The 71,832-nt window shown below is 35.0% G+C and overlaps 5 protein-coding genes and 1 pseudogene across 6 annotated transcripts; 5 read left to right on the top strand and 1 right to left on the bottom strand.

Moving 5' to 3' along the window:
* The first annotated feature begins 14,597 nt into the window (after positions 1-14,597).
* On the top strand, positions 14,598-19,481 carry LOC111012205 (Polymerase/histidinol phosphatase-like protein). Its single transcript, XM_022286266.2, has 5 exons — positions 14,598-15,187; positions 16,316-16,440; positions 16,768-17,082; positions 17,882-18,051; positions 18,898-19,481. The coding sequence occupies exons 1-5, from the start codon at positions 14,840-14,842 to the stop codon at positions 19,299-19,301; spliced, it is 1,362 nt and encodes a 453-aa protein (XP_022141958.1). The 5' UTR covers positions 14,598-14,839; the 3' UTR covers positions 19,302-19,481.
* A 1,902-nt stretch (positions 19,482-21,383) lies between these two features.
* LOC111012199 (plant/protein) lies at positions 21,384-27,308 on the top strand. The gene is made up of 4 exons (XM_022286256.2): positions 21,384-21,670; positions 21,790-21,916; positions 26,540-26,708; positions 26,931-27,308. Exons 1-4 carry the CDS (start codon positions 21,443-21,445, stop codon positions 27,145-27,147), a joined length of 741 nt encoding a protein of 246 aa, XP_022141948.1. The 5' UTR covers positions 21,384-21,442; the 3' UTR covers positions 27,148-27,308.
* Positions 27,309-28,589: 1,281 nt separating this feature from the next.
* LOC111012198 (annexin Gh1-like) lies at positions 28,590-30,968 on the top strand (annotated as a pseudogene). The gene is made up of 5 exons (XR_015790407.1): positions 28,590-28,735; positions 29,243-29,388; positions 29,605-29,806; positions 30,173-30,385; positions 30,470-30,968. The product of XR_015790407.1 is annotated as an annexin Gh1-like (transcript).
* Positions 30,969-31,880: 912 nt separating this feature from the next.
* On the top strand, positions 31,881-36,247 carry LOC111012242 (tropomyosin). Its single transcript, XM_022286315.2, has 3 exons — positions 31,881-32,235; positions 34,061-34,217; positions 36,021-36,247. Exons 1-3 carry the CDS (start codon positions 32,062-32,064, stop codon positions 36,134-36,136), a joined length of 447 nt encoding a protein of 148 aa, XP_022142007.1. The 5' UTR covers positions 31,881-32,061; the 3' UTR covers positions 36,137-36,247.
* Positions 36,248-47,714: 11,467 nt separating this feature from the next.
* Positions 47,715-65,464, top strand: LOC111012193 (CD2-binding protein-like protein). The gene is made up of 10 exons (XM_022286244.2): positions 47,715-47,946; positions 48,160-48,376; positions 49,051-49,176; positions 49,259-49,411; positions 58,609-58,738; positions 58,944-58,985; positions 60,505-60,774; positions 60,882-60,924; positions 64,288-64,365; positions 65,085-65,464. Exons 1-10 carry the CDS (start codon positions 47,867-47,869, stop codon positions 65,152-65,154), a joined length of 1,209 nt encoding a protein of 402 aa, XP_022141936.1. The 5' UTR covers positions 47,715-47,866; the 3' UTR covers positions 65,155-65,464.
* Positions 65,465-67,901: 2,437 nt separating this feature from the next.
* Positions 67,902-71,252, bottom strand: LOC111012167 (uncharacterized). Its single transcript, XM_022286220.2, has 2 exons — positions 68,623-71,252; positions 67,902-68,541 (listed from the first exon to the last, which is right to left on the bottom strand). The coding sequence occupies exons 1-2, from the start codon at positions 71,063-71,065 to the stop codon at positions 68,099-68,101; spliced, it is 2,886 nt and encodes a 961-aa protein (XP_022141912.1). The 5' UTR covers positions 71,066-71,252; the 3' UTR covers positions 67,902-68,098.
* Between the last annotated feature and the right edge of the window lie 580 nt (positions 71,253-71,832).

The raw sequence follows: 71,832 nt of genomic DNA, 5'->3' as shown, positions 1-71,832 counted from the left end.
TGAGGTGTTCCACGAGAAGTTACTAGTTTTCAAAAGACGCCCACCTTTGACAACCTTCTCATTTTTCAATTTCGAAAGCTTCTCCATGGATCTCTGGATTTCCACTCCATTTTCTTCCTCCATCAATTCTTTGATCTGTCATCCTGCCACATTTATCGTACCTTCAATCCCAATTTCCACATTTTCCGTTCCAAATAACGTTAATGATTTGGTCGCCGTAAATCTGTCAGCACATCGTTGGCACTCCCGCTGCAACGCTCTCATTGTGTATTGAGAGTTTAAAATACCGATTAAAAATGATTTAAAATTAATTAATTTGTCGGTTAAACTAGCTTTTGAAAAAAGATGGTGGGGGTGGTATTTTAAAATAAAATAAATCTTGAAAAAAAATATTTTAAAATTAAATATTTAAATAAGAAGGAAAATCTTTACATCACCGTCACCTACTTGGTTGAGTTAAATCCAGGAGCAAATATTTGACCCTAATAAAGAAATAATAAATTATTTTTTATATAAAAATAATAAGAGCTATTTTTTAATTTAACCGCGGTGCATCAAAAACCCACTTTGTGCTGCCCACTCCACCACCATCAATTCCGTCGTTCCTCCATCTTTAACAATGTCGAATCTCAACACGCATAGGAAGCTTGTGCCGCTGTTCACCAGCTCATGCCTGAACTTCACCAATTTGTAGGCTTCCATCCTCAGAAAATCACGAATCTGCGGGACTGAGAGTCAAGCGAGGACATGAGGTTTGGTCCTCTTTCCAGAATCCGGTGAGGGCCTGGGAGGAGGAATCGCCGAGAGAAAAAAAAAAACGAAAAGAAAACATGTATCCAGCGACATTTTGTCAATATGCCGACAACAGGGGAGATTCCCCTCCCTTTGTCGATGTCGATCCTTTGACATGTTGACGTGTCGATTGACTTTTAGTACCCTACTCCATAGCAAGTTATCTTCAACAGTGGAGAAGAAGCAGCAGATTCAACAATTGACTCCATCGTAGCAGCGTCACTCATCTCCGCCGTACATCTCCATCGTATTTGGTCATTAAGTTTTGTTTGTAAATATTAAAGAAAATTTATACTATTAGCCATCCCAACTTGAAAATATAAGGGTTGGGTTGCACATTTCCTTTATTCTTTTGGATAATAGAATCAACCAACTCGCATTTTCAGGTTCCTTCGAAAAATCTCTCAAAACTCAACTTAATCAAACCTATACACCCTCTATATTTAGTAGACCACATCAAACACCGCGAACTTGCTCACTACTTAAAAGAATGACTAATTAATGCATGCATGGATGTATATATATAATAGAATTCATTGTCCTAAAAAAAATCAAAAGTTGGTGCATGCATCAAATGTTGTAATTTTTTAATAAAATTATTTTTGTTAAAAATTAAGAATCACAATTTGTATGAACTAGTGCGTCTTTTATAAAGATTATGTCCTTTTATCGAAAGACGTAACTTTATTTCAGATATGACTATTTGAATTGCCACAAATAGTCTATAAATACGTGGTTCTTCTCAGTTTTAGAATACGGAAAACTGATCCTTCGAAATTCTCTCCTTTCCTCTGTACGAATACTTAAATACTGTGATCGTTGAGTCCTATGTGTGAAGTGTTATATTCACAGGTTGGTATATTCATCCTATTCTGGGAGACAATTGTTCATGAAACCTTGAGGATCGTAGAGGGAACAAAATTGTCTTAAGGAGAAACATCGCTACGTTGGGTTCGGATTTTTAATTTTGTGTTTCCTTAAATTTTCTATGCATATTTCTCCAACATCAAATTCAATCGAAAAGTAGAGGAGAGAATGATCTTACATCTATTTGATATATCGTTAAAATTTAGAGTGCAATACTTCAAATATCATTAAAATTTAGAATGGGAATGATTTTTCTCAACCCAAAAATAGCTTATTGGTAAACGTAAATGTATTATTTACTTCTATACTTCTTTAAGATGTGTTGAAAATTGAACATTTTTAATTACGACTTCATCTTGGTTCCGGGAAATCTAAATTTTCTTGGAATTTTCCAAATTTTAAATGCATGCATGCATTGAACTAAAAAAAAAAAGAAGAAATAAAATTCATTAATTAGTATTTTAATAATTCTCTGACTATATAGTTTCTTTATGTAAAATGATTAATTTAATTTTCCTCTGAGAAAAAAAAGTATTAATTTATCTATTTCATTTTTAATTTTATACAAAAAAAGGGCCAAAAAAACCGGTAATTATCTGGGTTTACATATTAAAAAACGATTTCAATGTTTATTGAACAGTGTTCAAAATGTCGATGTCGATGAAAATGTTGAGGTCCTGATTTTACGGACATGTCGATGGACATGTCAATATCGATGGATATTTCAGGAAAAAATGTGGAAATTGATGGAAATTTTTTGAATTAGCAAATAAAACTTAAATGGTAGCTTAATTAGTCTATAATTCTTTTAACTATTAAATGTCAGAAAATGACTATTTTACTTCTGAAAATGTCGATGTTGATGGAAATATCGAAAAAATATTTTTTCTTTTAATGAAGATTGATGAAAATTATTCGAAAAAATAGGATTCATTTGGAAATGAGATAATTACTGACTTGGTTTCCAAACACATTTCTAAATTTTAATTAACTCATACCTGTTTACTTTTTACCTACTTCTCTTCTCAAATTTGAATTTACACATTTTTCAAACACATTTTCAAATCAATCGTCAATCCAAACTTTCCAATCAAATTTACACAATTTCCAAACACCTCAACATCGTGATTGTGTCATTCATCCAAATTATCTACCAATGAGATCCATATGTGCTTCATGTATTCTACTCATTTGAGCAACTACCTTCAAAACTTTCAGTGTAGGATGACTTGGGAGAACTATTGTAATTTATATCAAAGTTATCAAGATAGCGCACTAGATCCTTCGAGATCATCTTTTTGGTATTAATTAAGTTACATATTCTACTTTATGTTTCACCACTATTTGTATATAATAATATTTTATTTTTTAAAAATTCTAAGATTATTTCAATCTTTATATATGTCAATATTTTACATATATTGTTCAATTATGTAACTAAGGATTAGGTTGAATTAAAAATTATCAATAAAGCAAATTCCAAATCTTATTAATTATACTTTATACAGTATTAAAATGCTAATGTTTTATTGAACATACTAAGATTACAATTATCGAGGTTGTGAGTCTTGGCATAGTAGGAAGATAATGAAAATAAAATAATGTTAAAAGAAGAAGAGGAAAAAAAAAAGAGACATGTCGACGTGTCGACGACATGGAGGGAAAATCGACTTTTCCCCCTATATCCATGTCGAGCATGTTGACATATCGAGCGACATGTCTCTCGACATTTTGAACCCTAATTAAAGGTATGTACTAATTATCAAATCTATATTTATTTGTTTATTTCTTCCATAGATGTATATATATATATATAACTCCAATCATCCAAAGGGTGTTGTGCTAAAAAAATCATCTAAAAGATAATTTTATTTTTTTAAACAAATATTAAATTTAAAAATAATTAAATCAGCAATTAAAAATTATTTTTATTGTTTTTTTCAAAATGATAATATACGTAGTTATTTGTATATTTAACTTTGTAGGTAATTATTTTTCGATTATCTAAAAGACAGGCTTTATTTTTTAAAACAATATTTATAAAAATTTTAAATAATTAAATCTTATACTTTTAAAATTTTGTTTTTCATTTTAAAAAATCGAAAGGCACAATATTTTCAATTTGTCAAAATTTTATTAATTGATTGTCATAAACTTTTTATTTTATTTCTATAGTTTTATCTTGTACGTAATTAGCAAAATATAATTTACAAGCTTAATCAGTTTACCTTGTATTATAGTTGTTTTTGCATTTTCTTGAATATAAATTAATAATACAAAACTTCAAATTCTTTATCCATACAAAAAAAAAAAAAAAACATGGCGGCAAGCGCCATGCAAATGAAAAATAGCCTAATTCATTTCTTCCATTTTTCAAGCATCATTCTCGAAATAAATTTCAAGAGGAAATGTATTTTACAAATATTTTTTTTAGAAAGAACAAATAAATTTCTACTTGAGCATTATTACAAAAAAAAATTTAAAAAATTTCTCATAAATGCTGTTGAACATTAAAGTAAAGATTTTACTTTGTGTTTAAATTAAAAAATAAAAAAAAAAACCTTTATTTTTGTCTAGCATCTTTTATTGACAAATTTTCAACACGTTCATATTTCCAAACATTTTTATAAAAATAAAAAAATGTAAATCCTTTTAATTTTTCATATATATTTTTTTAATCCTTAAATTTTACATAAAAACCAGTTTATTAATTACCATTAATTTTGAAAATCTTATTTGAACAGAAAACTAACATAGATATTCAATCATCAAATATATCTACCTGAATAAATATCTAAAAATACATGGGTACATACTAAATTTGGTATCAAATTTCATAAACCAAATTTAGATTTAGATTAAAAAAAATGACCAATAAAAGATAAACATATATGTAAAAAGCTAAGAATATAGATAATTAACCAAACCAACATTCTTATTTATCATAATATAGACTTCTACATAATTTCCATAAGCCAATTTTTCTAATAATCAATGGCTACTTCTTATTCTCATTCTTTTGAGTTGCATGAAGATTGCGAAAATAACGTGGAGGATCTTTCTCAAATTCATCTCGATTGATATGAGTACGTCCTCTACTTCCTGGAGCCACCATTGGCTTCTCGAAGTTGCTACAATCGCTCGTAGAGTTATAAACTTGACGCTCGCTACCGCTACCGCTACTGCTACCGCCACTCCCATTTTTGGTGTCCATTTCAAAATCAAAGGGGCTGTTGTGTTTATAAAAGGGATTTATTTTGTTGTAAAGCTGTGAACAATGAGAGGGGAAATGTGTATTTATATAGAACTAGAGAATGCTGGGAAATTTAATAAAGAGAAGATGGATAAACAGGATAAGATCATTTGGTTTTTGGAAAAATCAATGTCATTGGGAGAGTAATAGTTAAATAAAATTAATATATATTCTCAAAATAAAATAAAAGCAAAAACAAAATTAATAAATAAACACTTCTTTTTTTTTTTTGACAGAGAATAAATAAACACTTCTTGATAAACTAAAAATGGTTTAGTAATTTCCGAGGAATAATATTAGTTTTGTTAATTGTTTTTGGTTTTTCCGTCGTCTGACCTGTTGTAATTATTTTATAATATATAAAAAGTGACCAATCATATAAAAGAATATATTGTTATTTTCTAAAAAAACAAAACGAAAAAAATGACATATTGTTAAAAACAATTTTTAAAATCTATTCTATTTATTTTTTTATTATATCTATCGATATTTGTGTTGATGCTGAAACCATGTTGGTCACTAAGGACCGTCGGACAACTTAACCTGCAACAATAGACCTCGACATTGGTGCGATGCCTTGCTTAATGTCTTTCAATGGTGAAATTAGTAAATAGGAAAACAGAAAGATTAGGGACTATTTTTGCTGCTTTCCCACCGACTAATTGAACAATCAGTTTGGTCGGTTGGTTCCAACATACCAACGCGACCGACCATTTTCGCTGCTTTCCCACCGACCAACTGAACAGTCAGCTTGGTCTGTTGGTTTCTGGCATACCGACTATTGGGTGGGGGGCTGCTGCCTGCTATAATGACGAGGGTGACCGACGAGTGTACCCTGTGGACAATGTTGAGAATGACACATTGTTTTGAACAATTCAAGGAAATGTGGATGGTATAGCTTGTGTTGTGGAAGTCAAAGTAGCCAAATGACACATGGATGGCCCAATATTTTTGTGGAATTTTTGTTTTGTAAATTGAAAATCTATTTTGGGTCACTTGGTTAGTATAAATATGGGTCATTTCCTTCCAATTCAATCATCCCAATTGATCCCATCTCTCATTTGCAATTCCTCCGTTACACTCTTTTTCATCTTTCCACTACCTTAAACTGAGCACGAGATTAATTCTACTCCCATTCTGACGAGTGCACGTCTGAGTTGGAGGTTGTGTTAACCTTGGGGATCATACCGGCAGCAAAACGATTTAGCACCGAGGTCGTGCCGATTTTGCTTTCAAGGCAGTGGTTCCGCCCACAGCACAACGCTTTTAGCTCCCGGTTCAATTTTGTCCTTTATTTCCCAACAATTTGAAAGCAAAATATCTCATCTACCCATGGCTGCTATTCGATCTGGGAAGGTCCTGCCGGACTTGTCAAAATTGGAACCACTCGACGAATCCAACTACTGCCGGTGGTAATAGAAATTACTGATTTTCTTTGAGCAGTTGGAGATCGACTACATCCTCACTGTTGCTCAGCCCACCGCTGCTGCCACCGCTGCAGTCGCTACCACTATCGCTGCTACTGCTACCGCCACTGCAGTTGTCACTGATCCACCTACCGTTGCCGCTGCCGCTGTTTTAGCCGTCACTGCTGAGTCCGAGAAGTCTACTGCCACTATCGTTGAAACTGGAAAATTCGAGAAAGACAACAAAACTGTCCGTGGGCATCTTCTAAACCATATGAACGACTCTCTTTTTGATCTCTTTGTACTCCAAAAATCTGCAAATGTCATTTGGGACACGTTAGAGTCTAGATATGGTGGGAACGATGCAGGCAGGAGAAAGTACGTCGTCGGTAAATGGCTACAATTTCAAATGTCGGACGATAAACCGATGATGGATCAGGTTCATGAGTATGAGAACCTAGTGGCAAGTGTGCTGTCTGAAGGTATGAAGATGTGCGAGATTCTTCAGGCCAATGTGTTGCTCGAGAAATTTCCTCCTTCCTGGAGTGATTATCGCAACCACTTGAAACATAAGAAAAAGGACCTGACTCTGCAAGAGCTGATCAGTCACGTGCGCACAGAGGAAGCCAACAGGCTAAAGGATAAGCTATTTTCTCAATCCCTAAATTCAGTTAAAGCTAAATTTAGTTGAATCTTCTAGTGCTTCCAAAGACAAGTTCAAAAGCAAAGGGAAGAAAATTGCAAGGGATAGAGCTCAAAAGAACAAAGGTCTCCAACCTAAAAATACTAGTGGTAAAATCGAGAAATCGAAACTGGTATGCTATGTGTGTGGAAAACCCGGGCACAAATTCTATCAGTGCACCCAGAGGAAAGATAGGAAAGATCAAAGGACTGCTCCACAAGCCAACCTTGCTGAGACGGATGATATCATTGCCCCTGTGGTTGTGGAAGCAAACTTGGTGGAGAACAAATCCGACTGGATTCTTGACACAGGAGCATCCAGACATTTCTACTCGAATCGTGACCTCTTCCATGACTTTCAAGACTCCACTGATGGCGAACATGTTTTTATGGGGAACTCGGCCACAGCTGGAGTACTTGAGAAAGGGAAGGTTCTCTTGAAACTCACATCTGGCAAAACTTTATCATTAAGTAACGTATTGTATGTTCTTTCCGTGCGTAGGAATCTGGTGTCAGGAGGTTTGTTGAACCGAGCCGGACTTACGATTGTGTTTGAGGCAGACAAGGTTATCATCACAAAAAATGGTGACTTTGTTGGTAAGGGTTATCTTGCAGATGATTTTTTTGTTCTCAACACTACTTCAAATGAAATTAATTCTAGTTCTGCTTACATCGTTGAGTCTTTTGATGTGTGGCATGGTAGATTAGGGCATGTGAATACTGCATCGATTAAAAGGCTTAGAACTTTAAATTTGATTAATGCTTTTGACTTGCCTGAAATTTCAAAGTGTCATATCTGTGTAGAAGCAAAGTTTGCTAAAAAAACCTTTTAAACCTGTCACTGTAAGGTGTACCGAACTCCTAGAATTAATTCATTATGATTTAGCTGATTTCAAAAACACAACTAGCAGAGGTGGAAAAAATTACTATATTTCTTTTGTTGATGATTTTTCTAGATATACGAAAATATATCTCTTAAAATCTAAAGATGAAACTAGTAGTATGTTTTTAAAATTCAAAGCCGAGGTAGAAAACCAATTAGATAGAAAGATAAAAAGGATAAGATCAGATAGAGGTGGTGAATATAGTAATACTTCGCTTAGAGTTTTTTGTGAATCAAGTGGGATTATACATGAATTTACTGCTCCATATTCACCTCAATAGAATGGAATAGCTGAACGGAAAAATAGAACTTTAAAAGAGATGATAAATGTCATGCTATTAAGTTCTGGTCTATCTGATGATATGTGAGGGGAAGCTGCACTTTCTGCCTATTTTATTCTTAACAGGGTCCCTCACAAAAAGTTGAATAAGACACCATACGAGCTCTGGAAGGGGTATTTGCCAAACTTGAACTACTTGAAGGTGTGGAGGTGCTTGGCAAAGGTGGCATATCCAGCATTCAGAAAACCAACGGTTGGATCTAAAACTTTTGATTGTGTTTTCATTTGTTATGCTGAAAATAGTGTTGCATATAGGTTTATGAGCTTGAATGATAAATCAATATGTGAATATAGAGATGCAGTATTTTTTTAAAGTATATTCCCTATGATTAGAACTGATGGTGAATCTAGTGGTATTTCAAAATTTGCATGCATGTCATTGCCCTCCACTTCTATTGATATGATAGACCTTGAACCTAGATCCAATAGTACAATAGATAATGAACCTAGGAGAAGTAAAAGGCAAAAAGTTAGTAAAAACTTTGGACCTGACTTCCTAACTTCCTATCTAGTAGAAAACTTTGACAAGATAGATGATCAATTCGCATGCATGTATTTGATAGACGAAGATCCTAAAACCTACCAAGAAGCTATAAATGCCTTAGATTCTAGTCTATGGAAAGAAGCTATTAATAGCGAACTAGACTCTATAGTTATGAATCAAACTTGGGAATTGGTAGATTTACCAGCAGGAAACCAACCTATTAGGTATAAGTGGATTTTAAAAGAAAGATGAGACCAAATGGCAGGATAGAAAAATACAAAGCTAGACTAGTGGTTGTAGATTATACACAAAAGTATGGCATTGATTACTTCGATACGTACTCTCTTGTAACCAAGATTGCTACAATTAAATCTTTGATAGCATTGGCTACTATTCGAGGGTTGATAATACATCAAATGGATGTAAAAACAGCTTTCCTTAATGGTGATTTAGAAGAGGAGATCTACATGACACAACCTGAAGGTTTTCTAGCTTTTGGTCAAGAAAATAAAGTTTGCAAGCTTAAAAAATCTCTCTATGGCCTAAAACAAGCTCCTAAATAATGGTATGAAAAATTTAATGACACTTTGGTAAACAATGGTTATAAAGTAAATTGTTCTGATACATGTGTTTACTCAAAATTGTTTGGAGCTGATTGTGTGATAATATGCTTGTATGTTGATGACATGCTCATTTTTGGTTCAAACTTAGATATCATTAATGAGACCAAGTTGCTCCTTTATTTACATTTTGAAATGAAAGATTTAGGAGAGGCTGATGTAATACTTGGTGTAAAAATAAGGAAAAATGATAATTAGTATTCCTTATGTCAATCACACTACATTGAGAGAATGTTGAAAAAATTTGATTACTTTGATAAATTACCTATAAGAACACCTTATGATTCTAGCATGAGTCTTAAAAAGAATTATGACGATAGTATATCTCAATCTGAATATGCAAAGATTATAGGTAGTGTCATGTTTTTAATGAATTACACTAGACCTGATATTGCATATGCGGTAAGCAGACTGAGTAGATATACACATAACCCTGGTAAAGATCATTGGACTGCTCTACATTGGTTGTTAAGGTATCTTAGGGGTACAATGGACTATTGTTTGTATTTTAACAAATTCCTGTTGTGCTAGAAGGATATTGTGATGCAAACTGGGTTACAGATAATGATGAAGTGAACTCCACTAGCGGGTATGTGTTTACTTTTGGCGGTGGAGCTATCTCATGGAAATCGGCAAAACAGACCTGCATTGCTCGATCTACCATGGAATCTGAATTTATAGCACTTGCATTGACAGGTCAAAAGGCTGAATGGTTGAGAAGCCTTCTTGGAGATGTGCCACTGTGGGGGAAATGTGTACCTATATCCATACATTGTGACTCACAAGCTGCCATAGGAATTGCCAAAAACAGTGTTTACAATGGCAAGAGACGCCACATACGTCTAAGACATGGAGCTGTGAAACAGTTGCTGAAAGATGGAATTATATCCTTGGAGTATGTGAGGTCCAAGAGGAACTTGGCAGATCCTCTCACCAAAGGTCAAACAAGGAGAGTAATTCTGGAGTCCTCAGAATGTATGGGACCCAAGCCATGATGTTCGATCCATAGCCCTTCTTTGGGTGGTCCATGAATAGACTTGATGGATACGGTGAAACATGTGAATCCATAGCCCTTTTTGGGTGGTCCATGCGTGAACTTGATGGATAATGTTTAAAGTCTTCATAGCTCAGTTTTGAGTGGTTTATCAATGATAGACTTGATGAAGTGACAACGTGACTGTGAAGGTGAGGCCACCTTCTATGAAAGAGTTATGGAGCCTCTTTCTAGAGCTTTCACGATGACCCAAGGTGTATGTGCATGGTCACTAAAAGCACTTGACAACTATTGCGGAATCAAAATCGAGGATTCAAACGTGTTGTGGGGGTCTCAACTATAAATACTGAAATTTCAAGAGGTAACTCACTTTCATTATTCAGGTTGTTGCCCTACTTCACTATGAATTAATTCAAATCGAAAGATATTAGTGCTTAAGTTTTATCCATTACTCAGTTTTTCGATCCATCTTCTTACTTCTTTTTCCTATGTTGTCATTTGTGGGGGATTGTTGAGAATGACACATTGTTTTGAACAATTCAAGGAAATGTGGATGACATAGCTTGTGTTGTGGAAGTCAAAGTAGCCAAATGACACATGGATGGCCCAATATTTTTGTTTTGTAAATTGAAAATCTATTTTGGGTCACTTGGTTAGTATAAATATGGGTCATTTCCTTCCAATTCAATCATCCCAATTGATCCCATCTCTCATTTGCAATTCCTCCGTTACACTCTTTTTCATCTTTCCACTACCTTAAACTGAGCACGAGATTGATTCCACTCCTATTCTGACGAGTGCACGTCTGAGTTGGAGGTTGTGTTAACCTTGGGGAGCATACCGACAGCAAAACGATTTAGCACCGAGGTCGTGCCGATTTCGCTTTCAAGGCAGTGGTTCCGCCCACGACACAACGTTTTTAGCTCCCGATTCAATTTTGTCCTTTATTTCCCAACAAATGCAATAGGAATGAGCAGCAACGAACGGGCTGGGTTGCGGCGAAATAAGGATGGCCATCAAATGTGTTGTGTGGGTGGGGTTGCTACGAGAACTGAGCAACAACCAACGAAGGGTTGGGTTGCGATAAAATAGGGACGGTTGATGATGTGTGTGGGCGGTACCGAGAGATAGGGTGAGGGGCAAGGGCGACGACACAAATAGGGAAATAATGGAGAAGGACATAAGCAAGAACAGAAGGGAGGGAGGAGGGAGGTGTCCATGAGAGGACCTAAATAGGTCGGTCGAAACTATTTAGGGGGTTTTCCCTATAAATGACCGACGGTTTGAAAAGTTCCAAATCGACTGTAGACCTATGGAATGCTGAAATTGACCGACCAACGTCGGTTCGATCAGTTTTGATCGATCGAATTAGTTTTTTTGGTATCTTATGTACACCTCTACTCTGAACGAAGGGTCATGAGTTCGGATCTCCAATTCCACATATGATTTTTTTTATATGCTATTTTTTTTAGTAGGGTGGCTACTCTTTCTATTTATCGTAGCTTATCAACATCTTTGGCAAATATGAGTATATATTAATGGGTCAAAATATTATTTACTTTCATAAATATTAACGATTTGAGCCCCACCTATTATTGCTCTTTGAAAAAAGAGTTTGATGACTACTATTATTTATTATTTATTGACTCTTCAAGTACACTTTTCTTCCCATAATTGTTATTTAAATTAATGCCGCACCATTCTTTTATTGATTATTGGCTCCCCAATTGTAGCCCTTGGAAGTAATGATATTTATGTTTGCAGTAGTATCCAACTTTAACATTCTTTTTTTCTTCTTCTTCTTCTTCTATAAAATGAATTATTTTGTTCAAATAAACTTCTAAATTGGTTGTCAACATTTAAAGTTTATATTTTAGTTTACAGCCTTAAAATATTCAATTATCTATTTTAATTATTTAACTCAAACAAAAATATATAATCATCATTTTGGTTATTATTTTTTCACTTAAAATTTTATCATTCAGTATTTGCTTCAACTAAGTTATGTGACAGCCAAAACCAACATAATTTAACGATTATTGACATATATCTCTAATCAAGAGGTTGTAGTTTAGTGATAATTGACATATATCTCCAACCAAGAGGTTATGAGTTCAATCCTCCACCCCCACATGTTATGTATAGATAAAAAAAAAAAAGCTAAGTTATGTAGCTCTAACCATTATGGATGGACCCATCTTATGTATTTCTTTGTCTTATACGATTATTAGAAGTATGTGTACAAGCTGACTCGAACACTCATGGATATCTATTATGCATATTAAAAATATATAAGTCACTATAGAGTGTTTGAAGTCAATTAACTGTTGTGGAGTGAGGTAGAGTTGATGAGTCTAACTCATGTTTAGGGAAGAATTTATGAACCCGAGAGTTGTGAATATTAAATTTACTATTCAACTTCTCACCTTATTTATCTCTCCCATCTCTTTCTTCATGCGGACCTCACTTATTCTCTCTATTTGTCTTTTTCTTTTTTTTTTCTTTTTATCAAACATTCATCCTCGCTCTTTTTTACTACCTTTTAATTTATTTAAACAATATTTTTTAAAACCAATTTTATCATTACTTAAATAAAATTTTAAAATTATACAATAAAAATCAATGGAAACAAACAATATATAATCATAGTAATAACTCATTTGATCTTTTAAAAGAAGATAACTCAAAATCTAAAATTTAGAATGCATGGAAACAAATTTTTATTAAAAAAATTATTGAAATCTAACTCTAGTTATAACAACTGTATTGAGAATAAAAAAAAGCGCATAGAAACTTAGCCTACTGTGTACCAAACACAAACTAAACAATTCTAACTCAATCAACTGTTACAGGTGGTTCACTGGTCTAAAGGGACTAAGATACAAAAGAATCAATTTGCAATCTTAGCTTTAAAAAAATATCGAGAGAGTGTACATTCAAACCACACAATGGCCACCTAAATGTCGTAGGATAAAGCGATTGTCCCATGAAATTAATCGAAGTACACACAAGTTTACCTGAACTCTCAATAAAAGAAATAGTATATATTTTTTACAATATATATGATTGGTGATTCGGATTTACAACTTTTCGATTAGAGAGATACTAGAGCTACATTAACCGTTGAGTTATGTTTGGTTCGGGGAATCACCGAACCCACTAATTGTACTACAAAAATAATAAAAGGAAAAAAAAAGATGGAAGGAGGAGATTAATGAATCCAAATGATACAATCAGGGTTCAAAATGTGGAGAGACGTCGAAATGTCAACATGCTCGTTATGGACATTGGGGGAAAAGTCGATTTTCCCCCCATGTCATCGACATGTCGACAAAATATTGACAAAATGTCGACATGTCAACTCAAACCTCGATCATAGTAATCTTAGTCTGTTTAATGAACATTCTCATTTTAATACTGTATAAAGTATAACTAATAAGATTTGAAATTTGCTTTAATAATTTCTAATCCAATCTAGTCTTTAGTTACACAATTGAACATAGAAATATTGACATATATAAAGATTGAAATAATCTTAAAATTTTTAAAAAGTAAAATATTTTTATATACAAATAGTGGTGAAACAGATGAAGTATAATAGGTAACTTAATTAATACCAAAAAGATGATCTCGGATCTAGTACACTATTTTGATAGTTCTCCCAAGTCATCATAGACGAAAAGTTTTGAAGGTAGTTGCTCAAATGAGTATAGTATGAAGCACATATTGATCACATTGGTAATTAATTTGGATGAATTACACAATCACGAAGTTGAGGTGTTTGAAAATAATGTAAATTTGATTGGAAAATTGAATTGATGATTGATTTGAAAATGTGTTTGAAAAATGTATAAATTCAAATTTGAAAAGAGAAGAGGTAAAAGGTAAACAGATACGAGTTAATTAGAATTTAGAGTTAATTAGAACTTAGAAATGCGTTTGGAAACCAAGTCGGTAATTATCTCATTTATAAATGAAACTTTACATATTCAAATAATTTCCATCAATCTTCATTAAAGGAAAAAATCTTTTTTTCGATATTTCTATCGACATCGACATTTTCATCAGTAAAATGATCATATTCTTACAAGTGATCAATTATAAGGAGCTACCATTCAAGTTTTATTTGTTAATTCAAAAAATTTCCATCAATTTCCATTATTTTTTTTCGAAATATACATAAACATCGGCATGTCCGTAAAATCGGGATATCTCGATATTTTCAACGAGATCAACATTTGGATACAATTTAGGTAATAGAGAATAGGAAAATGGGATTTCAGAGAAAGCAGAGAGCCAAATCCAGAGGTTGGGGAGAGAAGAGACTGAGAGGACACCTGCGATTTGGAAGATTTCCATATCCTTTCCCAAAAAGCAATCTGTCTCACTCTAATTTTTCTCCTTTTGTTTTGTTTCTTATTCACTTCACTCACTGCTTTCTCTCACAATTCTCGATTCTCTATTCTCAATTCTCAATTCTCTCTCCCCATTGACCTAAATCCACGCATTCTTCTCTCCAATGGTGGGCGACGGCCACCCTCCTCCTAATTCCGCTGCCTCTCCCCACAATTGTAACAACAAACCCAAAGACAAGAACAGGAAGAAGAAGAAGAAGCGCCGCGGGAGCAACAAGAAGATGACTTCCGACCAGGCTCTGGCCTTCAAGTACGTCACCGAGTGGGTGTTTTTGGATCGCTCTAATTCTCTTGCTTCCTCTGCTGCCTCCTCTGTGGTCGATGATTTTGGAGTGCAGAAGAGTCTCGGCAAGGGTGGGGACAAGGTGGTGTTCGAACTGCACTCCCACTCCAAATTCAGTGATGGGTTTCTCTCCCCTTCCAAGCTTGTTGAGAGAGCTCATGGAAATGGGGTCAGTTCTATTCTTATGCTTTGTTTACGTAAAACACTCACTCTTGAAATTTTGTTTTTGTGTCCTGTTTTCTTCCATTAACTTCAAATTTGCGTAGTTGGATGCAAAACATCTCTAAACACGCAGAAGAGCACATGGGTGTGGCTTCAGAGATGAAATCTTTGGATTGACAATGTACCCTGTTTCTACTGTTCAATTTCCTTGAATTGTCTGTTTCTATCTAATGTTTAATCGGGCTGCTTACTAAGTTGTTTTTAGTCTCGAGGGAAGTTGCTCGCTTGTGATTTCAAAGATGTTTTATCTTTTGGCATCAGTGGGTCTAACGGTGTAGCTCCTTAGAATGTGAAAGATGTAACTGTACTTATCTCATGGAAATGGAATTACGAGACTCAGCAATTTCAGAGATCTATACCTTCTCCTTGGCTTCAAATTTTATTGACCCAAAATCCTGGTTTTATTCCCTGTGGGAGATGCGGCAGCTTTGGCATATTCCAATGGCTTGACACCTATGAACAATAATATGGGGAAGAGAGGTAGAAGGTTTGAACTTACAGCTTGTGCTGAAAGTGCAGCGATCTGATATGTTCTGTTATTGATTTTCTTCTCTCTCTACCTCTCTACTTTGTTGTATCTTTCTTGCTTTCTCAACTTGGAAGGAATTCGATTTTGAGATTCAAAAAGTATGTATGCGGTATTGTACTAATGACTAGTAGCTATAAAATTCGCATGCTTTTCAATTCTAGCTCGGCATACACAGGGTATTGTCAGTGCATGAAATGCAATACTTTAGTTTTTTAACATTCCCAATTTCTTCTAAGTTCATAATTATTTTAAAATAAGAGTTTCTTCTAAACCTGTACCCATACTCAGCAGAGTGCAAATTCTTGATGTGTGAGATCCAGTGTTACATACGTGAAATTTAAACTTTCAAACATTCATATTCAATGCATCAATGCAACCTTTATCAGTGTGCTTGTTGTCTTAATTGTTTCTAGTATTACCTCATTTTCCTTATACTTTGCAGTCACATCTGTCAAGCGTTCTGCCTCTCGTCAATAAGCTCTCTTTTTATTTTCAATATGTGATGAAATATAGCTTTAGTTAATTAGAAATATGTACCAACAACAGGTGAAAGTTCTTGCTTTGACAGATCATGACACAATGTCTGGCATCCCTGAGGCTATAGAAGCAGCTCGTAGATTCGGCATCAAAATAATTCCAGGGGTTGAAATCAGTACGATATTCTCTACAAGGTGAATTTTTTTTCTTTTTTTACATTTCTGAACTGTGCATGCTGTCTTATACGATTTAATGTTTTGCATATCAAACTATCTTACACTCCATTAAGTCGCCAGTTTCTTCTGCTTCTTCTTCTTCCGTTTTTTTTTTGTTGTTTCCTTTTTCTTTTTGGTCCTTACAAACACCAATGAAAAAGCAGGGAATTTTGCTCTTTACTGTCTGAGAATTCTTGTGAATACCTTGTTGGAAAATATGTTGAATTGCACCATAAAATTGGTCTCCAGAAAAATTTTCATTTGCAGATTCTTTTGACCTTCTGATATCTGGAAACTGATGTGCAGTGGAAACCCAGAATCAGAAGAACCAGTACACATCCTTGCATATTACAGCAGTTGTGGACCAGCAAAGATTGAGAAGCTGGAAAAATTCTTAGAAAATATAAGGGAGGGGCGGTTTCTGCGTGCAAAGAACATGGTGTCAAAACTGAATGAGCTGAAGCTGCCTCTTAAATGGGATCATGTGGCTAGGATTACTGGTAAAGGAGTAGCTCCTGGGAGACTCCATGTGGCTCGTGCCATGGTTGAAGCAGGCTATGTGGAGAATCTAAAACAAGCATTTGCTCGTTACCTTTTTGATGGTGGACCTGCTTACTCAACGTAAATATCTGAACCTGCTTACTCAATTTTTTTGTCTTATGTGTAAATAATATGATAGCATTCCCTGTTATCACAACATTAAAAATTTAGCACCAACACTCTGGCGTTTGGTTTAAGCAGGGTATTAACATCCTCTTCCACTTGTTTCATTAGCATCAACATAGGCTAATCAATGGAGTTTGACAATATACGATATCGTAATTTGTGAAAACTATTATTTGAGCCATACATATGGTTTATGTTCGTAGAAGTGAAATAGGCAGTTAAAGTCTGAATTATGTCAATTTTTTAAAACTAGGTCACTTGTCAGTGGTCAGTGAATGCGCACATCAAATTTCTAAGTTATCGCCATGGTTGATTTTTCACTTTTAATGTATCAGCATCTAGTATTATTTCTCATTAATATTTAACTTATTGGGACGTGACATATATTCAGTTACTTTCGTACATGTGAAATATATTTGTCTGTTTATGATTACCATTAAAATGGAATGCCAATGTTAACTAGTAGTACAAGTCGAAGAAGGAATGCTAAGGTAACTACTTAAAATTCTAGGACATAAGAAGAGATCACTCAATTGGTCCTGGATTAGTTTTGGATAGATCTAGCCTGGCTGTCAATTTGTTCTCTATGTTCTATGCTTAACCTATGAGTTCGACTCTCTCTCTCTCTACTTGGTTGTTGTCTCGGATAGGAATTCTTGCCAGCAAAAATGTCTGTTATTTGGATTGGGGGAAGAGTTGCATCATCTTCTCCAATTTTTAGACTGCAACACTGAGGACAGAGTTATATTTTCAGGGGATCAGAGCCTTGTGCAGAGGAAGCAATACAAATGATACACGACACAGGTGGTGTGACCGTACTAGCCCATCCGTGGGCCTTGAAGAATCCTGTTGCCGTTATTAGAAGACTGAAAGATGCTGGCCTCCAGGGGCTGGAGGTCTACAGGAGTGATGGAAAATTGGCAGGTACACAATTCAGCCTTTCTTCTTTCTCTCAGCTCTTCACCAATATGCTCTTATTTATAGTCCAAATGAATTTTGGTATGCATTTTTTTTAATGTTGTAAGCATGCTATTTGGCCACGGGTGGTGTGACCTCAATCTCTCATACTTTTTAAGTATAGTTGTTTTTGGCGTATCAAATCATGTTTGTTATATAGGTATAGCAACATTTTGTCATAGTGAAATTATTGATTTTTATCCATATCTTTCAATTTTCTATTTTATTCTCTAAAATTTGCATAAAAACTCCATTTTAGCCCTCATTATTATTTTTATAAATGATTTAACAGAAAGTTAACACCGACAACCTTTTTGTTTATTTTCTCGACTAATGGATGGAAGTGTTTGAAAGCAAACGAATTTGGCTAAAATAGTTTTTCTAAGTGAAGTGTAGCGACTAAAATAGAGCACTTCAAGGTTGAGAAACTAAATCAAAGTATTTCACAGTCTAGAATTGATGAAATTGCATAGATCAAAATATGATATAAACCCATTGCTTCTTTTTTACCAGTTTAGCAGGCACGCTTTTGCTTTTCCACTATTGTAGTATGATCTGGCAAATTTGAGTCAAGCATGGCAACAAATATGCAGCTTATGGGATAATCTCTTCTCTTAATACCCTTGCTGAAAAGTAAACACCTTTAGAGTCTCTTCTCATATTTTCGACAGAAGAAGAACATGTCAACATCTTTCTTTTTGTGCATACAGTTTTCGTCTGCACGTGTTGCGTTTGACTTTATCTTTGCAGATCTGTTATCTAGAATCTTGTTATAGACGATCGGCATTGATTCGTATGTTTGTTGATTGACAGCATACAGTGACCTAGCAGACAGTTATGGGCTTCTGAAACTTGGAGGATCAGATTTTCATGGAAGAGGTGGACACAGTGAGTCTGAACTTGGAAGTGTAAACCTTCCTGTTCTTGCTATGCACGACTTCCTCAAGCTTGCTCGGCCAATTTGGTGCGGTGCTATTCGGGATATTTTAGAGAGTTATGCCGAAGAGCCTTCCGACTCAAATCTAGCAAATATTACTAGATTTGGGAGGACCCGGGTTTCAAAGAGCAGCTCTTCAGCGAGTAGCGGAGAGGACTTCATTGATCGTTGCTTGACTTCGTGGCTGACAAATGAAGAGAAGCAAAATGCTGAGTTTGAGGCTATCAGGTTAAAGCTCGCCCACGTTTCAATGAATCATCAGGAAGTTCAGGTGCCTTGAAGAAGGTAATACTTGCTTATCTAGTTAGGATTTAATCAGGTTTTTATCCTTGCTTTTGTTAGTTCTTTTTGAGGGGAAAGTAGGTGCCCGTAAACGTTCCGTTGAGGTTCAACGAAAAGCTCCCATCGTCTTAAATATATACTTTTTGTTCAAATCAATAAAACTTCATTCAATCTCTCAGGTCTTTGTCCATTGTTTTATACTATCTAGCAACATTTGTCTTGTTCATTTTATTGAATCTCATGCATATGACTGTTGAATGTAGATCATTCTTTTGGAAATGTTGACAAGGAATCTGGACATGTTGGAAGGTTTCAGCATTTGGCGTTTGAACTTTTTGAACTTTTATACCCTATTTATAACCTTTCGTTTTTTGTTTTCTGCGTTGAAAAAAATTATGCTTGATTTCTCCTTAACTTCTTTGTATGTTTTTCGCCTTCGGGAAAATACATTTAAAATGTTAGTTAAATTTCAAAAACAAAAATAAATTTTTAGAAACTACTGTTTTTTAGTTCTCAAATTTTGCCTAAGATTTTAAAAACGTTTTTAGAAAGTAGATAACAACAAAAAAAAAACACAAGTTAGTGCCTCTAAACTTAATTTTAAAAAATATAAATAAAAATAAATTGGATATCAAACCGCATCTAAAGCTCTTATAATTTAAAAAAAAAAAACAGCTACTCTGTATATTGCTATGGTCATGAAATTGTTCAATTGGAACAACAACAAATGTTATGAATTGTTCTAATGTATGTGTTGATATCGGTGACAATAATATCTACATGTTCGTTGAATGGGGATTCCAATAGTAACGATAATATTCTAAGATCTCGCTCATTGGTTAAGCTATATATTATTGACCAAAATATTAGAAGTTCAAATCTTCATTTCTAAGGGTTGAATTAAAAGAAAAATCATGTTCACTCATCTTTGATGTTTATAATCGTCCATTTCTTATTAATGTTGTTTATTTGCCTTAGAAATATGAATCTAAGTATATTATAATTTTTGTAATACAATTTCCTGACACTAACCAATAAAAAGGTGTATTTAACGTCCTAAAAAAAAGGTGTATTTAACAAAAAAGCTAAGGCTACATATTATCGGAAAACAAAATACTTTATAAAATATAAGGTAAGATATGATAAGATATGTATGCACGATGTCATCAGCTTTATCTAAAGCTACATTAATAAAGCTATTTTGATAAAGTTCTTTGTCTCTTTTGTTCGGTCTGTACAGGAAACTAACGTTTACTGTTCTAAATCTTCTACTGCAGTGAAGGTATGTTATGAGATTCATTGTAGTTCTCAAACTATGAAGAAGAAACATAACCATATATTAAGGTAAGGTATGATGTTCGAAATGAATATTCTTGAAAAGTAATTTCTCGAAAATTAGAAGAAGAATAAAGGTGAGCTTGTATTTGTGAAATAGCTTTAAGATCATGCTTCTTCTATTGGATGGTTGATGGGGACCGTTGACAGTTGCAAGGGCAGCACGATCTCTAAGTAAGATACTGTTTTCATGGTCTTACCTTCTTGCCTTCTTATCAAAACAATGTATCTTGTTTCTTATTTTTGTATTCACTTCATCGAATTGATACGATAAATTTTTGTTTGATAAATTTTTTTTAAAAAATTGTTTTTGAATTCCTAGTAAAAATTCTAAAAACAATATCTATATGTCTTATATATTATGTGACTTCTATATATATATTATGTTTTGTTTTAGGATTTCATAATTTTAGATATTACGTCTCCTCTTCACGTTCGAATCGGATCAGAATGAATTTGGCGTCTCGCTTTTATGTTAGACTCTCGTCGCTTCTTCAATTTATCCATCTCTTGCATAGCTCACCCTCATCTCTACCACGATTATAAAATCTTATTGTTGTGTTCGTGGTTGCAACCCACAAAAGATTGTAACCCGGTGACTCAACCCAATCCAAATCGAAAAATTTTAAGGGTTGAGTCGGGTCGGGTTGTCCACTTAATTCGGTTGTATTGAACCGGACCAATCCGTGAATTCTGGTGTATTGGGCCGGGCTTTCCGACCTCTACAGTCCACCGGACAAAAGTTCGGAATCATCAACGAGGAGTTCAAAGCGAAGCAGTTCAATCTCCATTAACCCTGGCGCCATGAGTCTGGCGCTCATCCAAGGCTATTCTTCAGCCGAAGATGAAGCTGAAGACAACTCTCTCCTCGACCGCACCTCTTCCGACGACGACGAAGATCTACCCACCGCCGCCGCCGCCGCCTCCTCCTCGGCTACCGTCAATCTTTCCATACGCGACAGGTCACTTTTCGAACTTCCACAGCCCTCCTCTCATCCCGGCTTGCCTTCCGCCTTCGACGCTTTCTCCGAAGTACACTTCTTTCGCTAATCCCTCTATCTTTTGTTTCTTCGCTACACCAAATTTGGAGGGCTGTGTTTTTCTTTTTTTTCCTTTTTTTTTCTGATTTTGTGATCTGCCGGCTACCGGAGGTTTCAGGACCGCCGGAGTTTCTAAATAATTCGGTCGAGGAGTACGCTGCAACGAAAGATGTCGATCAGCCGCGAGGGAACCATGGGGGTCGTAGGAATCGGAAGGAGAAGAAAGATTTGCCTACTGGTATGGGGTTCCTGATTTAGCATTACTTTTCTCTGTTTAAGGTGTCTTTTACTCTAATTTTTTACGGCGTTATTATTATAAGCTTCTTTAGGCTGCTAGGAAGTAGACTGCAAGCTAAGTGAGCTTTGGAAAACTAGGCTTGAATCTTTGAGGGACAGTTTCTGCAAGGAGCTGTCAGATAGAAAGGGAGAGAGGGGAAAAATGGGTTGGTTTGAGAGAACCTTGGCCTCCGGTTGCTGGTACTTTGAGGGTTCATCCGTCCTGTCATCAAAATGTCATGCAAAATAGTTACCATCTTTATTTTATCAATATATGACGTCAAATACAAAAAAGGGTAAACCCATAAACCCCATAAAATTGGAAATGTAGAAGCTATTCTCACTCAAACTTCAACTTAAATCATAATTCCTCTTCAAATTTGACATGGTTCTTCATATAGCCCACTTGTGAGGCCCTTGCAACTGTTTAACAATGTACTTGGATCAATAAAGGAATATAAAGCTCAAATGATAGAAATTAGTATAAAAAACAGTTATTTAAGAGCTTAAATCTATTGTTTGTGTTAAATTGGACGTGAAATCACTGATTTAAACTAAAGGTGTGATCTCAAGTATTTAAACCCAAGAGGAGTTGAACTTAGAATCTAGAGATAAACAAACATTGAAGTAGCGGGTCTTTAGTATGGGACTATGGGGCAACCTTTCAATCTATCATTTTATGATTCTTTTGGCAAACCACATATGCTCATTTCACCACTAATGCTCTAGCAACTTAGATGTTACCTTTTTTCTTTCTTCATAGGTAACTTACTTTGTAGATTGTTGCCAATGAATTACATGTTCTATCACCATATTACACAAGGGTATAGCAACTGATATCATTGAAGCTGCTGCACTCTTATATTGATTTACAATGTTTGCTTGCCGAAACAGGCCACTTATTCATAATAGACTTGGATTTATTTTATAAGCTAGCAAAACCTATTTTAATAGTTAAGCCATAGGCCTTGTGCAAAAGCTAGATGCGTTGCAATTTGCAATATGGCTGTCTCTAAACCTCTTAATTACATTATGCAACGTGGACTTTCTCTCCATGCCCATGCTTCCATTTTTTCTTTTGTGATCCGTAGAGACTAAGGTTGGAGAGAGTCCAATGTGATATATTCTCATTATTAAAGTCTATATATATAGACAAATATACAAGGTTGACCTAATCCTATAAGGAAAAGGTAAAGGACAAATTAATATCAATACAAGAATATAAAATATACTAATATCTATACTCTAACACTTCCCCTCAAGTTGGTGCATATATATTAATCATGTCCAACTTGTTAGACAAACAATCTATTCAACTTGTGTTATGTGATTTTTTGATATCATTGGGATCACCTCAGAAGTTACGATTGATTTCTTCTCAGCCATAACAAACAAACGAACTTATTTGAACAAAACGATTGGACCAGACCAAACCACCCGAACCAAACAAAACAGATGAATCAAACTGCTGGAACCAAATCAGATTAGGTGTTTGCTGAAACCAGAAACCCTAAGTGCTACCCCACGACAACCAGAGGGGCGAAGGCGACGGGTGGAGAATGGCGGTGACGAAAGCACACGGCGACGGCGATTGGCGGGGAGACGAAACCCACGAACAGAAATCGGAAAACAGCAGAGCTGGCGAATCAGCAAACGGCAGTGGGCGGCAGCGGCGGCGGTGGTCGGCAGTGGTGGTCGAGCAGCGGTAGTAATGAGTTGAGTTGGATAGCAATGAACAAAACCCTAAGGGACAAAACCCTAATGAGCACAAAACCCTAATGGGGAAGAAACCTAGAGCTCTGATACCATGTAGAGACTAAGGTTGGAAAGAATCCAATGTGATATATTCTCATTATTAAAGTCTATATATATAGACAAATATACAAGGTTGATTATAGGATTAGGTAAAGGACAAATTAATATTAATACAAGAATATAAAATATAAAAATATCTACACTCTAACATGATCAATACTTTTCCTCATGAATCTGTTATTCTGAGTCTTTGACAACAAAAGAGTAGGAGATATTTCCAATGATTTTTGGGGAAGAAGAGGAATTTGAAATCTAAGTAAGATTATACTTAGTTTGAAAGTGTAGCTGATTTTCTACTTCTTACCTTTCACATGAATACCACTTTCACTTCTATTTGCATGGTTTATGGTTGAAGATTAATAGGAGGTCTGGTGCTTATAGCAAATGACCAATTAATACAGTCTTCTTTGAATGATTGACGTGATGAGGGGTTTTTTGGATGCTGTCGCACTGACATGATAAGGTTAATATTTCATTTTCAGCTCCTGTATGGGATATTTAATGTAATGATTTGTCTTGTTTTTGTAGGGCGCTTGAGAATTCTTGTCATGGACTATTTTAGTTTCGGCTGTCTACTAGTGATGTTAGGCCATATTTTGAATGTTTTGTTAGTCTGGAAGTAAATAACTATAATTCTTGGTAGAAATTTTAGCTGATTCAAATACGTTAAGTAGTTTTCTCAACTTGAATATGAAAAATGGATAATGAACAAATAGATGGTCAATGAATTTGTACTTTCAAGATTAAGAACAAGTGCTTGTATCTTTTCTTGCAATGGGTCGCTACTATTTAACAGTCTTATAGCTACTGATCAATCTTTTTTTTTTCCCTTCATGAAGAAACCAACTCTAATTGAGAAGAAAGGAAATAATACATGAGTGACAATATATATACATAAAAGATAGCCCAACAAAAGGAGTGAAAAACAAAGGAAGGAACAAAAAGCTACCAAGCTGCACAATGAGAAAAAACAGGCTTCAATTGGAAAAAAGAGATCAAGGGTAATCACAAAAATCCTTAGTAACCAATATGTAGACAGATGCATTGAGCCTAGCCAATGCCCAAACCTCCTCTCAAGAGCTATCCACATCACTAATGACCCTCATATTTCTTTCAAGCTAGATGTTCCACAAGACTGCAGAGAAAGCAACATGCTGAAGAACCATCCCTCTATCTTGAAAGAGAGGGTGGTATAAGATCTTCTCCATCATAGCCCTGCAAGAACTGTTAAGAGTCATCTAGACACAAATGATGTAGGTTGAATAATATAAGGTCTCCAAAATATTGTTCTAAATTGTCACAGAAAACTGACAATCCCATAAAACATGTCCAAACTTTGTGAGTCCTTTCTTGCACATGCTGCACCATTGAGGCCTCAGGCCCCAACAAGATAGAAGATGATCTCAGGATATGATCATTGGTGTTAATTCGGATGTGGAAAATGTACAAGGCAAGGAATCTAACCTTCTTGGGAATACATGCCTTCCAAATTTGGGAGAATAAAGAGGAAGTGTGGGGTGGGACTCACATGAGAGAAAAAATCGAGATGCACATTAACTCCATAGAGGGATTAAGGGACTAAATGAATGTCCCTGGCCCCCAAGCAAGGACATAATATGGCCAACTATCCAGAGAATTGCAATTAGATAAGGACGACTACAATTATAAATGACAATAAGGACTCCTCAAGACGAATAAGGGTAGAAGCCACAGGGGCAAACTTAGATAAAGACAATTGATAGAGCTACAGTACAAACCCAATAAAAAAATTGGATCCTTTGGTAATTTGTGTAATCTGGCTTTCCAAATCAACCTTGAAAGGCATCAATTTGTGCTAATTTGGCTTTCCAAATCAACCTAGAAAAGGCATTTATTTATCCCTTATTTTGTCTCCCTTTCAGAAAAGGGAATGGTTCCTTATTGTCTAAGAAGCATGGACACAGATGTGGCCACATAAAACACAAAGACAACAGGGACATAGGCACATGACATGCTGGATATTGAGAAACTTAGACACAAACACATGTCACAGATATGTTGATCTGTGGGGAAGTCTATGAAACTAAAAAACAATATCTTTCTTTGCTAAGGCACTTGCTGCAAGGAACATATGTTTGATGCAAACTGCAACAGTTGTGACACTGGAGGATACTGCCCTGAATAAACTTGCTTGGTCAGTGATTTGGAAATTATGGTCGTGGTTCATAACACCTTGTAATTGGTGGTTGAAAATTTAAGACTGTATGAAAATAATTTATCAAATGCAACCATATTTATGTCTAATCATTTATATTTTTAGTCATATACCGCAGGCTAGTATTACTTAATGCCAAATGGATTCTTCGTGATTTATCAAGATGCTTGTTAACTGTCTGGATATCTAATTGATATTGTTACTATAACGGTTCTTCCTTATATTTTTTGTATTTGGACCTTTGGTACATACCCTTGTTCATGTGAAGGCCGTAGGAAATGATGGCCTGTGCATCCACTAGTAGCATGACAATAGAATTGATTGACATCTTCCTTGAAGTGTTGGTGCAGTGGCACTGGTTTCGATGTTTATGCAATTAGAATTTGGCCTGGAAGGAAGAATAAGTGGTATAATCAGCAGTAATTTATTAAATTATTTGCAACTATGCGGGTTGATGTTTGGAGTCTACTAGGCTGTTTGATTGTAGTGTTTTGTGTTCATACCATTTTTTGTCAACTGAAGTAGATTCTACATTTTCTCATTATTACTTCTTTGATAACCTTTCACTGTTATCAGGTGCTGTACTGGAGGCAAAAGCTCAACTAGTTGGGATTCATGAACGAGTAAGGAGTGATGTTGAGAGTAATCAACCATCAAATCCATCCATTTCAAACGCAACACAGGAAGGCAAGCGTGTGGCAACTGCAGCCAATCCAAATGCTGAAGACGCTGCAGAGCTACTGAGGTACATTTATTGTATTTTCAAAATTGTATCCTTGTTGAATGACATTATTCCACTCCTTGGCAGTCTGCATTTACACCCACACACATGAGATTCTGCTAGTGGTTTCCACACACACGAGGTGAATCAAATCCATTCTGCTCTTAAATGTTCGTAGGTTTTATTTATAAATTTCTGGTGCACATGTTGGCATTTTACAATGGTATCATGTGATTCTTTTTACAGAATGTGCCTGCATTGTGGCATTCCCAAGACCTTTTCAAATGCCCGAGGGATGTTTTGCCCTCTATGTGGTGATCGTCCTCCAGAGCCGAACAGCGAGACTAAAAAGAAGGGTTCTACAGTCAAAGATAAGGAAAAGGTAAAGAGAATGAGGGGACAGTCATCTCATGCTACTTGGAAGAGCGAAACCGAGATGCATCTTAGACAACAGTTTGATTAGAGTATTTCAGATACATTTTCTTTGAGCTCTAGGAGACTTGTAATAGTGTGCCAGGACTATTCATATTACTGTATGATATTATCATCTAAGATTGATGTAATTTAATGGTGTTACCCACCAAAATACTTCCTTGCAAGTTAGTGTTGACTTTTTCCATGTTACTTCCTCTCTTTCTCACATACAGAATCTGCCTTGTCACACAACTCACCTCCTCGGACGGTGGCAAATGTCAAACACACAGAATCCGCTCCATCACGTAGCTCAACCTTATAGAATGACGTCGAATGTCATCTGTACCGAAAACCAATTGGTTGGATAGCGAGGTAAGTGACTGTTAGGTAATTTGCTTGATGACTTCAATCACACGGTAGTGTTCTTTCCAAACAATCACTTGAAGTTGTACCGAAGTTGTACTTTCTATTTGTTGGTGCGAATTAAGCCTGATAAGCACTTGTTTACTTCTACCGTTTTTAGGCTGTCCAAGGCTTCTTGCATGGTGTTGCTTCTGTTTAGAGTACTCCAAATAGTTCTACTATTCTTCGTTTGGCTTCTTTGTGTTTCCCCTTTTTCGGCTCGTATTTGCAAAGATGGTCTTGTTTGTTGCTTTAGTCTACTATTTGACACGAGAGCGACATGGAATTGAGAATCGTAGCTCTATTTGAAAATCCAAATAATATCGAGGCAAATGTCAACCAATGAATTGATGTTCGTTGTTTGTTATGAAGATGCTCGTGTATTTCGAATGGTGTGATCATGTTTTTTCAAATGAAGACATGGGAGAATGACTCAACTTCGACCCCTTTGGTATGACTCAACTTCGACCCCTTTGGTGAAGTAGTTAGTAACAACTAGAAGCCGTCTCTTTGAGCGGAGTTTGTCGATCAATGACTATAACATATTTATTTCTTGTTGCATGAATGATCACAAAATTAAGATAGGTTCCAACAACTTGAATCTTATAAGTTTGCACATGAGAAGCTTGTGAATTGAAGTCCTTTTTCCAAAAAGCTTGTGAATTGAAGTCCTTTTTCCAAAGTGATCGTACCTAATGACATGTCGGACATTCATTTTTATCAGCACTTCCATACATTTACGAGTTTTACATCAATTTGAAAGGTGAAAATCATAGTATATAAAAAAAATTGACAAAATATAAAATATATATATATCTCAACAAAATATCTTATATGAACATAATATTAATATTAATAAAATTTAACATAAAAAGTCTATTTGTTATGAAATTTTTATTTTTGTAATTTTTTAAAAAATATCTATAAAATTGAGATTTTGACATTTCTATCAACATCAACCTTTAAAATATTAGTTATACAGAAAATTAATGGTAGGCAAATGTGATGTATTTCATATATTTTTTTAATCAATGTCCCACCTCAAAAGTGTAAAAATATTATTAAATTAATATATGTAAAAGGATTATTAAATTAATATATTTTGCATCAACGTGTTCACTCTTCACTGCATGTAAGAAATAGAAGGAAAAAGTGAAGAATGGCCACTCTCACGCTGCCCGATCAGCTTCCTCCGATCGCCGAAGACTGCAAGCGCCTCCACAAAGCCTTTCAAGGTCTCTTTCTCCCTAAATCTCCTTCAACTTCTTGTCCATCAACTCATTTTTCTCAACAGTTTTCAAATTCCGTGGTCGTGTACTGCTTGTTCATTGCTCCGATTTAATACACCAATTGCCTCAACCGCGTGAAATCGAGAACTGAAATTGGAGTGCCTGGTTTTGTTTTGTTACAATTTTAGTCATGTGCCTACAATCTCAACAATTTGTCTTCTGATTTAGGTTTTTAACGATTCTACTACCCTATAATGCTTTGCATTTCGATTCTTATGGTGAATCTTTGTTGCATTTAGACTCTAATAATTCCTACAAGTAATTGTAATTTCACTTCTACTGAAGCGCTGTGGCAGTTAGTGTTCTTAAGATTATTAGGAAAATCTTAATTATTTTTTTTTCCGCCTTTGTTCTTAAGATTTTTATATCATAACTATATGTAAGAGTGTTGATTTGTGTGAATTATTCTGGTTTAATTATATGTAGAGCTCCATATTTTGTCTCTTACTGCAGGTTGGGGAACAGATGAGGAGACGATTATATCCATATTGGCTCACAGAGATGCTACACAGCGAAGTCTGATTCGAGAAATCTATGCTGAAAAATATGGAGAGGATCTCTTGAAGGAACTAGACAAAGAACTTTCAAGTGATTTTCAGGTTGGAATTTGGAATCAGGCCTTTCTTTTGTTTTGATTGAACGTAAATTTAGGCTATTTAAACCCAGTTTGTTGAAGCATTTTTTTCTGTTCCACACTCCAATTTTTCAAAAGAAGACAAAAAAAGGCTTTAAATGATATTGAAATCTTCAACATGAAGAATAAGATAAAATTCTGGAAAAGAGAGCTGAAACTATTTGTCTCCTTCCATTGACAGAGAGCTGTGCTTTTATGGACACTGCATCCTGCTGAACGTGATGCATTACTAGCTAATGAAGCAATAAGGAAACTTAAGCATTTTGTTATATTGGAAATTGATTGTACTAGAACACCGCGGGATCTATTTATAATGAGGGAAGAATACCACGCGGTCGATTGAAGAAGACGTTGCACATCACACGCCAGGTGATTATCGCAGGGTAAGACAATGCTTTGATCTTAATTTCTTCGTTTCTTACAGATGTTTCTGCAATTATCTATGGTTTTCTTGACACGAAGTGCATGTTAGATTATTTGCATTTCGCTTTCGATTTTCGACAGTTTGCCAAACTGTTACAAACGATTAGCTTACATCTTTCCTTTCTAACTTTCCTCTGCATTCCGAGCATATTCACTGCAACAAAGAATTGACATAATACTCCATGCTTAAAACCAACATTGAAATTGTGGCTTGTCATTCCATATTACTTCTGTTTCTGAATGCAAATACTCTAATATATCTAATTATCAAACACTTTCCTTAATGTCTAGTTACATTTCTGAAAGTCACTATCTTTTTTATTCAGCTTCTGGTTCCTCTCGTGACTGCATACCGATATAATGGTCCCGAGGTGAATGCTACCCTAGCCACATCAGAGGCTAAAATACTTCATGAAAAAATCTCAGAGAAAGCTTACAACGATGAGGAGGTCATCAGGATTCTCAGCACTAGGAGCAAGGCTCAACTTAATGCTACATTGAATCATTACAATGACCAATTCGGGAATGCTATTAACAAGGTTTGTCTGTAATATTTATGCCATATCTCATCTTTTAATTAACTTTGGCTATCATCAATAGTTGTTATCCAACTTGTGATGCAGGATCTAAAGACAGACCCAAACAATGATTACCTCAAATTTCTGAGATCCGCTATAAAGTGTCTAACTTGGCCCGAGAAGTACTTTGAGAAAGTTATCCGATTAGCCATCAAAGGACTTGGAACTGATGAGGAGGCTCTGACCAGAGCAGTAGTGACACGAGCCGAGGTCGATATGAAACGCATCGTCGAAGAGTATTATCGGAGGAACAGTGTCCCTCTGGATCAGGCAATAAAAGGCGACACCTCGGGGGATTATGAAAGGATGCTTCTTGCTTTGACTGGTAATGAGAGTGCTTAAGCCAAGAGCCAGGTCTGAATTTGTTAGATATGTGTTGTGTGTTTTTGTTTTAAATAAGGTATAGCCATCTACGTATTCTTGTTCTATGCTGCCGTGCTTTATATTTGGACCTTCACTGGTGGCGGATTCCTTTAGTATACATAAAACGATAAAAAAAATTTAAATAAAATATTCATTGGTTTAAACAAACTAATTTAATGCAGTGCTCTGACTTCTCATGAAATACGGAATGTTTATTTCGATAACGAAGGAAGTCGTATTTCCGGGGGCCCGCACAAGCGGTGGAGCATGTGGTTTAATTCGATGCAAAGCTTCTTTAATGGTTTATCCTAGGTTCACAAGTTCATGGTATCTTGATGAATTTTAACTTCAAGTACTCATAACAAATAATTGTTGTCATTGATGTCAAGAGCAACAAACTTTAGTTTATTAAGATTTGTCATGGTAACACTATTATAGAGAAATTTATTTATATTAGGAATTTAATATATACCAAACATGAAAAACAAATAACTTATTCGAGAAAAGAATATGAAATAACCTACCTTTAGTAGGAAAAATAATTGAGGCTCGTGTCGATAACGTCGTAAAATTGATGAGCAATATAGAAATGGAATTATGAACAATTTAACCTGTGTGTCCCGATTGGAGATCGAAACAGATATTTTAAAGATATTTTTATCCTTGCCGTTGACGTTTAAAGACATACGATAAATTTTTTAACCTATTTCTCACTTCAACTAGCCATCTTGCTTTTATTCTAACTTGTTGACCTTTTTCTTTTCGATTTGCATGTTTTTCAAGAATCAAAATCCACTCAACAACGTGCAAGTAACAAAGTTTTTCAAAAATTTCTACACCAAATGTGAGAATTCAGGCCAAAGATTTTAAGAACGTTTTTTTAGTAGATAACTTCATATGTTAACTACGTTACAGTTGACCAAAAATTTGAAAAACTTAATTTAAAGATTTGGACAAATTTTATAAACCCAAAAGCTTTTAGAGTCGAACAATTTCCTACCAACTTATGGCAATCAAAATAAAATAAAATATGAACTAAAAAGAATTTGAAAATGGTAATTTAATTTTGATTTTTTCACTAAAGAATTTGACTTTGTAAGACATATGGCATAGACACCCGTCCTAAGAACAATATCGCGAAGAAAGCACTTCTCGAATGCAAATGCATGATCGGATGGGTTCTTAGCTCCGATCCTGTAGTCTCTCCACGGATCATGAAGTTGAACGATAATTGAATAGCGAATTTGCGAGCGCAATCGAAGAAGATTCGGATCATGGAGGACAAGGGTAAAGGAACGGACAGATGGAGCGGTGCTGTAGCCAATCTCACAGAGATGGCTTCCAATTTGGAATCACTCCAGAAGCTTCTACTGAAGAAAGCCGTATATGTGGACGACGAGACGTTTGCCAAAGCTTCGTTGTGCTCCGAACAAGCAAGAACGATCAAGGTTACTTGACGCGATCATGCTTTTTCTTGTTTTGTAGTTAGGTATTGTTCTGATATCTGGTTTGGAATTTCTATTTTACCATTTGAAATTGGGGGGACTGAGGGATTGGTGGGATTTCTGGAGGGCATTATCGAATGGCCCTCGTATGACCAATGTAAATGTTATTTTTGAATGCTATATACAGAATCGGAGGGGTTTTTGGCTCGCTCGGGGTTTTCTGGTTTTTGTAGTTAGGTACTGTTCTGATATATGGTTTGAAATTTCAACTTTTCTATGTAAATTGGAAATTGGGGGGTTACTCTTCGATGAGATCCAATCCTGTCAAGCGGCCATTTGGAAGGTGGAGTCTTGGAAGAACAAGGAGGTACATGTACACCTGATCTTCGAAGACCTTAATATTTTGAAGAATTTCTTGGAGAAATGGAAGCACTGTGTAGATTTGAGAACTTTCTCCAAAGGGGAGTGGAAGGAGACTGCTAGTGTCCAGGTAAGAGGTGACGAATGTACTCTTTGGGCGTGGAAAATTCAAGGATAAGTTAAACGTTCAGTTTGTCCTTTACGAACCAAATAGGAGAGCTTGTGGAGCATTGAGAAAGTTATAGCACTACAACTCCATTTATGAATATGTGGTTGAGTTTACAAATGTTGATGCTATGCTAGAGATCAAGATAGTGTTGCAGGATGACACTACTTCATTCTTTTATAATTTAGGTATGGAGGTCAGGCCTCACTCCTTTCATTATGCTTATAGCCCACTACATTAATTTCCAGGGACGATTTTCTCAAGGCCAGTGCTGGGAGATTAAAGGTTTGAAATTATAAGTTTTCCACTTGAAAGCTTGAACCTAGAATCTTGGAGGGTATCTCCAAACATCTCAACTCCGGACCACTAGGACACCCTTGGGGTCGAGTACTCCAATTTAATTATAGGGTTTCTACCTCAGGCAAGCAGAAGCTTAGATAAAATGTCAACTGCATGGAACATAGAGTAACCTATGGGAGTAGAAAATGGGTTGGTGTGGACCATGGAACCTCTTAATGGAACAGAGAACAGGAAGATGCATGTGGTAGTGCTTTCTCACTCAAGAGAGTAAGAGGTAAAATGTGCCTCATCTATGGTTTATGACTCCCAGATGCCACTTAGCAACTCATCTCATTGCCTAAGAGTGAAGAATGTGTATGAATGAATAAGGGCATGCTACTAGTTACCACGTGGGGCCCAGGGGAGGAGCCCATGAGTCACATTAATTGTCTTCTGATAGAAAGGATTTGGGATAGCTGTTCATCTCTTCCTCCTTTGTTTGTTCACATAAGGGGTTCGGATCCCGATTTTTGACATCTAATTGTTGGCTACTTTACGCTCCCAAGGAGCAGCCCAAATGGCAAGGGCTTGGTCTCTCTTGGTCATACTGGCTGAGACCTTCAGGTTAGAACCTTCTAATGAGCTTAATACCAAAAACCCTTGATGTCTCCCGAGTCCGGACTTTGGGGCGGGCGTGGGTGCCCTTGGGTATAGGGGAGCAAAGCTCCGACTCCCAATTATAAAAAAAAAAAAAAATTGTTGGCTACTTTATTGTTGGCTTCTGAACATGTTCCATTTTGCTTTTACCAATCTTCTTTCTACCATTTAGATTGTAATGATCTGGGAAATCATTGTTTTTACATCACACCCCACCATATTATAGATGATAAATCAAGGATCATATTACATGATCTTAATTGATTCTCCTTTTTGAAATTACATGCTGTTCGGTTTTTTGGTTTGTTGCTGATGTGTGATAAAGTTGTGCCAACTGGTTATGATAACCAAAGAATCTTTTGCTAGGTTCTCGAACAAAGGGTTGAGACTTTGGAAAGGGAACTTGATGCTGCCATCACTGCTGCTGCTCATGCTCGTTCAGAAAAACGTCAGGCTGAGGCAGCTCAAAAGGCTGCTGAACTACATGTGAAGGAGGTCACTAGAGAGCTCGAGAACACCACAAGTATGGAATATCTTACCCTTTCCCATCTTTTAATTGTCTCAACCTTAGGTCTTTTTAATTTCTAAAAGGAGTATTTATTGAAGCACGAGGTTTTGTAGACTGGCTGTACTCAAACTTTCCCAAGTTCAGAAAGATTTAAATATTATTCTTCCACATTTTATTAGCATAATTTTCTTATGCATGCAGACATTTTATGCTGACTAACATAATCAATCTGGTGAATTAAATATACTCTTCTTTTTTTTTTTTTTTGGGGATAAGAAACATACTCATCTATTTGCAAGGAACTTATTTTTGAGATAGGAGACTACAGATAGAAGCCTAGGAATGTACAATAAGATAGATTGCTTATAAAATCTACGTTGGCAGGATACATTTTAATTGGCTCTTAATTCTTCAACAATTCTGTGCACCAGTATCTTTATAATAAATAGGAGTGGAATTATGATGTTAGGAACTTGATAACTTAATTGCGGTAAGAATGAGACTACTAGCTATAATGAAACTGCTGGATACTCCTGAAAATTTTACTATAGCTTTCTTCTTCTCTATTACACTTGAAATCAGCAGTTTTACAGACAACTATTTGCCCCTGATAGTATGTGGGGGGCTGGTTGTGATGTATCAGATCCTTGTGGTTGGAAACGACATTGTGATATATATAAATGTTATCAATTCTGGATTTCATAAACGTCTTTGAGTCATTTTTTTCTTATTACACGCTTCTAAAATTGTATCCGGGGTTACCTGTTCTTGGAAATTTTTCAAATTTGGATTTCTATTTTCCTTCTTAGAACCCGCCAATATTAAGCAAACAAACAAAGTATTTAGGTCCAATGTCTCATTTCATTTTGTTATTTTTCAATGGGAAACGAACTATTATTTAAGATAAATAAGTACTGTCTCATTTCTTTGCATTAGTTTGTAAGAAAGCACTCAATCTTCTGCAGAAAAGAATAAGCAGAGGTTTTAGTTTAGTAGGCTGTTATTTTAAGTTGTGGTTGAAGTCGATCTCCACCTCATATTGATGATTCTTGCTGCATTATGATGGAATCAGTTTTGTTATATTTACATATCACTAAAATTCATTATTTTCTTGTAATAACCAATCATTACAGCTAAGGGCTAAATATTTTATAAGGTAACCTTTAAAGAGTGAAATTATTACCTGTTTTCTTAACATTATCCATTTTGTTATAATTTGGAGAAATTTGAGATAATTTTCCTATATTTTTTATTTGGATGATCTTTGGTGTATGTTAATTATACAGGTACGGAGAACCATCATGGTTTGGTCTGGTGGTCAATAAGGGTCAATGTAAATAGTAAATAGTAAAGGGCTTCTAGGGATGAGTCCAAACCATGGTGGCCACCTACCTAGGGTGTAATATCCTATGAGTTACCTTGGAAACAAATGTAGTTGGGTCATACGGTTGTTTTGTGAAATTAGTCAGTCAAGGTACGCGCAAGCTGATATGAGCACTCACGGATATAAGAAAAAAGAAAATATATAGGTAGGGAGGTTATCTTGGAGTTATTCTTAGTCTCATATGAAGACATCTAACTTTTATGGAGGTGCGATAACATAAAAACAAAATTTAAAATTCAAATGGAAACTGAGATTTCAATGCAAGAAATTTATTAAATTGGCAATCATTGTTCTTCAGTGGCACTGTACCATAAGAAATCTCCACAAGGAAATAGGTGTTCTTTAAAATTGCTCTGTTAAAGTTGAAGTTAAAGTTGATACTGCAGAGGTTTGGTTGTGGACTAAAAATAGGTTATTGATTGCTATTGTTGCAGAGGTATTTCAACTGCATATGGATGAATTGCGGGCAAAGCAAGAGGAAATTGACAAACGTGATAAGGATATTAAGCTCTTGGAAGCAATAATTCAGACTCTTGGTGCCAATAAATGACGTTCACAAATGTGTAAGGATTTTATTTTGATAATTAGAGCCTTACTTTCCTTTTTTTGTGTAGTGGAGGATCTGATTCATCTTAATCAAATTATGAGCATATTTATATTCCTTCTTTCTTTGAGATTGGATGTTTTTGTATTTAAGAAAAAAAAAAAACAATAATTAGGATCATGGTGTATAATATATTATTTTGAATTAGTAGAGAAATATCTAGTATTTAGAATATGGATAGGTAAATTAAAATTACATTTGATTGGATAGGTAATTCATGGAGTTTTTGAGCCCTACTGCATTCTATTTTAGCTTTTTGTTTCCAAAATTGATTTTAAGAATTAATGTTTTTTAATTGGAAAGACGTTATCATATACTTGAAATTATTATTTAGATTCGATGATCTTAGGACAAATATTTTGTTTAATAACAGAAATAGGTCAATGATGAAAGCAAACTGAAAAGCCAAAGAGAAACCAATTTCTTAAACATAACAATTAAAATAGTTTTCTTGTCGATTCTATTCTAATGGGTAGAAAATAATGTTCAAAACAGGAGTTTTGTTGGAAATTTGGATTCTGTTTTTTGTTGGTAGAAATTCTGGAAACGACTTTTTCTATGTTTTCAGATTCAGAATTTGAAAATTTTAGAATGAATTACCTTAAAAATGATAAAAACTTTGATAAATATATTACAATTAAAAAATGTAAAATATAATGTATTCTAAATTATATAACTTTGTAAAATAATAATTATATAAAATTCATAAAAAAATGTTAATAAATTAATTAATATAAGTTTAGATTAAACTAAAATTTAGTTTGTAACTACTCCTAGTTTACCAATATTTTACTAAATATACATTGAACATCCCGGAGATTCTCTTTCTTTGGCCAACCTTTTTTTAGAGGGAGTAATAGATATCCTACTAAATTATGGATTTCTCTTGGAGCAATAAGTTGAAACTTGCTCAAGAAAATCTTTCTTAGTAATACAATAACAAAAAAGCCCACAAAGTTTTACCAAAGCAAAACCAAACCTCCCTAAACATGCAATTTGATGTATACTTGGCTAGCTCAACACCTCAATAATTATAGTAGAAATGGCAGAATTAAAAAAAAAAAAATCTAACCGAACAAAATTTTAATGCTAGATTAGAAGAAATAAGTTCAAACTCCATGGTAACCACTACCTAGGATATTAACATCCTACGAATTTCTTTGGCAATCAAGTGCTGAAGAGTCAAATAGTTGTCCTGTAAGATTAGTTGATGAGTTTGCAAGGTGATCAAGACTGATATGATCATGAAGAGTCAAATAGTTGTCCCGTAATTAGTTGATGAGGTTGCAAGGTGACCAAGATTGATATGATCATAATTGGCGACGACTCCTTTGACTCACCAAACACTAAAACGAGGCATGGACAAGTCATGGAGGCTCCACAAAGGTAAAAGATTCATTGGAACTCAATGGAGTTTCAAGAAGGGTCAAGGGCCCATTCTACAAGAATGGCGCCCAATGCACAATCACACGCCCAGTATCATGGTCAATGTTCGTCCAAGACTTGTTGCCCATGGATGCATGCCCATAACACTCTCTTCCGTGTTAATTTTATGTCATGTATTTAATTTTCTATGTTATTTACTTTTCCTTGTATTTTTGGTGGCGAGTAACTCCTCGCCACTTTGTATGTTCACAGTCATCATACTACATTTGCCTTATAATGTACTATAGAAGGTACACCTAGCCCCTTTCCTACCTTGAGTTGTATGTTTACTTAGCTATTGTTTACTCTCTCTGTTGCTTTGAAGCCTACAACATGATTTTAAATATATTTTCCAAAACCTCTTCCCCTAACCTGGTTTTCTAAAACCATTTTCTCGAGAACGGGGTGGAGGTTGTGAGATAGGGTTGTTGTACCGTCGGGAGTCCCATTTCGAATTTGTTGAATTGTTTGTAGGTGGAAACAAGTGCTGCATAGTCGCCTCGTAAGTCTTATCAAAAGTGTGATTGTGACACCCAACACGCACAGTTCCTGTGCGCTAACATTGCAAGCGTACGCTCCATGTGTGCGTGCACCAGCACCACCGTCCAGCCCCTACCACACACCCATTAGCGTGCCTAGACCTACCAGTGCACGTCACTGCTTGCTTGTGCCCCTGCTCACACGCCTGTGCATGCCAGAGCCCACGCCATGCTTGCCTACCTGCGCATTTGGCTTGCCCCCACCCTCAAATAAGGAAAATTCTTCCTTGTTTGTTTTGAAGACATTTTAATATTTTTTCTTAGATTTTTGCCTTTAGCTTTTCTCTTTTAAGTTGAATCTCTTCTACGATTGGACTCTAGTGGCTAGTGACTTCGTTGTTCATACACTTGAGTTGTCGCGTATTAAAGAAAACTTCAATGTTAGATTTGCAATAAGTTTGGTCACGTTGATGCTTTTGTTAAATATATAGGATCGAACCTCGGGCATTGCTCACTAGGTTATTAACCTCAGGCCTACATCAATAATTTTTAATCTCCTTATCAGAACCCTTTGCCCCCACCAAACATAGAATCAGCTCCTCCATCCCCTTCAAAATTATCATCTTCATGAATATTCTTGTTGGGAGCCACTTATTATATGACACTTGATGATGTCTTCATACTCAACCTAATTCCTTGGTTCATGGAATTGGTCCATTAATGGAAAATGAATATGTAGCCCTTCTACGTATAACAAGACTTGGTCACGTGTTCTCACCCCTCTCAATTTCAAATTGATCGATCGATAGTTTGAAATATATAAGTCAAATGAAGAGGCAAAGAGAAATAAAACTAAACTTGTAGCTAAAGAATTCTTAAATGCGAATCTTAATGAGAAATTGTTTATCTGACAACCTCAAGTTTTCTCATAATGTACTTTTAAGTTTCATAAGCTCTAAAAAGCAAAGTTGAAAGGTTTCGTTTTTTAAAACTAAACCGTTATTTATTATCTAGACTCAAAGAAACTTCTCTTTTTTTTTGTTATGAGGAAACCAAGCGTTTTTATGAAAAAAATTGAAAAATAATATACCAGACATAAAAAACTCATCAACCAATTTTTTTTAAGGTCTCTCAACAACCTCTTATTCAAGTATCTTGAATCGTTATCTTAAAAGATCTCACATTAATAAGATAAGTGACCAGTACCTAATAAAGGGACAAAATAAAATACATTACAGACGACCTTCTTTAGAATGCCAACATACTTGACAGAAAATACGCTGTGTCATTCCAATGTCTAAAGGACCAACAATCTTATATCTATCATGTGTTATACGAATGACGATGGCACGAACAATCCTATCGATCGAAGAAGGTATAAACAGGTTCGATCTGTCGCTGTCTTAGATTCAATTTGGTTTCTCGGAGTTCCTCAAAGCAAGAAGTTGTGTCAAAACAAGTGTTGAATCTGAGAACACCGTGGTATAAGAAAGGGTGTTAGAATACATTCTTTTGCATTCCTTTAGTTTTTTTACTCTCTTCCTTAAGTTGGCTTACACATGGCTCATACCTTTATTCCTTTTGTTGTTACTTAATGCACTGCTTCCTTTAGTTGATAGCCAGCCATGTTGAGCATATATTTCCTCTCATTTTCTCTCAAGAATAATATTCTCTACAACTTTTCTTTCTTTCTTGTACAACTTTTACTATCCCCACATTGGTGGTTTCACAGTCTATCATCTATACTTTGGTGACGCAAGCTGATATTCATTATGAGACAACTTTTCTGACCCGTATAATATTTAATTATCTTGAAACTCATAAGGTTTTATAGCCTAAACAGGTGACCATATCTAACCTATAACTTTAAGTACTTAACTATTTTTTTTTTCACTTGTCCTAATTTAAAAGGTTAAGGGTGCGTTTGGTTCGTAAATAGAAAACAGAAATTTGAAAACAAGAGATTCAATGAAAACCAAAGTTGTGTTGTTTGTTTTCGGTGTTTTCAGATATGTGTTTGGTAACAGATTTAGTAATTGAATCTCAATTTAAAAAATTGTTAAATGTGTGTTTAGTAATATATTTATAAACTAGAGGTAGTTACCAACTAAATATTTAGTTTAATCTAAAGTTATATTAATTAATTTATTAACATTTTTTTATGAATTTTGTATAATTATTATTTTACAACGTTATATCATTTAGAATACACTATATTTGCATGTTTTAATTTTAACAAACATAAAATGAGTTTATAATATGAAGTAATATATTTATCAAAGTTTTTATCATTTTTAATGTAATTCTGCATCTTAAAATTTTCAAATTCTAGATTTGAAAACACTGAAAACAATACAAAGTCGTTTTTAGAATTTCTATTGTTTGGATTAATTCGAAAACAGTTTTAAAAAACGAATCTCCCGACAACGCGTATTCACTGAATCCACTGAAAACATCAGTCAATCTGAAAACAGAAAAACAGAATCCGAGTTTCCAACTAAATATGTCCTAAATTAACCACGCAAAAGAAACCTACACGTCAAAAGTTTGTTATTTGAAAGAGAAGTATTGTCCCAAGGGAAGGAAAATGTTTTTTGACATTTGTAATATATGAAAAATAAAACTAATTTACTTGACGAAATTAATTTCTTGAGTAAGTGAAACAAAATGATTGGTCCTCTAGAAACCAAAGAGTAGAATTCCCATTTTTCCAAAGCATAAGATAAATCTGTGAAAACTGTAAAACCACAAAAATAACGACACAACAAATTATACTGGTTCACCACTAAGGACTACGTCCAATCTTCCACTCAGATGTGGATAATTTACTAATAATTGTTTAAGGATTAGAATACAAAACTCTCTCAAAAAAATTTCCTAGAGGTCCCAACAAAAGGCCTCTAGCTTCTAAGTATTATAACACACTATATTTAAGTACGGGAATGAAAAACACTCATTAAACCCACTGGATACAGAATTCTTTTCAACACTGCCCACAACCACTCAAGTCTCTTTTATTTGGATTCTGTACAAATGAAACCTTAACATAAGGACTCTATTTATAAGAGGTCAAATATTCTAATTGTTATAGGAAAACAATATTGTAATCTTTATAAGACAATAATATTTTACTCCCGGTAGGAATTAGTAATAGTGTTGAAAAATTCTTTTCTTAATAGGACATGTGTTTCCTGTTTTGGTTCCATAATCCCAACAATCTCACACTTGGAGACAAAGCAACAATTCTCTGCCTCCCACTACATCAACAGTGTTCCATCATCTTGACACCCTCTGTCAAGGCACAGTTTTGACTCCTTCATCAACGAATTGATCAATACTGCTTGGCTCTACCCAAGCATCGTCTGATTCTGCCCTGAAACTGGGCAGCTCAACCTGGTCTTGTCTCCCAGATTTAGAGACATAGCCACGTAATCCCACTTGATCTAAGTGGTCTCATCGCTTCATTTCTCGATCGAACCCAACGACCTCTGAAGAAAGATTCCCCTGATGACTTGGCGCTCCCACCTCAAGTTTGTTGCCACACTAGAAACAGAACCCGTATCCTTCAATGCACTAATTCGCCTATGCGACTTCACCAGCTCGCCCGAATGTCTGACAGTTGAGGTATAACTCGATGGCCTATCAAATTCTCGTTTCTCTTTTCTGTACTTCTCAACTGTTTTACTTGAGCTGATGGCAGATTATTCTGATCTGTTATGGCCATCAATGTTGTTGATTCTCTAAGGTCTCGCCCTGAATCATCTGCAGCTACTCTGTGCATAGTCCGTCTTAGTGAACCCTTGGCAACCCCAAACTCTAACACATAAATAGAAGATCTCTTGTGGCCTGTTGCCACCACCCTAGATTCCCTCTTGAGCTTCCAGCAACGTCCACTAAACTCACTACTGTAACAATCGTCATTTAGTTTTCCTGCGGATAACTAATTAAATCTGAAGCTATGAATATACCTAACACCTCGTAGCACCAACTCGCCCTCTTCGCCTGTCTTCAAACAAATATCTCTAATTCCTCTCACCTTGGAGATACTCTCATTCCTCATCCTCACTGAGTCATAATCACCTGTAGTAAGAGATGAAAACCAATGTCTGTCTGAAGCAACGTGCGCTGATGCTGTAGTGTCCACAACCCACTAGTCTACAGATATGTTCCTCTGAACACAAGCTAGAAACTCCTCATTCTGTTCTTCTTCTGTTACAACGTTTGTAGAATTGTTCCCCTTCTCACAATCTTCTTTGACCTTTCTACAAAAAGGTATCACGTGTCCCTTCTTGTGGCAGTAATAACACTCTACTTCTCCACTGGAACTCTCACTACCCCTGCTATATCTCCGCTGCTGCTTCCCATATTATTAACTTATCTTTGCCTTCCCTTTGTTCTGAGCTACCAAAGCTGATTCAACTATGTTTTCTACCCCTAAAGTAGATGCAAACATTTTCCCTGATTTTCTCCGGGTTTCCTCAGATGTGGCGGCATCACAAATAGCTGTAAATTTCAAGCTATTTTCCCCTAGCGAATTCAACACCGTGGTCTTCATTGTCTCTCAACTGTTAGGCAAGGACGTCAACAGCCTTATAGCTTTCACCTCCTCCTCAATCTTGACACCCATCCCTTTTAACTTGTTCAAGATATCGGTGAGTTCATTAATGTGTGAATTCACCAAGGTTCCCTCCTCCATGTGGATATTAAAATACTTCGTCCATAGAAGTATTTTTGTATTGGCAGAAGGTTTTTCATACCTGTCTTGCAAGGCCTTCAACAACTCCTTCACTATAGTCTCTTTCGCCACCAAACTACAAACATTCATTGACAACGACATTCTGATATTCGCAACGACCTGCTCATCCATCTCATTCCAATCCTTGTCTACCATTTCTGCTGGTCTCTCCCTTAAAGTCTTGTGTATCTTCTTGCATGTAAGAAGATCATTTACCTGCATCTTCCAAAAACTGAAATTCTCCCCGGTGAACTTCAGAACCTCTTTATAGTAATGGTGTGCGTGATATTTGTCTCCCATGATGCTGCAACCTTACAGCTTTGATACCACTTGTTGGGAAATTGAAGACCCTAAATAATTTCTCATTCCACATAAATATCCAAACACAACCAAAATATATGAAAATAGGAAGAAAACTGTAAAAGCGCAAGAATAACGACACAGCAAATTATACTGGTTCACCACTAAGGGCTACGTCCAGTCTTCCACTCATATGTGAGTAATTCACTAATAATTGTTTAAGGATTAAAATACAAAACTCTCCCAAAAAATATCTCCTAGAGGTTCCAACAAAAGCCCTCTAGCTTCAACACGCTATACTTAGGTACAAGAATGAAAAACACTCACTAAACCCATTGGATACAAAATCATTTTCAATACTGCCCACAACCACTCAAGTCTCTTTTATTTGGGTTATGTACAAATGAAACCTTAACATAAGAGCTCTATTTATAAGAGGCCAAATATCTAATTGTTATAGAAAAACAATATTGTAATCCTTATAAGACAACAATATCTTACCATTGGTAGGAATGGGTAATAGTGTTGAAAAATCTTTTTCTTCATAGGACATGTGTTTCCTGTTTTGGCTCCGTAATCCAAACAAATTCTTAGAAGCTATTAAACCATCTCACAATCAAAGTTGATGAGTGGGTACTTTCTTTTTTTCTAATCCATAAATGAGTGGGTGTAAAAGTAAAGTTTGACAAAAAAAAAAAAAAGAAAGGGCTAAACTATATTGATGACATTATCACTCCAACTAAGGTAGTATTGCATTTTACAAAATCTAATTGAGGTTAATGGTCTAAATTTATGGCTATTAGGTTTGTCCTATTATAGAGAAACTTTAGATAAAATGATAGATGGATTTCGGCAAGATAAAATAAGTTGAGAACTTCGAGCGAAATAATGAGAGGAAAAAGCGGAATTGATAACGTCAGCAATTGGGTTGATTAGGTGAGTGGTGTCCAATAAGTATCAATTAATTCATTTTAAAAAGAAATTAAAATAAAGACAATATTGGCTTCTTCGGTTTTGGTGGGTTCTAAATTTATATAAGTATTTTAATAAATATATTATTTCATATTTAAATTATTTTATTTTTGTGTGGTAAATTATATAATAGTCTTCTACCAAATTTATAATAAAAATATTAATTAATTAATTAATTAATTAATATTATTTTAGACTGTACTAAATATTTAGCTGATAAGATATATTACTAAATATACGTTGAATTTTTTAATTGAGATTCAATTTTAAAATCTACTACCAAATACATATCCGAATTTTTCATTTAATCGATTGTTTCCAAGATTTATTTTTCAATTTTGGTTAAGAAAAAGAAGATTATGTCGAATTTACTTGCCTACACCTTTTTCGAAGTATTTTCATTTTTTTTTTCTTTTCTTTTTTACTTAGATTTTCTATTAGTTGAGCTAACTTTCTTTTAAGATCTCCCAGGATCCAAGGACCAAGCAACATTCCAATATTCCTCAATTGGTTTTGAAAGGTTACCTTTGTTGGGTTTGCTTTGCAGAAAATATTAATAGACATTAAGAAAGAATTCAGTGTCAAGCTATCTTTTTAATAAAGCATCTACCATTAATTATATGTTATATTGTTTAAATTTTTTGGCATACTCAATTGTGGTATATAAATAGTATTGAGATTCTAGTTTTGAGCAAGAATATTTTAGAAAGGTGACACATTATAATAATAAAGTTAAAGATTACAAAAAGAAATATTATTAAATCATTATATTTAATTTATACACTAGTAGCATAAGCAAGCTCAGCGGTAATTGGCAGCATATATCTCTAATTAAGAGGTTGTGAGTTCGATCCTCCACTTCCACATGTTGTATTCTAGAAGAAATAAAATAAATAATTCAACACTAGTATAGTATATATTGTGAATTTACAGAACTTTCGACTAAAGAGATGAAAGCATGCATGTAGCTTTGATTCTAAGTTTGATGACCTCATGGAAGTTTTTATTTATTTTTTTTAACAAATTTACGGTGCATGTAAAAAGGATTTAATTTGTATTGATTTATGAGATCGTCTTCAACTTCAAAAGTAAGGTAATTTGTTAGATGTTGAATCTAAATTTCAAATCTTAGTTCTTAAGGTAAGTTGAAGATGGTTAGAATTCTACAATGTTTCAAACTTAAAAATATAATAAATTTGAAAACAAAATCATATAAAGAGAATTGGGTATCACATATTTTGTCATTATCAAAGATAAAAAGGTGATATGCTATGTGGTAAGAATATCACTCCACCAGAAAAAAGAGGATAAATTGGTTAAGCATATGTTCCACCCACTTTCAACCAAAAAAAAAAAAAAAAATCCACTTGCCAATATTCTTTGTTTGGTTTGTTTACTGAATTTTAATTTCTTTTCTCATTTTCTTTCTTGCAAAAATAAATGTATAAGAAGGAGGATCTCGTAGCCTGAAGATCCCAGCACAGACTAAAGACTACCAGAATACTGAAACAACCAAATAAAGGAACACGACATAAGTGGAGTGACAAGACTTAAAAACGTAAAAAGCTCAAGACAATATACATATATATATATATATAACTTAAGTTTTATTGAACACAGCCAATATGGACAAAGCTCAATTAATTTAGGTATGTGTATCATCAATCAAAATGTTAGATGTTCTCTATACCTTCCCATATTGTTCAACTAAAAAAATAAATAAATTACATAGTACATAGTTTAGATAAGTTTGTTACTTATAAATAGTGTATATCTAGTTACAAGTTTAGTTCTTGAATTTAGGTCTAATAGGCCTCTAAGTTTTTAATAGTTGTGTTTATTCTGTTATGTTCAATAAATTCCAAACTTTAAAGATTTCTAATAGGTCAAGTTGAATGTTCAATATTTATTTAGATGAAATTTTAAAGTTTAATGTCGAAAGTTTAGGATATATTGAGCACTACAAAACAAAAGTAGTGAGACCTATCAAACACCGCCCTATCCAAGATCTCAAACTTATAATTGAGTCTTAATTATGTTTATTACTTTCTAGTACAATACATTTAATTAATGTTTGCTCCTTCAACTTAGTACAAACCTTTTTATGACATTATTACAATTAAACATTTTTTTCTAGTGCAGCAAATGGGGTGACGGAGGAGTGAACTTCATACTTCAAGGAAAAGAATAAAATGTTTTATTGCTGAGATATCAACCTTTAAATCTTTTAAGTATGGTATTACTTTTGAACTAAAAAATTTATCAAAATCAAACCTATAAACTATTGAATTGTTACCATTTAACCAAAGTTTTTAAAATATATTAAATTTGAAAAGTGTAATATTAACCATTAGAAATTTTATTTTCAAATCGACCTTGAGCCTAACAACATGATTAAGATAAAAACAAAATATATTGATGTTATCGTAACAATCCTATAGTTTGAGATGGTTTATGCAATTTTTATATAAATAAATGTTTTAATTTGATCTAAGTAAATACTTAAACGTGATGATTGATTAATTCAGTGTTTTTAAAGCATTATAACTTAGGTATGAGAGTGCGAATTCAAATCTAGGATAAATAGGTTTTGTTTATTTATTTTTTAAACGTGGGTTGGATATTTGAAATTCCAATTTAACCAAGAGTAGATTGTAGTAGAGTCAAGATTTTAAATATTGATGTACATGCCTCAATTTCATGGAGATGTCGTTGGAAATATCGATAAAATGTTGATGTCCTATTTAAATTTACTAATTAAAAATTTCATCGTTTCTAAATAAGTTAAAAATAATTGATATTAGTATTATGCCTATATTAGTGAGATTTTGTTGATATTTTTCATATTTTGTCGATTTTTTTTGGTTATATTATAGAAATCTTGATGTCAAACTCATAGATACATAGAAATATTGGTCGAAATGTCGACGTGTAAACGATACTTAATACTATAAGTACAATTAAAAAGTTATAACTTTGTTTGAGTCATTTAATTAATTTAAATAAATCCAAAATAATCCAAACCTATTTCATATCTATTTAAGTATCTAAATTTGATAAATATTCAATTCAACTGACAAATTATAGCTACCTATATCTATATCTATTTAAATAAATAAATTTAAGATTAAAATGCTATTTTCATATTCGTATTTTTAGCTTTTATTCATTTTGGTTCTCTTATTTTTAAAATATTTATTTTAATCGTTGTATTTTCAACTTTGGTTTGTTTTAATTCATTTACTTTCAAAATGTTTGTTTTAACCCTCTTAATTTTTAGTTGTAAAATTTTAATACGAATTCTATACACCACGAAAAAAGGACTCAAATGATAATTTTTTAAAAATATAGAAATTAAAATCAACCACGAAAATATGTAAACAAATAGACAAAAGTAAAAAATGCAGAAGATATTTTAAAGCTACAGAAATAATCAAATTCAAAATAAACAAAAACTAAATTAATAATTAATAAGAACCAAAATAGTATTTTAATCTAAATTTAATTATCTTATCTTTTTTATTTATTTATTTATTTTTAACACTGGTCTCAAATCAATCTCAATGTCCAAAATCTAATTACGTATAATTGAAAAACAAAAGGAAGAGAATGCAAGAAAAGATATAAAGATTTTGAGTTCAAATTTTCGTATAAATTTGTGAAACTCGTTACAGAGGTGTTTAATAATATATTCGAATCTTTCATTCTCTCTTCTTCTGTATCGCCTGAAATAATTCTGCAAGAATTTCCCAGTTTGGTGTATCAATGGAGGGAAATTCATCTCGCCCTAGTCTCAAGCGCCGCTTCTTAGAAGAAGAAGACGACGATTCTGTCAAACCCACTGCGTAATTTTCTACTTTCTGCTCTATTTGAACTCCTAATCGCACTTTCATTCTGTTTTTCTTTTCGAATTTATTTGGCTTCATCGCGCGTCTTTTTCTTGGGTGCTTCTGGGCAAACCCTCTTCAGTTTCATGATTATTCAGCTAATTCGTTTTCTGCACTGCATCCCTGCAAATGGGGTTCTCCCTTCTCAGTCTTGGAATTTTGTTTTCTCAGCCAAAAGCGAGTCAGGTTTCCAAAGGGTAAGAAGGTGAAGCCTGGAGATGCATTTGTGGATAAAGGGAAAGCTGAAGAGAGCCCAAAGGATTTAACAGACCCACGATTTGCTGCCAAAGAGCGTGCCAAGCGGCGGAATCAAATGACTGCTGACCTCTTCAGTGAAGAGAATAGAGGCCTCGTCAATAATATATCAGCGGCTGAAGTGACTTATGAGGTAAGATTTAGTTTTACACATATGTTCCTTTCCTGGAGATTTGACCATGCTTATACCAACCAGTGAGTTGATTTTTTCCTTTTGTTCCCAGAGAACTAGTTGGAAATTGAGCTTTGCTTTAGTTGTAGGTTCTCATAATTGCATTATTTTGTTTCTTACATTGAATCACTGCGTCATTGTTCACCGGGTAATATTGTTTTTAAAGTTTTTATTGATCGAGTGTGTATCTCTCCCTTCTCTTCCTGTCATCTTCCCCCTTTCATTGAGGGGAAATGTTTCAATTGAAGGACAGAGAGTCTTCTTTATGGCTGGCGTGTCCTTTTCCTATATTTTTATATTAGTGCTTTTATGTTAGAATTGTGATTAAATTTTGTTAATATCAATAATGATAACATTCTTTGGTACCCTGTTCATTGCCATCACTAGTTGGTTCCTTCATCATCTGGTAAAGCTTGTTCGTTTTTTGTGGATCGTTACAACTTAAAAGCCTGTCTTATCTTTCTTTCTCCTCAGCTTATATATTAGAGAGACAGAGACAAAAACGAGAGCAATTTGGCCTTCGAAGTGAAGGTTTTCAATTTTTATTTTAAAGAGGTTAAATGCAAGGACGGCTACTAATCTCTCTCTCTCTCGCTGTCTCCCTCTTCCCCTTGAACATTTTTCCCCATTGACAGGATAGTGAGAACTTTGAAGCTGATGGAATTCAAATAGAACCTTTCAATTTAGACAAAGAGAGGGAAGAAGGTTATTTTGATGCAGATGGTAATTTTGTTGAATATGTAAATGACAATGAAATCAAGGTAAGTACTGCTGTATGGTGTTCCATGCCCTTCTTGGAAACAATGTCTTACTGGATTGTTAAGGTTGTGTGTGTACCTTCAGGATGCATGGCTTGATAATGTCGATGTTGATCCAAAGTATACTGGGAAAACCTCTACAGTAATAAATAATGAAGATGATGTCCAAGAGCTATCTTCTGAAGAAGTTGGAAAGATAAAGAGACGTATCGCTGGCCTACTTGAGCCAGGTGAAACGGTGAGCTCAAAATCTTGATTGCGTTTCTTTCGAATTTACTTTGTAAAAAATTTTTGGTATTCAATTAAAGGTTATTTCATTGTTTTTCCAAGTATGAAGCACATTGGGATGCAATAGCCTACTCTCTCTAGTTTAAGTCCCGGGTGCAAAAGAACCTTCTTGGGATGGCCTAGTGATCAATAAGGGCCAATGTAAATAGCAAAGGGGTTAGAGGGAATGAGTTCAAACCATGATGACCACCTACTTAGGATTTAATATCCCACGAGTTACCTTGTCAACCAAATGGAGTAGGGTCAGACGGTTGGCCCGTGATTAGTCAAGGTGCACGCAAGCTGGTCCGGACACATAGATTTAAAAAAAAAAAGTACGGGGTGAAAAAGAAAAGTGCATGCTTTTTGTGTGAGTTGCATGAAAAAAAAAAATTAATTGCATTATGAAGCACGATATGATGAAAAATTAAAGAACTGAGGGCTTTATTTATATGTAGTTTCAAGATGGTATTAAGGGAAATCAGAGGGTTAAGAGGAGTATGTAGTCCTTCACCAAACTTATTGTTAACAGAAGGCTTTTGAGCAGGCTGGGTTTTTGTTATTCTTTAGAATATTTGGAAAGATATTTGGATAGAGAGAAAAAATTAGGTTCATTAGAGCAAGTTTGAAATGTGGTTTACTGGTTTACTTTAATGCTTCTCTGAAGGTTTGTGTTCCCGAGTAGTCTTGTGATTTTTTTTTTGAGATATATATATATTTTTTATATTTTTTTTCTGGTTGCTAGTGGTTGGAGTGGAACCCTTTTCTTAAATTCTTGTTGGTGGCTCCTTTGTTTCGGTTTTGTCTATGCTTTTGTACGACCACCTTAGGGCTGTAGTTTCATTCTTTTAGAGGAGAGTAGTATTATTGAAAAGCAGAGAGTTGATTTATAGCTTATTTAAGTAGCAGGCATTTACATGGTATCCATGATCTTTTCTTGAATAGTCGTCAACATAGGCATTTCTGTATGTTTAAAAGTTGAAGTCACTTACATTTTCCTTGACATTTACTATTTGACTCTCTTGCTTATAACTTATAAGTGATAGTTGGCATAGATTTGTAATTTTTCTTGATTATTTATTATTATTATTATTTATTTTATTATTTTTTTTGAAAAGGTATGATTGAGGAAAAATGAAATAATTCAAGGGACATACAAAAAAGACAGTCTTAGCAAAGGGATCCAAACTAAAACAAAAAAGGGTTAAACAATATAAGATCTAACGAATAATTGTAAAAACCCTTAGCCACCCAGGTCTGGGAGAATCATGAAACCTAACAAGGGACCACCCGTTTAAAAATTTTTCTCTCCATCCACAGATCCCGTGAAAATATTATAAATACCAACGACCCATAGAAAACGCCCCTTATCACAAAAGGTTAATAGCAAGAGCAACTCCTCCACTAGGCTGAGCCAAACAAACTAAACTCCTTCAAAAAAAGTTCCAAATCTAGTAAGCAAAATGACAACTCCAAAGGAGATGATCAAGATCCTTCATCGCCCTCTACAAAGAATACAACATTGCATCCTTACCAATAGGGATGACTCCCTCAAACTTATCATCTTTTTTCTCGTGCCAATATTCACTTAATTGTTTGGTATCCCTATTTAAGATTTTCAGTATGACAAAGAATCAAGCAAGAACATCACTCAGTTTCTAGCAAGGCTGCTCTTTTCTCCTCGTATCAACCTTCTTTGGATTAATGGCATTAAATCTATGATAGTAGAAGTTTGGGCTGAAATGAACAAGAGAATTTTTTAAGACAATAGAAGATTTTGGGTGAAACGTTATGACTTAGCAATCTTTAAAGCTTCACAATGGTCTTCTCCCACCAATTTGTTCTCTCTTTACTCACCTAGTCATATTTGTTTGGACTGGGAAGCATTTATTCACCATCATTGGTTTACTGTTTTTCCTTTATTTCCTTTATTGAACATTTGTATCTTTTTTTTATCTACGAGAAGTTTGTTTCTTGTTCCAAAAGAAAAGGGACGACTCCCTCAAAACCCGATTCAAAGTATTAACTCTACTGTGAAGGACCTACCATACAAAAAAAATTTAACCTTATTTGTAATTTTAACCATCAATAGTGAGGAGAAGACAGAGGGGAGCTGGGGGAGAAGGATTCACCAGGCAATGGAAAAACGACAAGAAAACCCTTTAGAAGCGCTAGGACCCCACAAACGACTATATCTTCTTCTTGGGGAAATAGAAAAATCACCAAGCAGAGACGATAAAAAATATTTGTTGTTTCCTTGTTGGATAAAGGACGATGGAAGCCAAGAGACGATAAAAAATATTGTTGTTTCCTTGTTGGATAAAGGACGATGGAAGCCAAAAGCAAGGGAGGAAAAAAATCGTAAAAAAGTAGGACAAAAGCCACTAATTGATTCCTCATCATGGACAAGTGATTTCAATGTGAAAACAAGGAGTTGGACCTCAACCATCTATCCTCCAAAAAATACGTATACAAACGAACATTGAACAAACTGGGAGAACAAAGGAAGTCCATAAAAGATAGCTTTTTGTGGATTTTTAGAAGTGTTATTCAAACACCCCCCCTCGAGATCTACTCAAAGGGATAGAGACCGTACTTGCTCATAATCACGTTATGCCATAAAGGGTTAGACTCCCTTGGAAAGCGTTTTAACCACTTAGCTAGCAAGACCTTGTTTTGCACCTTCAAATTGGCAATGCCTAAACCCCCAAGAGCGATCAACTACGCCACCAACTTCCACTTAACTAAATAAGTCCTCTGTCTCCTCCCACTAGAAATCCCTCATAAACTTTTCTAAGGTCTTACTAATTCAAACAGACACCCTAAACAAACACCCTAAACAAGGAGAGAAAGTAAGTTGGAATCCCACTGAAGATAGACTTGATAAGAGTTTGTCTACCCCTTTTAAAAACAACTTCTTTGAACTTTTTATACCATTGGATCCCAAAAAGAAAGACTCCTAGGATTATTTTTGAGAGAAAGACCCAAATAGAAAGAGGAAAAAGAACCAACTTCACACCCATCTTTCTCACACTCCTAGGGGTAACATCTATACTTCTATAGGTCCCATACAAGGTGGCCCCTCTCCCCCTCTCTTCAATTGGCGGTGGATATCTTTAGCAGATTAGTCTCAACTAAAATGGAGAAGGGTGCTATTGAGGGGTTTAAGATGGGTAAGAATAGCATCCATCTTTTGCACGTCTAGTTTGTAGATGACACACTTTTCTTTTGTTCTAGCTAGGAAAGGTCCTTTGTTAATCTTAATGGACTTTGGTCCTTCTTTGAGGCTATTTTTGGTCTTAAGATTAATTGGGGAAAATATTCGGTCTTGAGGGTTAATTGCGATTCTTTGAAGCTGGACTATTTGGCTTCTTTGGTGGGAATGGGATGTGGGGTGAATAGTTTTTCTTCCTCCTACTGCGGTCTCCCCTTGGGGAGCAATCCTTGGAGAGTGTTGTTTTGGAACTCAGCCATGGAAAAAGTTAAGCAGCTTTCTTCTTGGAAAAAGGCTTTCTTTTCTAGAGGGGGAAGACTAACTCTCATCCAGACAGTCCTAGTGGGATTTCAACCTTGCTTCCTTTCCTCATTTCAAGTTCCTATTTCGGTGTGCTAAATTCTCGAGAAAATTATAGGGATTTCTTATTGGAAGGAGTTGATGAAGAGGGGTTCCCATTTTTTTGAATAGGAAACGAACTTTTCATTGATAAATGAAAAAGAACATAAAATGCTCAAGGATACAAACTCCAAAGGAGTGAGAAAGATAAAAAATAAAAAAATGAAAATAAAAAAAAAACAAAAAAAATGAATACAAAGCACATAAAGTTGAAACAAAATAAATAAAATTACAAAGGAGAGCTAAAAACATCCCAATTAGAATCAATCATGCTAGGTGAGTAATTGACAAAAAGATTGAAAAGAGCACACCATTGAGAAGCTTTGAATTTGGCAATGTGAAAACATTCCAACGGATGCCTTTTTAGCCCTTCGAAGGTCCTTTGACTGCGCTCGAACCATAATTCATAAATAAGGGCTTTAAGACCGTTGACCCAAAGTAATGTAGCTCTAGGATTCATGTGTAGACCAAACAGCAATTGAAAAACCAAGTTCGAGACTGACTTGTCCATAACCCAAGGTAGGTTGAAGATACCAAAAAAGGCAGACCAACAGGTTGCTGCAAATGGGCAGAAAAAGAAAGTGTGCCGCTGATTTTCGCTTGAGTATGGCTGGAGATGGCTGGAGAAACATGTATGGTATCTTTTTCTGCATAATTTCAGCATAATTTCAGCTGTATTGACCTTGCCAAACATAAGAATCCATGTAAGGACATTAACCTTCTTGGGGCTACCAGAATTCCAGAGCTTTGAGCAAAAATCTTGAGGTAATGCAGCAGAGGGAGCCTTAGAGTTACATAAGGAGCTGACAGAAAAAGTCCCATTTTTATTCATTGACTTCATCATCATTTAACAAAACCAAATTCAGATTGTCCAATAATTCAATATATTCAGCAATTTCTCCATCTTTTAGCGACCTTCTAACTTCAATCCTCCAAGAGGAGGTGGTTGAATCCCAAGCTTCATGAACCGAAAGGTAGGGGTTCGAGGAAACCTGAAACATAAGTGGAAACTTGTCCTTTAAACAAGACTCGCCCAACCACATGTGATGCCAAAACAAAGTACGTTTGCCATTTTTTACTGATAACGAAGAGAATTTCTGTACCTTTTTCCACTGTTTTTGAATGTTGTTCCAAGGGCTACGACACCCCAAATTCTTCTTTTCCAGAGTGTTCCAATCAAAACAATCTGTTTCATAAATGCTGGCCACAACCCGGCGCCATAACGCAGAAGTTTCCACACTAAACCTCCAACCCCATTTCGCAAGAAGAGCGTGGTTCTTATTCAATAACATACCAATGCCCAAGCCACCATTTGCACAAGGGCGAGAAGCTAATTCCCATCGAGCCAAATGCTTTAAAGACCCATTTGAACCATCTCCCCAAAAAAATTTTCTGATATACTTTTCAAATTGCTTGCTGATATGTCCAGTCATTTGAAAAAGCGATAAGTAATACAAAGGGATGCAACCCAACACCGCTTGGCACAAAGTCAGTCTACCTCCTCTAGATAATTGATACCGCTTCCATCTATCGAGCTTCTTTAGGATCTTGTCCTTAATAGGGAACCAAAAGGCTTCAAGCTTTGGATTTCCACCTAAAGGAAGGCCCAGGTACATAATGATGAGCAGATGTTCAATTTTACAATTTCACTTTGCAGCAAACAACGCTACTTTTTGGGTATCAATATTAATTCCACATAATGATGATTTATCCCAATTTACTTAAAGGCCAGACAACCATTCAAATGCCGTAATAGTATCGAAAATAATCTCCAACATATCATCATCATCCTTGCAAAACAACAAAGTATCATCTGCAAAGTGTAGATGAGAAACATGAACATGATTTTTGCCGACAATAAAACCTTCAAAAATACCCTTTCCATGTAGGCGATTCAACAAACTACTAAGCACATCACTGTTTAAGAGAAAAAGGAAAGGAGAAAGAGGGCCTTAAACCTCTAGAAGCTGAGATTCTTCCTCTCGGTCTACCATTGATGCATACTGAAAAATTTGTCCCTCTGATGCAACCATTAATCTAGCTAATCCATCTCTCTCCAAACCCTTTCTTTCGAAGGGAAGCATCAAGAAAATCCCAATCCACTCTATCAAAGGCTTTTTCTAAGTCAAGTTTTAACATCCAACCACCCTTCTTCTTGACTTTATAGAAATTTACAAGTTCATTTGCAATTAACACCGGATCAAGGATCTGTCTTCCTTCAATAAAAGCACTCTGATTCATGGAAATTGTGCTAGGAATCACCTTCTTGAGGCGCTCGGTGAGGACTTTGGCTATAATTTTATAAGTGGAGGTTGAAAGACTTATTGGTCTAAAGTCCTTTACCTTTTCCACTGAATCTTTCTTAGGAATAAGGCAAATGAAATTATCTTTAACACAAGCATTCAATTGGCCATTTCGAAAGAACTCAGCAAAAAGTCGCATAAAATCCCCTTTCCAATGCTGCCAAAATTTGATGAAGAATTCAATGGTAAATCCGTCTGGCCCTGGCGCCTTATTTCTTCCCAAATTTTTTAGAGCAAACCAAACCTCAGCTTCCTCAAAATTCCTTTGTAACCAGCTACTGTCTTGACAAGAGATAGGCCTCCAAGAGATGTCTCTTGGAGTAAAACATGAAATTTCTTCACTACGGTACAAGGCATCGAAAAAGGTGGGAGACTGTTTCACGCCCTCTTGCTTTGGGGTGTTTGGGAATTGGTAACCTAAGAATGCATAATGTGGCCTTGTTGCCTAAATGGTTGTAGCGTTCCTTTGAGGAATCAGATGCTTTATGGCATAGGATCACAGTGAGTAAATACGGTCCACACCCTTTTGAATGGATCTCGGTTTGTAGGTCTATAGGCTATTTTAAAAACCCTTGGAATGCTATATCTTCAAGATTCCCCTTTGTCTTCACATGTGAATTGCTCTCTCGGGGAACATACATATATTTATTTTTGGGAGGGTGGTTAGGTGGGAGACATGCCTCTTTGTAATGCCCCATATTTTTGGTAAATTTGTATATGTAGGATTAGTTGGTAATTTGAATATATTTTTTTTGAATTAGCCGTAAAATCTTTTATTAATTAAGTTAATAGTTTCTAAAATTAAATAATTATTTTACGATTTAGTTTAAAAGATAATTACAATATCTAATAATATATTTCCTAAATCAAAAAGGAAAAAAAGGTGATAAATAAAAACTTTTTTAGAGTTAGAATTTGAATTTGAATTTGGATCCTATTCAAATTAGATATTCACAGTTAAATAAGGCCCTTTTAAGTCAAGCCTAAACCATATTCTATCATTCTCTCCAAACCTCTCTCTCTTTTTGACCGCCACCATCTTACTTCTTATTTAAAATTCTTAAGACAGTAGTATCAACTCCTAATCAATTTCTGATCACTATTGAGGTAAGTGACTCTACATCTGGAATGCCTTAGGGCTAGGTTAAAAAATATGTAGGATCTTTGTATGATGTTTTGAATGAATTTGTGATTGAATGTTATTTATGGATGTGATTGTTGCGTATGATTGTCATGCTGCAATAAAGAATGTTTAATGATGGGACCTCATATGCATGATATTTTTGAAAACTTTGTGGCAATTATTCTCATTTTAAAGTAGATGTACACAGAATGAGATTAAGACTGAGGAGCTAGGTGGGTGAGACTTGGCTCCATTGACTAGGTGCCAACTACTATCAGCTAGGCTAGAGTCTCTCAAGAAACCTGCTTATGCATCAAACTGGAGTTGATATTATTTATGCAAGAATGAGTTAATTGTTCACTTTGGCCAAAAAGGAAAAAGAAAAAGGATTTTGACTGGTAAAAAGATTTAGGTCCCACATGATACATGTTATGTATGTGTTTGCTTGATCCCGTTAGGTGGGTTACTTACTGAGTATTTTTTAATGACGTACAAGGTGAGTGACGATGATGTTTGCTGGTTGTGATGAGGATGTTTGCTGGTTATGATATAGGTTTTCACTTCAGCATTAGTTTTATGGTTTCTTTTTATTGTATTAAAAGTTATTTATTTTACTATTATGTTTTATGTAGATTTTTTGTGGGATTCCAGATGAAGTTTCTTTAATTATTTTTGTAAAATTTATTTTATGCAAGTGCAATGCATTATTTAGCATTTTTTAAACGGTTTTAAATGTAATTTGCATGCATGTAGTAACGTCCCTAGGCAGTATAAGTTACCAAAAAGTCAGGTTGTCACCCTCTTTGTGCTTTATTCCCTCATTGTACCATCAGTTTGATAAGAAGTTACATTCGGTAGCCTTTGCTATGCCTTCCTTGGGTCCTAATTCTACTCTTCATTAGGCTTCCATTGTCCCTTATTTGATAGTAGGGTGACGGTGAAAGTGTTCAAGTCAAGTGGAAGGGATGTCTAGTTCTGGGTGGGGGCTTTTTTTGTAGTTCTTTGTTCCAAATTTTATTTTTCCCTCTGTCCCCTCTTGTTACACTTTCTTTCTTCTCTCTTTAGAAGGTTAAAATTTCAAAGACGGTCAAATTCTTTTCAGGTAGGTCTTGCATGAAAGGATGAACACCTTAGTATTCAAAGGCGTTTTCCTTTTGTGTTGGGGTCAAAGTGGTGCAATCTTGTGTCGGAGGATCTTCATCATATTTGTGGGAGTGCTTGTTCGGTCAGGCCTTATAGAATTGTTTTGCATTGGTTTTTGGGGTTTTGTGGGCTTGTAATATGGATTGTTGTTCTATGACAAATGAGATTCTCCATTTTCCTCCATTTTGAGATAAGGATAGAGTGTTTGGCAGGCTTGTTTTCTATTTTGTGGAGTTAATGGCTTGTGAGGAAGGACAGAATTTTTAAAGGGTGGAGATTGAAGTTTGTCTGCTAGCTTGGCCTAGGGGCTGGTTTTTTGTATGCCTTTGTATTTTCTTTCATATTTCTGAATGAAAGTTTGGTTTCTCATATAAAACAAAAATATTCATATGTATGTATTCTCGTTTTTTTTCCTTTTTTTTTCTTTTGTATGTATGTATTCTTTGTAAGCCATGAGTATGACTCATACTTATGCACTCATTAATGACAGACACAGACAGTGTCACAGTTTCTATTTTTGATATATATGAAAAATCTTAAATATCTTCCTAACAACTTGTCTCTTGTACGCTCTTCAAAGTGAGCTAAGCTTCTTTGGTCCAATGTTATTATGGCCCCTTTTTGGAGAATTTGGTTAGAGAGATATCAGAGGGTCTTCAAAGAGAAGAGAGTTACTTTTTTTTGTAACCTTTTGGCTTTGCAGGGATATCTCTGTATCCCCTTTTTGTATGATCTTTCTTCGTCAGTATATTCTTTTGTTACCTATAAAAAAAGCATTAAGTTGCCTATTGCCATGGGTTCTTATAAATACACAAACATTCATTTTCTTTAAAAGGAATAATAAACACACAAATAAACACATGTTATATGCTACTTTATGCCAAGCCTTATATTCCATTTTTCAATATTCTATTTGCTTTTCAGATAAACCTTTTGGAGATGGGTGTTTGCTGAGACCTATATATAAGTTCTTCTGCTGGTGACAGGTCCTTCAAGCTTTGAGAAGGTTGAAAGGAAATTCCAATGACCGGAAGGAAAAGATGTCAGCTGAGATAAAGCATATATTTGACAAGTTAACTGAAGATGCTTCGAGGCTTATGGATAATGGTGAATACAGTTAAGTATGTTGCTTTGTCAGGTTTAATTCCTTGGACTCTGAAAGATTCCTTGATTATGCTATTTTATGGTATTGTGACGGTCCTTTGGCCCTGAGAATTCTTTATTTAATAAATGTTATCTTTTTCTATTTTTGGATTTTTGTAGGACATCACGTTTTGTTGGCAACTATGCTTTGCTTATTGTTCAAACTTTCATTATGCAGATGTTTATCATGAAAAACAAGAGGTTTTTGAGCGTGAGGCAGGTTAGTTTTCTGTTTAATACTTTTAAATAATTTCAATTTGGTTTTATCCATATAATGAGTTGAAGAACCAAAGTAACTTCTCCTCTATGCACTTGCATTGAAAATACTGTACTTGTTAAGTTAAATATTTAACATAGGACATCGCCCAATTTCTGAATTCAGAGCGTTTTATTTAACATATTTTACCAAGAAATGCGAAACTCAGTATTGTACTATTCTGTTTTGAAAAAAACAACTTTTACATAAGATTGAGAAGCTAACGGTTATTGCAAACATTTGTTTACCTGAAATTTTGCTAGTTATTTTTCACCTTATATTACAAAAATCTTAAATACCATTTTTCAGAATCCATTGTATTGACGACAAACAATTTCAAAAGGGTCAAGAGAATGTTAGGAACATTAGTAGGGAGTTTGCAGTGCTATATAGTCATTAGTTGGCCAATTTATTAGAGTTAATGAATTATTTACATTTCTTTGTTTGGGGGGGGGGGGGGGGGGGTGGGGTGGGGGGGCAGATATTAGGAAATGGGTTTTAGAAGCGTGGCAGGTTTTTCAAATTTTCTTTTATATTGGGATACAATTTAAGCCATGTTGTCTTAAAAGACTGGATTTTTGTAGAATTTGGTATCCAAAGTTGTTTGATCTTGGGAGTGGATCTTGTGTCTAGGGAGAATATTGGTAGAAATGCATTGTATTACAGATAAGCTCTTGAGTGATTTAGCATTGATGAGGGTGATGAAAATCAAGGAGTAACTCAATTAGAAATCAAGTGATTCAAAGGTGATAGGATAAAAAGGGAGGATGAAGTTAGACGGGCGTGAAATCCTCAACTGCATGAGTTATCTTTATTTGGGAAAAGGATATTTATAGAGTCCAAGCAAGATCTATAAAATTTGAGAGGAAAATAATATATGGGCAGGATGCTGTCATTAATGTCATTTCAAAAATGAAAACCCTATTTCTAAAAGAATGATGTTTTAAATAGTGTACTAGATATAGTGCTACAACTTATTATTTTTGTAACATATGTGTATCAATTAGCTCTGGGGTAATTGATTTAACACTCGTGTTGAAGTTTTATTTAAAATTTAAACTATTTGAGACATGAGTCCATTCTTTTTGTTAACATCAGTACTCCATTTCACTAGGTTTAAATCTCAATCCTAGGTTTTCCCATTGAGATCGATATTTTCCATCACCATGTTGTTTTCTGCTGTTTTCTCATGAGCGATTATTTGGATCTTTGCATCATGAGCTATTATTTTCTGCTGTTTTCTCATGAACTAAAACGTCTGACATTTGCATCAGTCCTAAATGTCTTTTGTTTAGAAGATTTTCTGTTAACATATACACATCTTTTTGTATTTTCTGAAGAAGGGTGGGTGTTCATTGTTCTTATGTAACAAATGTTTCCCCTGTACAAGTTTTATTAATTTTCTAGGTAGAGAATACCTTATTTGTTGGACCTTTCTTTGTTAATAAAGATTTTTTTAAACCCTTATTCCTTTGATTTTCAGAAGGATACGAGACACTGGCTCGAGCAAAAGCAGGAACATCCATCAGCTTGCATCATGAAAATTCTGACAACAAGGGAAATGGTTTGTTGTCTGATATTCAAAATCCTGCGAGTCAACCTGAAGTTGAAATTTCCAGCAGCGGAACTGATACATATGATATGTTTGCTGACGATGATGAGCATGCGGTTCCATCTTCTAATGAAAATTTAGCAGCTGATGCCAATGGAGTCAATCTACAATCTCCCAATAAACTTAACCCTAATTCTGAGAGTATGCCTTCTCATCCCATGCAAATAATAAATAATAAAGTTCCACTTAATTATGTCAATTTTTATTTTCTTGATTAATTTTTTGTTTCTTATTTGTTTGGCATGCAGGTGGAGCTTCACAAAATGACTATGTCTATGATGAATCATCTGGGTACTTTATTCCTCTTCACTTTTATGGATTCAGGAGGACCTAATTCAATCTCTCCTTTTCTGCACTTGTTCATTTCTTCAGCAGTAACACCATTTATTTCTTGAGCAAGGTGCATTTTGATAGGAATGTCAAACCTCCTATTCATTTTTGGGCTTAGAGGTCGCTTGCAGAAAGTGGGAAATGGTTAAAGGGACTAAAGAGTTTTTTATTTTAGCTAGCCAGGGAGGCATGCTAGAGTTTGTTAAAATGTTAGCAAGGGGGATATCATGAGAGTACTAAGAGGAGTAATTTGTGAGGCTATGCGAAAGTTATTGAAGCCTTGGAACTAATGAAAATTGCTTTGAATTATGGGAAAGATAATTTGTCAAATCTGATATAAATTTCAACTCTCTCATTTTTAGACAGGTTTCTGGTTTTGAAAGAATGAATTAGCCAAATTCCAAGATTTCAAGGTGGTGAGGAATGATATCGTTATGTTAGATCATCATCCCATTCTCCTTAAAACTGGGGTTTACCTTGGGGACCTAGTCCATTGAGGTTGGAAAGTGTGAGTGAAGATTCAGAGTTTTACAAATTTGTAGAAGCGCAGTGGAAAAGTGGAATTGGCTGTAGGTTTGTTGTTTCCAAGCCTTGCCTGAAATGGAGAAGGCTCAAATGGACTATTGAGGGGAGTGTTGCCAGATTATGTTTAGAAATTCAGGCAAATAAGGGAGGATTTGTAGAAGCAAATATGTCTCAACATCACCATGGAGGAAGGTGATGGAGAAAAAGGGGAATTGTTGAAACGGCAAATAATTAATATTATTCTATAAGAGCAACAGATGCTACTCCAATGAGGTAAGATTACGTGGGTAAATGAAGAAGGATGAAATTACAACATTTTTCCACATAGGCTGTTAGGTGAAACTTTATTTCAGAATACTACCTTAAATATGGTGATAATTTGATGACTAATGAAGAAATAGAAGGGGCAGTAATAAAGATATTTTGACATGCTATGCTGAAGTAGTAGTAGCTTCCTGCTAGAAGGTATAGGTATATATTGGATCTCGATTTCAGTTGAATGGAAGAAGCGGTTGGAGAGATTGTACGGAAAGAAGGAATCTTTATTAGCAGGAAGAGAAATGCGTAGCTCAAAGGCACTGGAGCAGATGGATTCTTGGAGAGTTCTGAATTCTTTTAGAAAGGTTGGAACATTGTTAATGGAGAAAGTATGGGATGATTTCATGATTTCTTCGATTGATAAGAAAATATGGGATGGCCTTAAGGGATGTGGAACCCTTAATCTAAAAGGAAGTCAAATAAAGGGACTCTAATCTAAATTGATAAGAAAAGACGGAGCATTACAAAAATTCTGTTAATATCAGTCCAATCAAAGGCTGAAGTTGTGTGTTTTACTCGACCGCAAGATTACAAAAGAATCGAACTTATATGAGAAGATTCTGGAAATCTCTTTCTTATAGCATTTGTCCAAAGGATTCTGGCTTTGTCTTTGAGCCACTTACACTGTTGTTGCGAACAATCCCAATAGCAGAGGATTTCTCCACTACTGCAACACATGTGACAGATTTGGGGGGATAGAGCAGAGTGAGATTTCCTTCTTTGAACCTTATCCAAAGTATTGGGAGTACTGTGAGGTAGGGACCAAACAAAAAACTCTTCCAAATGAGTATACTGATCCCATCATCAAGAAAAGCAATATTAGAATGGAGAGATTTAGTTGCAGACTTCAAGGGAAAAATTCCCGATTTATCAGCAAGCCAAAAGATCTTGTCTAAGTCTTGATTCAAGGAAACCCCATGCAAACACCTCGCCAAAAGAGACCATTCCTTTAACTCTCTATACATCCCTCTTTGCAACTGGAAGCCCAAGCTTTACTGATATCCTGCCAACATCTTTGGACCGAGTAAAACATAGATTTAGCTATAGTATGAATAGGAGTGTTGAGATATCCATATATGAATCAAATTTATCCAACCCATCAGCTTAAGCTTTTGGCTTTTGGGTTTGGGTTGAGTGATATTTTAATCATCTTTAACATGATACCAAAGTGGGAAGTCCTGTTTCGAACCCCTGTATTGTTGTTTCCTCTCCATTTATATTCATTTCTACTTGTTGGGGGTTGTGCAATTTTTCAAGCCCACGAGAAGTGTTGAGACTTGAGATATTAGAATTAAATTTATTCAATCCATCAGCTTAAACTTTTGGATTGAGTGGTAGTTTAGTCATCTTTAGCTAGAAGGAAAGGACTTACAAAGGGACTGCCCACTGTCTTACCAAATTCTAATGTTTTTCCCATTTCCCAGGTAAGCTGGATGTTATTTCTTTGTTTTATATTTTTTTTAAAAACTAGATACGACCTTCTCATTGAAACAAACGAACTCGTAGGAGTGAAAAACCAAAAAGAAAAAGAAATTTCAAAATTCCGGAAAGATTGCAATTCTTTCAAACCCAAGGCCTTGAAAAACATATAAAGAAGTGCAGTCCCTCCAGACATGAAACCATGAACCAACAAAGATAATAAGAAAGTCTTCCAAGTCTTGCTCTGGAAATAGACAGCAAGAGCTTAAAATATTAATTAAAAAAAAATCTTCAATAATGTCTATAAAGTCAATTGGAGATTATTTTAAAGTGGAAGAGTGACGTGACGAAGTAATAAACAGCCCTAATCACTTGATCTTTGTAGCGATTCAAGCAGAATCAATGCCACTAACTTCCTAATCCTCACTAAAATCCATAAACTCATCTTCTTAAGCCCCTTTGATAATCGTTTGTTGAATGAATAAAACTAATCTCCCTCCAAACTTCATGGTAATTTTCAAACAAATCCAAAATAACATTTTCAAAGAATGTTACAACCACCCTTGAGTTAACCTTGAAACACTTTTTGCTATTAGACTCCATTCCTCATGAAAGGATTTAGCTCAACTTTGAGGTTTAATTTCAAGATCTCTACTTCAAAATATTGAAAAAGTTCTTCCTTTTGATTGATAATGAGAAAATTATCAATGCTTTGACCGGCAAAATCTCTTGAATTATTAGGAGTATTGGGGGAGGATTATTTTGTTCCTTGGATAAAAGACATAAGCTTTCGTCGAGAGAATGTTCATTGGAATTTAAAGGAATCTCATCTGCAAGCAAAAGATTGAAAGTTGGTTAAGGTGTTTGGTGATTCTGGATGATCAAAAGAGAAATATGTGTTTTCATGATGTATTTACAAGGCTTACAGCAACCATCTTTGTTTTAGATTGACATGCCAAAGGAAAGTGTTGATGGAATAGAGTATTATAGAAACTTTTTTTACTCATTAGTATTTTTATGTTTGTGATTGTATATATAACATCATTGAAATTTTATCTTCAGGTATTATTACAGTAGCAGTTTGGGGTATTATTATGATCCATCCACAGGACTCTTCTGTTCTGCAACATCTGGGCAATGGTAGTCTACTCATCCCTGTCACTCTGCTCACTGACTTTCTTACTGTGATTGCATTCTTGGAACTTATCTTGGTTAATTCTGCTTGTATAAGGGCTTGAAACTTTTATTATGCTGATCTCTTCTTAAAAAGTCTGTGCTGGCCCAAATCCTAGAGACATCGAGGGTTTTCCTTATTAAGCTCACACACAGATTCGATCACGCAACCCTGAGTAGGTGTTACTCAGAAACTGTGTGCCTTTTCCAATAAGGCTGCTCTTGCCTCCTACCCGTGGCCTAATTTTTAGAATATCCTAATAAGTCTAGGAACCTAAATGTTTTTTACTTGGTTATTTTTATATACACGAGGCTTTGAACTCCTGTTTTCGTGGGATTGGCTGATTTTGATAGTAAACTACTTGTTGGCGTAGGCTCCTAGATTCCTTTGGGCATGACTCAAATGGCAATTTCTGGGATTTCTTTGTTTCTTTCTTTACTTTACTTTTGTTTTTACCTATTCCTGACTGATTTAGATTATTTCTCGATTACATGAATTGAAAATGAAAACTAGCAGAAATGGTCAAAGATTTCTATGACAATAGGGAACATATGTAGACACATAGTTGTGTGCTTCAAGTAATCTGGCTGCATAGTGAATCATCGAAACTCACACGAGAAATCGTGAGGTTTATGCTGCAATGGACATTGTGGATACAAACTGATGCCGATTTCTGATCCTGTAGGTACTCTTATAACGAGGAGACTGGCACATATGACGAAATCCATGAAGCTTCTGCCACTGATGCCAACTGAGAAATTGGAGAGAAGGTGTTGATGGGCAGAACTGTACAGAATACTGAACTGAGCAACAAGTTGAAAGATGTGAAAATGGGGTAAAATTGCAGTTCTATTTGCTCTTTGTATTGTTTTGTTGGAATCCCATTTGTAAGTTAAGTTATGCTCTACAATTGTGGCTTTACTTTGTTATTACATCACTGAGTTCTATCAAAAGACTCGCTCAGCATGGGGAAAGTGGGTCTCTAATAGAACTTCATTTGGTAAGTACATCAGTCTTGTAGCTGGATTTTGTATTTTAAAGGCTTAGTTTTTGTTTTTGTTTTCATTTTTTCGTTTTTTTAATTACTTTGCATAAATTATCATTTTACTCTTCGAGTTGTTCATTTGGTTTTTGAGATTTAACTCATGAGCTTTTAAAAATAGTTTCGTTTGGTTTCCAGCTATGGTGGTTGATTGGAAATATTTCTAATTTATATTATAGTTTTGATGTCATAAAAAATTATTTTTTAAATAATTTATGATGACATGAATAGAAAATCACATATTAGTCCATAAAGTTAGTAATATGGCTTTGGGATTTATGGAAGTTTGGACTATTTTTCATTTCAATATCTTCCCTTAAAAAAATACATATTTTAGTATTGTCAAATCTCGTTTATAGCATATGGTAGACCATTCATTTCTCGAAGGGTCGTATTATTTTATTATTTAAATTAAATAAATAAATTTATTTATGTATGTTATTTGTATATCATTTAAATTTTATAAATAAAAAAATGCAATTCAATTTAAGATAAAAGAATTTCTATATTAATATTGCAGTAGCTCTTTGGTTGGGTAATGGAGAAATCATGAGTCATTAACATATTAAATATGTACCACATTTTTAACTTACGTTTTACTGAGATTGTGTCATCTGTTGTGCCGTTTGGTAGTTTATAATTTATTATTTTCGAAAGAAATATTTGACTGTAAATTAACTTAATTACGGTTAAAGGTTCCAATAGGTGAAAATGGTTTAAGAATGGTTGGTGAGGTTTTTTCTTTCTTTTTGAGTTTACATCTAGTTAATGGGTCTGAATTTCTGACTTTTCAGTCGACATATGACTTAACCAGTTGAATTATGTCTAGATTAACCGATTTGTGAAATTAAACCAATTGCATTAAATTAATTTTTAAAACTAAAATTTCTGCAAATAACTACTAAGCAAAAGCAATACAAAGAACCAAAGCATGTTGCAAATATGTGGAAAACATTTAATAAAATTAACAAAATAGTAACTACATTTAGTATAAAAAAAAACGAACATCTTGTGTCAATTACATTTAGTTTTTTCAAATATAACATTTTTTATATTAAAAAAAACGAAGGTCGTGTGTGTAATATAAGTGAAAATTTTTGTTAATATTTAAAAATTTTAAAAATAGGTAACATATTTTGAAATACATAAAAGATTTTTGCTATCTACTGTTATTTTAATTTTTTTTAAGAAATACATATATAAAATGTATATTCAAATTTGATTTTCAAGATAAACTTTAATATTTTTTTAAACAGAAGTTAGAGATGGGAAATAAAAAATAGTTGACTTGTCAATTATATTTCTGTTTTGTTGCTCGATTCATGAGCAATTTTCAACTTTCAAAGTTAGCTTTCAGACAATAAAATATACCCCATTTAGGGTGTATTTGTGAGTGATTTTGGCATTTTTACCATTTTTAAAATCATTGATCATGTTTCGCCTTTTTTTTTTTCATTAATCATGTTTGGCAAATTAAAAAATTGATTTTAGTAAAGTTTAAAATCATTTAAAATTGATTTTAAGTTTCATTCCGATGATGGTTTTTAAAAAGCAATTTTTTTTTAATTACTCGTTCTACCATCACTCTTAAAGACACTCTTATCCACGATTTGATATTTAAATGGATATAACTGAAAGTTTAAAGTTACAATTTTAATCATTCATTCTTCTTGTTTTTTTTTTGGGTAAAGTAAAACATTATTATTATGTATATATATTTAATATTTTTAGTTCATAAAATAAATGTGAGGATGAGGTTCAAACCTTTAACTTTTGAATGGTACACGTGTTTTACTACTGAATTGTACTCAAACTAACTTTATTTTTTATTATTATTAAATTATAGATTTGATTTTTGAATATTCAAATATTCAAATCTATTCAAAATATTCAAATTAAAAAGTTTTTAAATATGACTGCCAAAACATATTGAACTCACCTTATTCATTCACTTTTGCCAAAAGCTTAAAATTACTCGATACCATCTTGCTCACCCAAATGTAACTCACACCAGAACATTTAATTTGTCATGTCGTGACTATGTAATCTTTGAATAATATGATTACTGTTACTGTGTTAGGAATGCAACCAAGTCGTTGGATAATCGAAAGATAATAGTGTATAAGTGAATGACAATACCTCCATTAGTATAAGACACTCAAGTAAAATCAAAACAAAGTCACGAGGATTTATATCCTAAAGAAGACGACAACAATACATTATGGAGGATTTTGTTTTCCTAACAAGTAGATATAAGAATCATGGGGCGTCAAATAAAGAAGTCATGCATTATAAACTTTTTAAAGTAATGAATGAGACTAAATAGATGCAATCCTAAAAGTTAAGAATATCTGTTATAAAATTTGAAAAATAGCTAAAGTAAATAGCTACACCCCAACAAAAGATAAGGCAATTTTGTGCCTAACCTTTTTTATTTTTAAGTAAAAAGTGAGAACGATGAAGTGGAAATACTTGATAGAACATCTTTCTGTGTTATTTTATTTCTTTCAAGTAACAAGAAACAAAGAAATATAAAAGAAGAAAAAAATATATCTTTCCTATTTTTCTTGCTCATCAACCAATTTAAGGATGCTCACAACAATGTGAACTCTCCTTTTTCTTGCTTGGTTTATCCATTCATTCATTCTACATTCCTCTCAACTGAATGAATCAGAAAGGCTCTTGCTTTCTTGCACAGGCAGCTGCACACCCAAGTTCTCAAGTCTTCCCATTGTAATACTGCAAAACGGCTCGGGAAGCGCCCGTCGATGAGTCGATAGCTCTTGAGCTACATTCTTCATTGTTGGCCTAAACTGAGGATTGGCATTCACACAATCCAGTGCCAATTTAGTGAGTGTGAGTATTTCTTCTCCCACTTCACTTGTAGGAGCTGATAAGCGCTTGTCTATGATATCTTCTAGCTGCAATGCTTTTATGTTCAACGGTTCGGAATGCATCGTCGCTGACAACAATGACGACGATGAGGTCGAAAGAGCATATATAAGCTCGCCAGGATGATGTCCCACGATTGTTTCAAGTATCACGACTCCAAAGCTATAGACATCACATTTTTCTGTGACCTTCATTGTATATGCAAGATCTGCAACCCGGATAAGATACAGTTAGAAGAACATTTTAATGATACTAGAGAGAAATGTTGATAGTTTGGTAAGTCAAGTACCTGGAGCTATGTATCCATAAGTACCAGCCGTTGCAGTCCAATTCGATGAGCTGAGGTTTACGAATCTAGCAATGCCGAAGTCGGAAAGGCGAGCTTCATAGTTTGTATCTAATAGTATATTGTTGCTCGAAACGTCTCGATGAATGATCGGAGGCACGCAATCATGATGCAAATAGTTCAGAGCATTGGCAACCCCTTTAACAACATTGATCCTTCTCATCCAATCCAATTCTTTTGCTCGCTCTTCGCTGCTCAAAATCTTAGCCAAGCTTCCTCTTTCCAAGTACTCGTAGACCAAGAGCGATCGCTGAGTGTGAAAACAGAATCCGTAAAGTTTAACGATGTTTCGATGTCGGATTTTTGTCAGTGCACTTATCTCACTCTCTGATATTGCTGATTGATCTTCCAAATTGGTGTGATGAACAACAGAATGCAGCTGCTTCACTGCCACAACTTGGCCTGTTGACAACTTTGCCTTGTAAACACTTCCATGTCCTCCAACCCCAATACAATGCTTCCCATCAAAGTCTTCAGTTGCAGCCCTTATGTCTTCATATACCAATCTTCCATCATAACTCCAAACTGAAAACAAATCTCCATTGTGTGAATCTCCCACCTTGGATTGCTTCTTTCTTCTTCCTTTTCTCATGGTACACACAATTCCAATGCCTATGCATAATGCCAAGACCAACACTGCAAAAGAAGGAATAACAATCAAAAGTACCATACTAATGGCTGCCTTCTTATCCTTCACAAGAACAGGGCAATTCTTCAAGCTGGTGTGGTTTCCACACAGGCCTTTGTTGTTCTCAAATGCCTCTGCTGATGCCTCTTGGAAGGCCTGGCTCTCAGGAATTGGACCTTCCAAGTCGTTATACGACAAGTCGACAAGCCGTAAACTTTCCATTCGATCTAAAGCGGATGGGATCGAACCGGAGAGCTTATTGTGGGAGAGGTTTAGTATTTCCAGTTTCATTAGATTTCCGAGTTGCCGGGGAATGACGCCGGAGAGCGCGTTGTGACTGAGATCCAACAGCAACTGCAGGGTGGCTAGATTGCCAAGCTCAACAGGGATGCTTTCTACAAAGTTGTTGTTCCTCAAGTTCAAGTATAAAAGTTTTGAGAGATCAGCTATTTGTTTTGGTATTGGCCCACTCAGGTTGTTGTCTGCTAGATCAATGTATGAAAGATCAGGAATCGTTCCAATTTCTAGAGGCATAGAACCAGAAAGCTTGTTGCTGCTCAAAGTCAGGTTGATCAATGACTTCAAATTTCCAACTTCTTGGGGAATTTGTCCTGAAAGATTGTTGAAAGACAGATCAAGAACATGCAAGACACTTGAATCTCCAAGTTCTGTTGGAATCTTCCCACCAATCTGGTTGTTGGAGATCTTCAAACTTTTGAGAAGTCGGCATTTCGCCCAATTCGGCGAAACTTCGCCGTAGAAATTATTGTAGCTCAGATCGATGTAATCCAAGTTGGGATATACGCCGAAATCTTCGGATATGTTTCCATGAAACTTGTTTCGATCGAGTCGAAGCCGAGTTAGAGCATTGCAATTCTTTAGGCCCTTTGGGACAGGACCACTGAAGTTGTTGTTACTAGCACAAAAGCATTGGAGTAAGCCTCCATGACACAAAGTTTGTGGTAAAGGGCCAGAGATGGTATTGTTTGAGAGGAAGAAATGAGTCAAATTGGTAAGTTTGTTGATCTCTTTAGGCAGCACACCAGACAACTGATTGCCAAAGAGGGACAAAACATCTAGGCCAGAAAGATCTCCAAACGACGCCGGGATCGAACCGGTCAGGTTGTTTAAGTGCAACCGGAGCTCAGCGAGAGATGTCAACTCTCCTAGCTCTGATGGGATTGAGCCAGAGAGGTGGTTTCTGCCAAGATCCAGAACTGAAAGCCTCCTCAAGTTTCGGATCCTCGTCGGGATCGAACCTGAAAGAAGGTTTTGTGATAAGCTCAACAAAGTAAGCTTCACCAGCCCTCCCAACTCCTCTGGGATACTCCCATCAAAGGCATTGCTGCTGAGGTTGAGCCTCAGCAGCTCAGGAAGCTCGCCGATGGAAGGTGGGACGGTCCCGAAAAGGCGGTTACCGTGGAGATCGAGAGTAAGGAGATTGGGGAATGAGGAGAAGTTGAAGTGTTCAAGAGTACCAATCAAACCAATGTCTGTGAGAATGATTTCTTTGACAGTTTGAGCATTGTTGCAACTGATGCCAACCCAATTGCAAGGAGTTTTTGTTAAGTTTGAATTGGGAAGTGGGAGTTTCCATGAAGGAAGGAGAGATTGAGTCTGGTTTTGAAGGCTAGACTTCCATTGCAGCAAAGCTTCAAGCTCTTCCTCTCTCTGTTTTTCAATTGAAGAACCAAATGAAAAATGAAAAATGAGGAAGATGAAGATGAAGAAAAGAGGTAAAACTGCCTTGAATTTCATGATCTAGCTAGAATTTAGAAACAAGAACGCAAAACATGAAAATTGGTACAAAAAGAACTTGGCCATCCCCAAAGATATATAAGAAACAGAGCTGAAGTTTTTTTTCCAACAACTGAAAGTGATTGGAGTGGCAATATTTGGCTGATATTGGTTTCCATTTTCTTTTTCCTTGGAGAATGGTCAGTGATGTGTTTGGATCCATGGAAAATAAAGGATTTTCTAGAATGGGATCAGTCAAAGAATAATATCATTCCACACAACCCACCAAAATTTTAAATCTCCAAAATTTTTAATGAAAATATTAATAAAATATCAACGACAGACCTAGGAATTTATATTGACAATATTTAAATTAATAGGAATTTTACCATTAAAATTTCTTATCGTATAATATCTATATTAGTAACTGGTACGTATTTTGTTCATTTTTTACAATATAATCGAAATTGTCAGATTCACTTCATAGGGTGATATCATCGAATCGTAGTTGGGATTCTCCCCCTCCCTTCCATTTAAAGACGAGTCTTGCAACATCGATTACAGTAGTGGATGATCATCGACACTTCCGAAGTTATTTTCAAGATTGGCATAGACTAGGTGATGGACTCCTCACCAAGTCAACAAGATTTGTCCTTTATTATAATTGGTTTTCTGTTCCAAAGTGGCTTCAAATCACATTTACAATGATGCCCTTAGCTGTGCATTTCCCAAAGACTACTCCAAATTTTTGGGTTTGACTTCCCAATACAAATGTGAATACTTTTCTC

The sequence above is a fragment of the Momordica charantia genome (assembly GCF_013281855.1).
Source record: "Momordica charantia cultivar OHB3-1 chromosome 4 unlocalized genomic scaffold, Mcharantia_2.0 BLBB01000004.1, whole genome shotgun sequence".
NCBI classification, from domain to species: domain Eukaryota; kingdom Viridiplantae; phylum Streptophyta; class Magnoliopsida; order Cucurbitales; family Cucurbitaceae; genus Momordica; species Momordica charantia.
Note: the sequence above shows the minus strand (reverse complement) of the source record. Positions and strands in the feature narration are given on the sequence as shown.

Coding starts and splice junctions, on each gene's coding strand:
- LOC111012205 (XM_022286266.2), top strand. CDS start 14,840: ATGGTGGGCGACGGCCACCCTCCTCCTAATTCCGCTGCCTCTCCCCAC. Junction 15,188..16,315: donor AGAGAGCTCATGGAAATGGG/GTCAGTTCTATT, acceptor TACCAACAACAG/GTGAAAGTTCTTGCTTTGAC. Junction 17,083..17,881: donor GGTGGACCTGCTTACTCAAC/GTAAATATCTGA, acceptor TTATATTTTCAG/GGGATCAGAGCCTTGTGCAG.
- LOC111012199 (XM_022286256.2), top strand. CDS start 21,443: ATGAGTCTGGCGCTCATCCAAGGCTATTCTTCAGCCGAAGATGAAGCT. Junction 21,671..21,789: donor CCTTCGACGCTTTCTCCGAA/GTACACTTCTTT, acceptor CGGCTACCGGAG/GTTTCAGGACCGCCGGAGTT. Junction 21,917..26,539: donor GAAGAAAGATTTGCCTACTG/GTATGGGGTTCC, acceptor CACTGTTATCAG/GTGCTGTACTGGAGGCAAAA.
- LOC111012242 (XM_022286315.2), top strand. CDS start 32,062: ATGGAGGACAAGGGTAAAGGAACGGACAGATGGAGCGGTGCTGTAGCC. Junction 32,236..34,060: donor AACAAGCAAGAACGATCAAG/GTTACTTGACGC, acceptor ATCTTTTGCTAG/GTTCTCGAACAAAGGGTTGA. Junction 34,218..36,020: donor AGAGCTCGAGAACACCACAA/GTATGGAATATC, acceptor CTATTGTTGCAG/AGGTATTTCAACTGCATATG.
- LOC111012193 (XM_022286244.2), top strand. CDS start 47,867: ATGGAGGGAAATTCATCTCGCCCTAGTCTCAAGCGCCGCTTCTTAGAA. Junction 49,412..58,608: donor TACTTGAGCCAGGTGAAACG/GTGAGCTCAAAA, acceptor TGCTGGTGACAG/GTCCTTCAAGCTTTGAGAAG. Junction 60,925..64,287: donor GTCTATGATGAATCATCTGG/GTACTTTATTCC, acceptor TTTTATCTTCAG/GTATTATTACAGTAGCAGTT.
- LOC111012167 (XM_022286220.2), bottom strand. CDS start 71,065: ATGAAATTCAAGGCAGTTTTACCTCTTTTCTTCATCTTCATCTTCCTC. Junction 68,542..68,622: donor TTATGGATACATAGCTCCAG/GTACTTGACTTA, acceptor TCCGGGTTGCAG/ATCTTGCATATACAATGAAG.